The 72089-nt window shown below is 38.6% G+C and overlaps 1 protein-coding gene across 1 annotated transcript; it reads right to left on the reverse strand.

Annotated features, from left to right (window-relative positions):
• Positions 1-24090: 24090 nt before the first annotated feature.
• Positions 24091-34747, reverse strand: bmp2.L (bone morphogenetic protein 2 L homeolog). The gene is given in 3 exon segments (NM_001101666.1): positions 24091-25477; positions 32299-32657; positions 34506-34747. Coding segments are annotated over 2 exon segments (1197 nt in total). The 5' UTR covers positions 32651-32657; positions 34506-34747; the 3' UTR covers positions 24091-24632.
• Positions 34748-72089: the final 37342 nt, after the last annotated feature.

The following is a 72089-nucleotide window of genomic DNA, read 5'->3' on the forward strand; positions in this document are numbered from 1 at the left end:
CAATAGACATTCATCCCAAATCTGACTCTAGTTAGCCTTCAACAAACCCTTTAAACAAGACATCCCTTTAGGGATTCCTTTTCAATAGTATCAAGATCCCTTTCTTTCTTCTTTGAAATGACAATCACTTTTTCTTACCCCCTTGACCCACTCAGACTTCCTATATGCTTTGGTACAATTATCTTGGAAGCCCAATCTTCAAGTTTGACCTCCAGAATAATAGACAAGAGCCAATAGACATTCTTCCCAAATTTCACTCTAGTTAGCCCTAATTAACACACTTCTTGGGGGGGGGCTCAAATGGCTCTATTTTCTTTATGGATCAGCCCTACACAAAGGTTGTCTCCATACTGTGACAACTAATGTTGAGGGTGTTGACAAGAAACCCTGCTAGATAAGCCTGCCTTTCTTTAGATTCCCCTCTCTTATTCCTGGTATCAAGATCTCTTTTTTTCTTGTTTGAAACTACTTAAAAAAAATCATTTTCTGCCCCCCCTTGAATTCCAGAATACAATAATTCTGGAAACTAAATCTTCAAGTTGGGTCACCAGGATAATAAACAAGAGCCAATAGAAATTCTTTCCAAATTTCCCTCTAGTTAGCCCTCAACTAACACCCTAAACAAAACTCTTGGGGGGGGGGCACAATTGGCTCTATTTTCTTTAAGCATCAGCCCTATACAAAGGTTGTCCCCATACTGTGACAACTATGTTGAGGGTGTTGAAGAAAAACACTGCTAAATAAGCCTGTCTTTAATTAGACTCTCCTCTCTTATTCCCTTTTAATAATATCAAGATACATTTCTTTCTTGTTGGAAACTACTTGTTTTTCCTATCACCCATGACCACTTGAACCTTGATTGGTGGACTTCCTACATGCCTTCATACAACTGCCGTTAGCTGTAACATAAGCTCTATGCATTGGGTACATATTTTACAGTGTTTGTGGGGCTTTTATTCCCTTTACATTGTCTCATAAATGTCTGTGTGTTCTCTGGTGCACCTTGTTAGACTTATATAAATTCATATCCACATTTAAAACCTTGATATATAAGAAGGAAGAATTACACTATGGGGTGTATTCACAAAAGTGTCGGGCATGAAAAAATGTCTTTAAAATGTCATAGAAAGTGACGTAGCAACAGCAGACAAATTCACAGAGCATTTCTCCACCAATTTTCCGACATCTACGACACTTTTGAATTAGTGTCATTAAAAGTGGGCGTGGTTTTTTCAGCGCCACTTTTCCCGACATTTTTATGAATTACTCGTAAACTAATTTTTTTTACCGACAATTTTTCTGACATTTTAGGCTCTCCAAAATGAAAATGTCGGTCAAATTGTCTTTTGAAAAGTCTTGGTAAATGTCGTTTGTACGATGAAAAGATATACAACATTTTAGAAAATTGTCAGACTTACGAGACATTCAGAGATAGTAACATCTGCCTTTGTGAATTTGCCGTTCGTACGACATTTTACAAATTTGTCGACCACCACTTCTGGGTTATTTATTTTACCGACACTTTTGTGAATTCCCCCCTATGTGTCGACCACGGCTGAAAATTCTATTCAGCCTCTGTTTTTGAGTGGATGCTTTTCATTTCCCCAAACAAACTTTGAAATGTTTTCCTTGATTCATTTTAATGAAAATCATCTGATTATAAAACATATACCATTCTCAGTTATATAATATTCTATCCTCAAAGACATCTTTAGAGAAAACTTCAGCTGCAATTACTGAATCAGGGGAGTCAATTTCCTAAATCAATCCAATTCTCTCCATGATCTGCCCTTTCCAAATTTATGATACCAGTTGGCACAGAGAATGTTAAGAACATTGGAAAGAAGCATTTACATTTGAAAAACTTTCTTCATTTAAACACAGCCAGAAATACATTTAGGCTGAAGTTAATCATTTTAGCTGCCCCTTGTGTCCTTTCATAATTTATTGCGTCTCACATCAGCTCGCAGACTGAGTAAATCACTTTTTAATGTGTAAGTTACTCGTGAAATAGGCTTTTATCCAACTTTGAAAAAGTTAGAAGTTCTTTTGCTTGGTGGAGAGTTAACTAGCAGTTTGTTTAACTTTTAGTTCAACTTTCACTTGTTTTACTTTACAGAAGTTTATTTTAAATTCAATTTACATGAAGAGACAAATTTATTAAGGACCAAGTTGGGTTTTCCACAAAAAAATCAAGTTTTCGAGGTTATTTTTCAATGAAAAAATTTGGGTTTTTTTTGGGGTTAAAACAAACTCAAATTTTTTGAGATTTATTTTAACCCGACCTGGAAATAGCTTGAATCTGAAAATACACCATCTAAAATCTGTCGAGGTCATGTAGAATCAATGGCAGAGGTCCCTTGAACCACTTGAAGATGTTAATAGCCTTCATGATGCTCAAAAACTCAAATAATTTAAACAATTCTAGTTTCTTGCCGCAGAAAACTTGATTCAGGTTTTTCCATTCAAGCTTTTTCTTAAATCAGAAACCATTCGATTGGTTAGTTCATTTGAGTTAATTTGAGGTTTTAAAAAGCTCACATAACTCTTTGATAACTATGCCCCAAAAACTATAGAATTTTTTGCCATGGGTTTTGTTGTGCTGGGGGAAAAATCACGTTTTTTACAGGGGAAAATATAAAAAAATACACCTAATAATACACCTAATAACTCCAAAGTATTTGGTGTAAGAAAAATATGCATAAAAAAGTCCAATGACTCCAAAACATGTGTATCTGTGATTTTGTGAATTTTTCAGAAAAGTGAAATCGGACAGTTTTGCTCTTCACTAACTAGCTTAAAAACTAGCTTTAAAAAATTGTGCTCATTGCTCACAACACGCAATTCCATAGTAGGTTTAAGTGGGTTTCTCCAAAAGGACCACATGAAACATAATGAATAAAAGTAGAGGCCGATTTATACATTTGTTTTTTCTGCCAAAAAAAACTTGATTCCATCACATTGTTCCACTTATTTTTAAAAATTATACTTTTTTTAAAAAGCTCAAATTATAAAAGAGCTTGAATGTTGAAAATACTATTGTATGGAAGCTCACCAGGTTTCAGTTGCCAAATTATTGTTGTCCAAGTTGTTTGAAACTGATCTAAAAAAACTAGAATTTGAAAATATTTACATTTTTGGGTTTTTTTGCCAAGATTTGCAGGGTAAACTTGAATGTAAATCTTGATACATTTTCCTGTTATGCTTATGAATTTTTAAAAATGCAAATTTATGCACTTACTTTATGAGATGAACTATTGTAGTAAAGTTAGGCAAAAATATATATTTATTGAAGATCAACAAAAATAGTTTCAACTAAACTTTGAGAGACTGGCTATGGAAAGGAAAAACTCTTATCAATTAGTGCAGCTGTGCAGAGCTATTCCAGGAGCAACAACATGACTTCAAGATCCAGTATCCGCCTTGCCAATGAAGCAGAACAATACCTCACACTGCTCATAGCATAACATGAGCAAAAAGTGAAAGCATGTGGCTACACCCAGAGAGTCATCCCAAATGTCCCTGCAGGGGTTTGCTTTGGTTTCAAAGGAAAAAGATCAAAACAGAAAAATCTAGAAAATGATGCTACCAGGCTGGGTGTCTGAGAATAATATTGGACAAGATGAGGATCGTAGAGCCGCCAGTTTCTTCTGCTCGTGTTCCTGACATCTGCATCCACATTCTTCTCGGCACATTCTTCTACACTGTGCTAAAAAAAGACTCCAACATTAATTTGGCAATCCAATGGAAGCAAATATTTGTTTAAGCAAATATTCTGTGTGTTTCACAAGGAATGGTGGCGGGGTAATTTATTTACATTCTTTTCCACTGTTTGTTAGGGTTTCTTTCTGCCTTGTCTACAATCCAGTGAATGTGAAATAAATATCAATATAAGAATGGGAATTGCAGTAATTTCTTACTGAAATCGTATAATTTTTACAAAATTTAAATGCCTTGAACCATTTTTGAGAACTTCTAATCATTTTTTTAAGGGCCCAGAGATAATAATGGACTTTATCAAGTCTGGGGTTGACAACAGATCATCAAAAAAAGTGAAAAAGGACCTAACCCAGGTCAGATAAGATCAGGCTGATAAGAAAGGGTCTCTTCCCTAAGTTGGCTATCTGTGCTACTATCTGCTCATATGGAGAGGTCACCAAACAAGTCTCTGTGCTTGATCTGGCCCACAACCTAAACAATCAAATCATGTTATCAGATAATAAGGAGATGGCTACATCCATGATGGTCCATGGTCTCCACCCATGATTGGTTTTGGAGGCCATCATTGTGGCCTCATTCATGAGTGAATAAGCTTTTAACTTGGACAGGAGTCAGCAGGCAATATATCACTGTGTTTGGCAAGCTTATGCATTATATAGGTGCTTTGTGTAAGGAGTGTTTATAAGAGGGGTATGAACCATAAGGGTAAAGTATTAATCAAAAGAAAGAAAGGGTTCACCAGCCACTTGTGTCAGGAGCGTCCTTATATGCCCAAGACCCACATGCGATGGTGTCACACGCCCGGTGCGAAAATTTTAAATATAAGGACTACCAGGTCATGGGTTCAATGCCCGATTATAGGATTTTTAAAGCTTTCCTGGGTGTTCCTAAATTTGTATTATCTGTGTTACTGGAATTTCTGACCTTGTCTGAACCTGAGACTTGCTTCAATTCTGCCTGCCTTTGAACTATTGGCTGGAAATTGAGGATGGCTACTTCTGGTCCCTTTCTGGTTACTGCAAACTTGGACTTTATCCCCAAGCTTCCTCCTTGGTCCGGACTTCTGTGATTGGAGCCGATAGGCCCCTGACAACTTGAAAGCTTGATGGAGAATGTTCAAGGGCTTAACACAATATGGCTACCTTATATTGTTTCTGTAAACAACAGAATTAATGAGGTAGAATTTGCCCATGTTCTACCCATCAATGTGAGTGCACCTGAAGCTTTATTCTTTGGACTTAACACAGCCTGGAGTATCCAGTGATGGCATTTCACCAGTCTAATGACAGTTTCTCACTAACGGACAGAGGGTGCAGGCATTCTGCTTTCTAATCCCCCATCATGGCAGCCCTTTTGTAATCCTCATGATGAATGCCAGGGAGGCTTCAATAAATACATTTTGTGTGCAGTTCCTTATACTCAAACCACTAGATCCACCACGTGCTGCAGATTTCCTGGTATTGTACATTTAGCTGTGGTCCCAGTAGCTGATGTTGAGAAAACATTGCAGGCAAGGGCTGAATTAAAAGTCTAACAAAATCATGTTTCAAGTTTATCCAAGTGGATTTGAAAGCAGTTTGTGCACATCTGGCCAAAAATAGCTTGCAACACCTTCCCCTTCAATCATATGCTGATTGCTATCATACACAGCTGTAAAGAAGCTGTTGCGCAAACAGTTGTGAAACAATTTTAATGGCACCGATTTCTATAACAAGGCACTTTTTCTACGCGTCTTAAGCTCTCACCTTCAACAGCTGTCACTGTCTGCCAATATTTGCCTTCTGCCTGTGGGCTTTGTAGGCATGAGAGCAAAGGAAGGGAGAGAATTCCCGTAAGGCTCATTTACTGTAGAAGTGCAAGGAGAATAGTGTGAAAAATGTTTACAAATTGCCATCTCATGGCCACAACACAACATTACTTCATAGAATTCTAGCATGATTGTGTCTGGATCGGATCAAAATTATCTCTGCATGTGAAAAAGTGTTCTGTGTCTATTGATACACTCCACTGTGGGGTCTCGGGAGCTACCACCACTTTTGAGGTTCCCCTGAGTTAATAGGGTTTCCCTGCATCCATAGGGTGCACTGCAAGTAACATAGTAAGTAAGGTTGAAAAAAGACACATGTCCATTGAGTTCAACCTTTTTTCTTTTTATTAACTACCTATCTGCCAGTTGATCCAGAGGAAGGCAAAAAAAAACCCCATCTGAAGCCTCTCCAATTTGCCTCAGAGGGGGAAAAATTCCTTCCTGACTCCAAAATGGCAATCGGACTAGTCCCTGATTCATCCAAATAGATTGCTGGTGTGCCCTTAAAGAATGGCATCATCATTGTGTGTCCACAACTGTGGTTGCACTGCAGGAGCCCTAGGAAGGTCTGAACTGGTTATTGAGTTGAGGGCAATGGATGCGAGGGAAAGAGTAGAACCTGGGCAAAACATGAACTTGAATAAGTTGATTTATATTTTTTGAAGCGGCCTAGTCTTTATCCAGAGGAAGAAGTCAGTACATTATTCTGAAATAAGAGTTTCTTGTCCATTAGGAAAAAGAAAGGAAGTCAACCATTTCAAGGTGTCATGCACAGGTTAATTGGATGTGCCACCAGGGCAAACAGATTGAGAATGTTCAAGAGGGTTAACACAGCATTGATGCCTTTCTAATGTTTCAGTTGCTCCAACAAATGTCTGGCCTACAAGGTCTGTATGGAACATTGGCAGACCTGCCTGGTCCATGAACTGACCATAATCCATTGACAGCATAGGATCAGCAGGGCACCATACAAACTTAGCTTAGATACATAATATTATTGGCCTGTCAATGTTCCACTTCTGGTCCGAAAGGAGAAATACATTGAAATTGTGGCTGTGGAATGATGAAGTGCATTCTAATAAGAGGTTGATGTAAGAAATAAAGATATGGGTTACCGGTGTGCGTCAGAGACTCATTGGGTCTGTGTGGTGCAAAATAAACATACAGTATTGTCTCCTGGACCCTGGGTTTGGATGACGTTACTTCTTGTATTCTAATGGAAGTTTATGATAAAGTCACATCTGGTCCTATGATGGCCATTGGGTAGAGGGTTGCAAATAAAACTGATGTTGGTCAGATTGGCTAGGGCATCAATATGTGTATAAATGCAAGTTGCAAGTCTTGGTGTAGGTCAGTTGCGAGTCCAGTATATCTTAGCATCCTCCATGTTTAGGGGAGACACTGCACCATACATAGATTTACCTATACTAGATATACCATGACCTGGATGAATGAAAATCTTCATAGTCATAGGCCTTTCCCTGCTCTTCTGCCACTAGTTCACATAAGATTCTTAAGAACCAAATGTATATTTTTACAGCTGTTTTAGTTTTTGCTTTCAACATGTCATAGATGGATATAGCGAAAGGCAATTTGGACACATCTGATAATTAGATTATATGAAGGAAAGATGTATGTTTTCATTTCAGTTTTTTGTAAAGTACCGGAAAACACCTGGGTAATCTTTTCTTTTTCTTCAGAACATCATCATGAAGGATAGTTCTGGCAGTAGAATACATAATATAGGAAAAACATGGCTTCCCTGCGACTGATGGGAAAAAAGCCATTGTCCATCTACCCTTATTCATGTAAAATGTCCCTGTTCAGGGGCATAAATGAGGGTAAATGGCACAATGGCTTGTTCAGCTATAACTCGTATTATTTAGGGAAATTGCACCCAATGAGATAATGGTGATTGCCCTGAATCTACTGGTGCAATTGAGGTTTGGCCTATTTTTGCTTGGAAACACCATTTAGGATATTTTTGATAAGAATGTCTATTTGCCACCATAAATATTCCTTAAAGCAAAGCTTAAAAGCAAGTAGTCTGGGTTTTGGGGCAAATGCTTATAGGCTGTCTTTGATATTGTTATAACTGTACCCGGATGACGATGACGATATGTCACCTGTAACATAGTTAAAGGGCACCTATCAGCAAAATGTTCCCCCCCACACACAAAGAGGAAGCCTTGTTAGGACACATGATTATAATGAGTGAGTAACCCAGTTCTGTTGATTGGTGCCCTTCAACATAGTTAAGCGGTAAGGGAGGCCTGACCACATGCTGGCCCATTATTGGTTTGCTTCAGGGCATTTGATGACCACTTGCTCTTTAATTGTTGCTGAGCAACCTAGGAGGTTTGGCCAGCCAGGGCAAATAATATATTAAGAAGGTCCCATTATTTATATGAAGTAAAACACACATCGACTTTTGGTGGGTGCTAGGAGTTCAACTACAACAACAGCTGAAGGGTCCCTGGTTGTCTCTGATAAAAAGTTATCCTACTGTCACCTTCTTGCCCTACTGTGTCCATCTTATTCTACTGTCTGCATCTTGTTCTACTGCTTGCATCTTGCCCTACTCTCTGCATCTTGCACTACTATTTCCATCTTGTTCTACTGTCTCCATTCTGCTGTCTCCATCTTGAATTACTGTCTCAGTCATGTTCTACTGTCTCCATGTTGTTCTACTGTCTTCATCTTGGTCTACTGTACCAATGTTGTTCAACTGTCTTCATCTTGTTCTACTATCTGCATCTTGTCCTACTGTCTCCATCTTGTTCTACTGTCTGCATCTTGTTCTACTGTTTCCATCTTTTTGTACTTTGTCCCTTCTACTGTCTCCATCTTGTTCTATTGTCTCCATCTTGTTCTACTGTCTGCATCTTGTTCTACTGTCTCCATTTTGTTATACTGTCTTCATTCTACGGTCTCCATCTTGTTCTACTGTCTCCATCTTGTTTTACTATCTGCTTCTTGTCCCACTGTCTGCATCTTGCCCTACTATTTCTATCTTGTCCTACTGTCTGCATCTTGTTCTACTGTCTCCATCTTGTCCTACTGTTTTCATCTTGCTCTACTTTCTCCATAGTGTTATACTGTTTGCATCTTGTCCTACTGTCTCCATCTTGTTCTACTGTCTCCATTCTACTGTCTCCATCTTGCCCTACTATTTCCATTTTTTCCTACTGTCTGCATCTTGTTCTACTGTCTACATCTTGTTCTTCATCTTGTTCTACTGTCTGCATCTTGTTCTACTGTCTCCATTCTACTGTCTCCATCTTGTCCTACTGTCTCCATCTTGTATTACTGTCTCAGTCTTGTTCTACTGTCTTCACTTGCCCTACTGCCTCCATCTTGTCCTACTGTCTTCATATTTTTCTACAGTCTGCATCTTGTTCTACTGTCTCCATCTTGATCTACTGTCTTCTTCTTGTTCTACTGTCTGCATCTTGTTCTACTGTCTCCATTCTACTGTCTCCATCTTGTCCTACTGTCTCCATCTTGTATTACTGTCTCAGTCTTGTTCTACTGTCTCCATGTTGCTCTACTGTCTCCATGTTGTTCTAATGTCTTCATCCTGGTCTATTGTCTCCACGTTGTTCTACTGTCTGCATCTGGTTCTACTGCCTCCATGTTGTTCTACTGTCTGCATCTTGCCCTACTGTTTCCATCTTGTTCTACTGTCTCCATTCTACTGTATCCATCTTGTCCTACTGTCTCCATCTTGTATTACTGTCTCAGTCTTGTTCTACTGTCTCCATGTTGCTCTAATGTCTCCATGTTGTTCTACTGTCTTCATCTTGTTCTACTGCCTCCATGTTGTTCTACTGTCTCCATCTTGTCCTACTGTCTCCATCTTGTATTACTGCTTAGTCTTGTTCTACTGTCTCCATCTTCTGTTCTACTGTCTCCATCTACTGTCTTCATCTGTTCTACTGTCTGCATCTTGTTCTACTGTCTCCATTCTACTGTCTCCATCTTGTCCTACTTTCTGCATCTTGTATTACTGTCTCAGTCTTGTTCTACTGTCTTCACTTGCCCTACTGCCTCCATCTTGTCCTACTGTCTTCATATTGTTCTACAGTATGCATCTTGTTCTACTGTCTCCATCTTGATCTACTGTCTTCATCTTGTTCTACTGTCTGCATCTTGTTCTACTGTCTCCATTCTACTGTCTCCATCTTGTCCTACTGTCTCCATCTTGTATTACTGTCTCAGTCTTGTTCTACTGTCTCCATGTTGCTCTACTGTCTCCATGTTGCTCTACTGTCTCCATGTTGTTCTACTGTCTTCATCGTGGTCTATTGTCTCCACGTTGTTCTACTGTCTGCATCTGGTTCTACTGCCTCCATGTTGTTCTACTGTCTGCATCTTGCCCTACTGTTTCCATCTTGTTCTAATGTCTCCATCTTGTCCTACTGTCTCCATCTTGTATTACTGTCTCAGTCTTGTTCTACTGTCTCCATGTTGCTCTACTGTCTCCATGTTGTTCTACTGTCTCCATGTTGTTCTACTGTCTTCATCTTGGTCTACTGTCTCCATGTTGTTCTACTGTCTCCATTCTACTGTTTCCATCTTGTTCTACTGTCTGCATCTTGTTCTACTGCCTGCATCTTACTCTAGTGCCACCATCTTCCCCACACTATCAACATAGTGTTCTGCTCTACCTGCCACTCTTCCTTCAATTGATGCTGGGTGCTGCCCCCCACTACCTCCATAAAGACAATTTTGTTCACATCTACAATTCCTGAGTTCTCCAAAATCCATCCCCTGCAAACAAAACTTTACTCAGTAATGCATTTACTGTAACTATCAGTTTATTTTTTAATTGCACAGGTAGCCTTGACCAAATACTCATAGTCTGGTAACTAATAAACACATTTATATTAGATGATCCTTTACTGTAATTCAGAGCTATACAACTGTACTGAATAGGCAGCATATTCTATTGTGCGTAATACATACAATGTTTATTGAATAATCTGATTCATGTTTTGAGTTGGGGGTCACTATTGCCACCTGCTGGTGTATAAACTGGAAAGAACTGATGGGACTATTAAAATTTGCTTAGAAGCATAAAATATATGAAATACAAAAAATTCACAGCTTCACATCTTAAAATAAATATTTATATAATATGTATATTTAATAAGAATGTTTTCCTTGTAGTGGTGTTCACAATACTGAAATATGTATACTCACATACACATTCACCTGGAAATACTTAAAAGTCCACCTTTAAGTTAACTTTTAGTATGTTTTAGAAGGCTAATTCTAAGCAATTTCTCAATTGGTCTTCATTATTTATATTTTTATAGTTTTTTTAATTATTTGCCCTCTTCATCTGCCTTTTTCTGACCTCATCTAAAAACAAATGCTCTGTAAGGCTACAAATGTATTGTTATTGCTACTTTTTATTATTCAAACTGGACAGCTGCTGAATACCACAAATAATAAATGAAAACCAATTGCAAATTGTCTCAGAATATCCCTCTCTACATCATACTAACAGTTAATTTAAAGGTGAACAACCCCTTTAATGAATAAAGTTTGCAGTATTAATGCACCAATCAAAATTACATTTCTCTTATATAACGTGTATAGATTTTTTTCTTCTATCTTTAAGAGTATCTCTGCAGCATTCCTCTGTATTCCTCTATGTTTGAACATTGTTAAATAATGTGCCACTTAAATATGTGTAATGTAACTTTCTTATAATATATTAACAGGGTCATTTGTGATTTAAAAGGTGCAAATGACTAAATAAGAAAGAAGTAGCATTATAAAGTGTCAGGACGAAAAACAAAACGGAAGGAAGTCACTTGCCCAAAGATCTTATACAGGGTCACACTGGCCTGGTAGAGATATCAGGGAATATTCCTGTGTACCCCAAGTTCAGTTCCCATCTGTACTTCACTGCTGTCCCCACAATTACTCGTTAGTCTTGCATTGTCTTTAGTCCATCATTCTGTATCAGGGCCAATAACAGTGAGCTACCTTCCACAAAAGATTAGGGTTAGGGTTATAAAGTAGCAAGAGAGACAATATGTTGAAGGGGAAATGGGGCACAAAGGTAGAGATAAAGGTAGAGATGTGTGGTGTTGTATCAGGATGAAAGTCTAAAATACAATGTATATGTGCAGCGCCATTCTGCACATATACATAAAACACAAAACAAATCCTGCTTACAAATGAGTACATTTTCCCTTTCCTATTGTACGTTCCATAATATATTACAGGTACCTGATTACATTTATTCATTTCTCAACCATTCATTTCTCAACCATTCTATAAAGATCTGGAAAGCTCTCTTTCTCTATATATATCAATTTATATAACAAGACACCTTCCATCTTGTCCTACTGTCTTCATCTTGTTCTACTGTCTGCATCTTGCCCTACTGTTTCCATCTTGTTCTACTGTCTCCATTCTACTGTCTTCATCTTGTTCTACTGTCTTCACTTGTTCTACTGTCTCCATCTTGTTCTACTTTCTGCATCTTGCCCTACTGTTTCCATCTTGTTGTATTGTCTCCATTCTAATGTTTCCACCTTGTTCTACTGTTTCCATATTGTTCTACTGTTGGTATCTTATTCAATCTCCATGGTGTTCTACTGTCTCCACTTGTTCTACTGTCTCCATCTTGTCCTATTGTCTTCATCTTGTTCTACTTTCTCCATCTTGTTCTACTGTCGGCATCTTGTTTCCCTGTCTCCATGGTGTTCTACTGTCTTCATCTTGTTCTACTGTCTCCATTGTGTTCAACTGTCTGCATTTTGCCCTACTGTTTCCATCTTGTTCTACTGTTTCCATCTTGTTCTACTGTCTGCATCTTGTTCTATTGTCTCCATCTGTTCTACAGTCTGCATCTTGCCCTACTGTTTCCATCTTGTTCTACTGTCTCCATTCTACTGTCTACATCTTGTTCTACTGTCTTCACTCGTTCTACTGTCTCCATTCTACTGTCTACATCTTGTTCTATTGTCTTCACTTATTCTACTGCCTCCATCTTGTCCTACTGTCTTCATCTTGTTCTACTGTCTCCATCTTGTTCTACTTTCTGCATCTTGCCCTACTTGTTGTATTGTCTCCATTCTACTGTTTCCACCTTGTTCTACTGTTTCCATCTTGTTCTACTGTTGGTATTTTGTTCTATCTCCATGGTGTTCTACTGTCTTCACTTGTTCTACTGTCTCCATCTTGTCCTACTGTCTTCATCTTGTTCTACTTTCTCCATCTTGTTCTACTGTCGGCATCTTGTTCTACAGTCTCCATGGTGTTCTACTGTTTCCATTTTGTTTTACTGTTTCCATCTTGTTCTACTGTCTGCATCTTGTTCTATTGTCTCCATCTGTTCTACTGTCTGCATCTTGCCCTACTGTTTCCATCTTGTTCTACTGTCTCCATTCTACTATCTCCATCTTGTTCTACTGTCTCCACCTTGTCCTACTGTCTGCATCTTGTTCTACTGTCTCCATCTTGTTCTGCTGTCTCCGTCGTGCCCTATGGTCCCCATGTTGTTGTACTGTTTCCATCTTGTTCTTCTGTCTGCCTCTTGCCCTACTGTTTCATCTTGCTCTACTGTCTCCATTCTACTGTCTCCATTATGTCTCCATTCTACTGTCTCCATCTTGTTATACTATCTCCACCTTGTCCTACTGTCTGCATTTTGTTCTACTGTCTCCATATTGTTCTACTGTCTGCATCTTGGCCTGTTATTGTATCAGGATGAAAGTCTATTATACAACGTGTGAATGAGCAGGCAACCAATCACATGCTGTTCCCCAATACACAATGTGCAATGTTCAACAAAAGATCCATATTTGCTCTTATCTATAAGACACACAAATGGACTGTTCCTGCTGCCCAATTCACATATCGACAGAGCCTTTGGCAAAGGGCCACTCTCCCAGATACAAAGAGCCTTTAATTACTGTATATGTGCAGCGCTATACTCCTCTTGTAGGCTGGTGCTTCCTAAATAGCAAAAGAGAACTTCTTTCCCTTTCACCAGGGCAAACAATATGGTGGTCAGTGCTCATATGGTAAAATAAGAAGATGCAGTGGAAAGGAAAATAAACATAAAACAAATCCTGCTTGCTTTCCTACTGTACTTTCCATAATAAATTACAGGCACCTGATTACATTGATATATTTCGCAACCATTTTATATAGATCTGGAAAGCTCTCTGTATATATATCAATTTATATAACAAGACACCTTTAATATCAAACCGACTTTAGTGGAAGAATACAGGCTTTCCTTAGAAAAACCCATCATCTGAAAAGTAAACAGCACGTAGACTATAAATAATGGTAGTTGCACAAGCTAAAACAGCTGGCCAGGTATGTTGATTTTAGTGGAATTGATCACAGTAGTACAATCGGCTCTTTCTTGGACGTGTTTTAAAGAGTGTGTATGAACAGCAATGAGGATATGTAAATGTTTGGAGTTTACATTAAGCCAATATGATGTGATAACATCCTATTCAAAGTAGCACAAACACCTTTAACGAACAGACGAGGGGAAATAGATCATTAAAGGGGCATTAACTATGAAATGCAAGTTGTATTCATTTTCAGGCACACAGCTCCCCTGGAAAGTATCACTGGGAAACATGGCCATTTCAAATCCTTTCTTCTACCCCCAATGGAGATCTCAGAATTCAGTATGCAATTTAATACATGGTGCTCATATATGCTTCCCCCCATCCCTCAGTCACAGTTCAGATGGAATTCAGAAGACCAATGTCAGATCTGCAATCGTCAAGCTGTTTTTGAGTAGAAACTCTGAATGGCTGAAGTATCATGGGTTGGACATCCTTGACTAAGGCTTATGTCACGCGCAGAGGTTTATTGTGTTCTGCATAGCAAGTCAGGATTGTGGCACAGAAATACACTTTTCTCGACAGCACGTAAACGAATAAATTGTGAAGCTTTGTGTAACAAATATTGTAGAAACTCATGCATTATATAAACTTATGTCCAGAACAGTCAGTAAATGTCATGATTCTATGCCAGTTTCTATGCAGTTTGAGTAGATTAGCAGCAAAATGTGTTCATGAATTTCACAAAGTCCAATGAAGTATATGATTTCAGGTGCCTTAAATAATCTTATAACTAGTTGTAAGGTTGGGCCTCCACATATTTGGCTGATTTAAAACCCTGGTCTGTGTAATGGCATTGGACTTCTCCAATGTGCCAAGTGGTGATTATGGGAGTAGCTGTGTTAATTGTCCATCTGATTCTGTATTTGACCAGTTACATGTTATTAACCAATTAGAGCAGTGATCCCCAACCACTGGCTTGTGAGTAACATGTTGGATGTTGCTCCCAGTGGCCTCAAAGCAGGAGCTTATTTTTGAATTCCAGACTTGGAGGCAAGTTTTGGTTGTCTAAAAACCAGGTGTACTGCCACACAGAACCTCCTGTAGGCTTAACCTAGTGTTTTTGGAGAATATTCCCTTACTTTTGCTATTGTTGTTTTTGTTTACCACAGCCAACATACCTGCTCAGCTTCAGCCTTTAACAAACCATGTCCTGCCTGCTCTCTGTTGCTGACCTAGGCCTGTTTACTGATCTCAACCTGCCTATTTCTGGTTCCTCACCTCAGTTGGTCTAGGGACTTTGTCCTGGATGCCTCCAGTTGCTAACCTTTGCCTGTCTGTGGTTACCTCCTATTTTGTTTTTGGCTGGAGCTCTCTGTTACTTTCTACAAGCTTTCTGCAGGTCTTCATGTTTATATTAACAAGTATGTTTGAAGAGAAGTAGCATCATCTATAATGCCTAAAACACCACAGTGCCTATGAGAATACTACAGGGCCAAGTGGGGTGGAGTGTGGCAGGAGAGCTGGACAATACTTGGCCCTGTAGTAATGTCACAGGCCCTGTGCTGTTTGAGGGTTTTGAAGGGTGATGCTACTTCTCTCCAAACGGAGTCCAACATACTGGTAAGGATTTCTGTGACAACAAAACCAATTCCTATTATGGACCCTGGAAAGATTTTCCCTGTGGATCACGGATTTAACGCAAGCAGTAAGAGAAGTACAAAATGGCTTTTATGTCATGCAATAGGAAATTCAGGAATTTCATGCAACTGGCACTGCTACGGTGGCTGCTTTTCCCAGTATTATTGATAGTACTGTCCATCAATGTTCTAATACATCACATCTGCTTTATCATCTTCCTACAACCCCAAATGTATGCTATGGAGCAACTGAACCCTGGAGCCATTATATTTATTTTGGGTGGGAAGCACAATGATTGGGCTCGTCAACTTATGGAACAAGATTACTGGCAGGTTCAAATACAACTGTAGGCATTATCCAGTTTGTATGCACCATCCCACTACTGTAGAGGCTGAATTGTGCTCACTCCCAACAAAGTTGTAGGCCGGAGAAAGACTATACAGCAAAAGGTCCATTGGCATGCAGTAGAATGATGCTGCTCTGATCTATCACTACCATCAAGGAGTTTCTTTCTAACTTTCTAATAGTCGAACGTTGGCAAGACTTTCAGTTCCTGAATCCTTGGAGGAGCTTATACAAGGGGTATATATCTTATCCACTTTGGATTTTTTTGCCTTTATTGATGCTGAACACCTACTGAAGAACTACTCTATGTGATCAATTGTCCTCAATCAGAGACTGTTGAGCGTTTATCTATTCTGTTCACAATCTCTATTACTCTTTGCCTTCCATTGCAGAGGATAAATAATGCCCCAGTATTCTGGTAAGAGAAATTGCTTTATGTGCTTGACATTTGCCAATCAACACTGGATTCCTTAGAGCCAAAGAAATGTTCATATTCATACTACTTAATGTCCAAGCCTCTCTACTAGAAAAACTTGAGGTGTTCCACTTCCTAGGCTTTTTTCCCCTAATGCCTATTCACTTGATCATGATGGATTATATTTCTATGAGATTAAATTGTGTCCAGTGTTAAAACTCTAAACATTGGATTTGCCCCAAAAATGTTTTGGTAATAAAAGTTTGCATTACAAATGTTTGATGTTGTGACCTTTGTCTAGAAGCAAGACTTGAAATTCTAAACTGTTTATAACAACCTCTTCCTCCTCCAAAAGGAGGAGAAGGATATTATTGTGAAGCCTATTTCATTCAGCTGAAACTTCCTTGTGCTGCTGAAACTGTGGATGGTTTCATTCAAGAATTTGTCTTCAATGTCTCCCTGATTAAACTATTTGTTTTAAAAGGATTATTGAGTGCTACATTCATCATTATATACAGTATAAGTGTGTTCTTCATATTTCATATCACCCATTGGCTAAATAAAAAAAAACGAACCAGATAATGAGACTTAAATGCCTAATTAAATGGAAAGAATATTGTCAACGGAACTAGAGCAACTTAGCACTTGCGTATATTTGCAAGTTATTTCTTACATCAGAGAGGAAGCTCCTCAAGCCAGAAGAAAAGCAGAATTGCAGAAAGCAGAAATAGTTTGATGGCAGTATCCCTTTAAAAAAAACAGTTCCATTTGCAAAAAATGAATAAACACAAAAGCCTATGTGAGAATTTGATTGTGTGTAGTATGGGATGAAGCAAAGTTTATACTCTTAAGCAATAAAAACAAACCATTAAACTAACCAAGCATTGTCAGGAAGTATAAAACTGCTCTTGAAACTTTGCAGTTACTATACAAAACCTTTCATAAACTCAGTTTCCTGATCTTCATTAAACATTAACATTAAACTGCCATAGGGCAATTAGCTACACTACAGGGGGCAAATTCACTAAGATTCGTAGTTGCGCCAGGCGTAACTTTGCCGCACTTCGCCAGGCATAGTTTCGCCAGCGCTCAGCAAATTCACTAAAATCCGAAGTTGCGCTCAGGGGTAGCGTAAGGTTGCGAAGTTGCGCTAGCGTTGATTCGCTAAGCGAAGCGAAGTTACGCTAGCGATGGTTAATTTGCATACGGCGCCAAATTCAAATTTCAATGGAGGAATACGTATCAGCACTACAAATGCCTGGGAAACCTTCAAATCAGCAAATAAAATGTTTATTTTGCCCTACACATGTGCCCACTGTATAGTTAAGTTGCCATGAGTTAGGAAATGTAGGGGGGAAGGAGGGGAGCCCCAAAAATGTTTTCGATCTTTTTCAGCCTATCACCCATAATGTAGAAAACACGCCAGCGTTTTTTGGGACTCAGAAAAAATTTGAACTTTTTTTGAAACAATCCCTATCTACTCTATTGCGCTTCGCCTGGTCTGAGGCGGCGAAGGAAGTCTGGCGTAAAAGGTAGCGTTCAGTACAATGCGCGCGTTACTGAATTTGCGTAGTTACGTCCGTTGCGCATATTCGCCAGGCGTAAGGGTGCGAAGTAACACTAGCGAGTGTACGCCAGCGTTCGTTAGTGAATTTGCGAAGTAACAAAAATGACCAACGCTAGCGAATTAACGCTAGCGTTAGGCGCTTCGGCGCTTAGTGAATTTGCCCCCAAAAATCAATAAAATAAGCAGCTTGAAAATAATAAAGGCCTGTAACAGTGAAACAGCTTTAGATTTCATCTTTCCAGCACTGTGTCAAAGAATGTTCACGTACAGACTATATAACAAGTTATCAGTTCAAATAATTAAAAGTATGGGAAAATGCTGAAAATACACTTTCAAGCTAAAAACAAAAATAGCTCAACATGAGTGAGTGGCAAAGAAAGACATGGGGAGGGCCTTATTTATTAAAATCTGAATTTTTCTGACCATTTAAATAAAAAAAGTACGACCACACTACAATCCATGATTGGAACTTATTATTATTCAAACAGCACAATTTAATCGGATCGGGGACAACACAAAAAAAATCTAGCACAAATCCAAATCCTACAGTTTTTTTCCAGAATCCCCAGTTTTTGGGGCTTTTTCCATAAAGATTTTTGGCCCATAAGTCTGAAAAAGTCCGATTTTTGGGCTAATGTCAGAGCAGACCTCAGTAACCTACAAATAGGATAGGAACCTCTCCCATTGACTTATATACAACCTCGGTAGGTCTGAGATTCCGGATTTTCAGATTCTGACTTTTTCCATCCTTATAATAAATCTCCAAAAAGTCGAGGTTTTTTTTCCACTAAAACTTCAAATTTCATAGTATAAAGAAAGTTTTTGGTGTTCGGACTTTAATAAATAATCCCTTTAGTGTGTGTGGCCTATAAGCTTTGAAGGCAAAGTAAATGAAGAAAGTCTGAAGCCGCTTATCAGTTAAAAAAAAATAGAAAGGTTTCCCACTGTACAATTAGGTCAAGTCAAGTTGCTCAATCATTGAAAAATGCACAGAGACAGAAACACCATCAAAAGAGGAAGAAACTGATAATAAAGTTGTGAAACTGACCAATAAAATTGATTAGCCGAAGGGCAGTGCAGAGCAGATAACAGGAGGCAGCAGTTTCTCCAAAGCAAGTCCAGTGATAAAATGTTTCATGAGCTCAGGAATGTTTCAAGATGGAAATCTATAGGATCCTTTATCTTCTTTAAAAGCCACAAGTGGGTTGATTGCTTAACCTATTTAATTGTCCTGAGAAGAATGTTACTTCAAGAAGTTTGCTCACCACCCCCCACTACACCAAAGGGGGAAAAAAGACAATGAATGGAATGAAAACTAAAGTACAGATGAAACGTTATAGAGTTCACTCATTCTCAGACCTGTCCTTGGGGTTTTGGATTATTGACACTAGTGATCTTGGACATAAATCTGGGACAGATCCTACCAGCGATTTTATAGGAATATTCCAAAAAAAATGCTACTTGATAGAAACCAGAGAAAAATCCTAGGTAGCAATTCACACCTGAACTAACTGAATATGAAACTAAGTAACAAATATGAAAATACTGAAATATATTACTATAACTTCCTGAAATAACACTATCCGTCTTAGACATGTTAATATATATGCTATAAACCACCCTCCAAGAACATCACTATTGTAAACACAGGTAACAGTGCCAATATAAATAACTAGAGTAAATGATTAATACAAAGTATATACAAACACTGGTATGGTTCTTAGATTAATGAAGCATTTCATCCGCAGTTTGATCAGGATTTTGCATAAAATAGTGGACTTATGGTCAAATAGTTGTAGATAGTTTGTGTTAAGTTTGTGTTAAGACCATACATTAAAAGATCTTTGAGGCTGACTAACTCGCTGGGCACTAGGGCCAAATCTTCAGATTACAACAATGGGGATACGGGCTGTTGGGGCAAGGACCACATCAACATGTCAATTGTATTTTTAGACCTACCCAAGCAGTATCTGTCCGGTTTTCAAGTGCCCTATACACGGGCAGATATTCTGCCATCTCGGACTGAAGGGGCTGAATAGGCATCAAAAATCTGCCCGTGTATGGCCAACAAATGGACAGAAATGAATTGGCGAGGCCCTGCATGGCTCAATACTGTTGTTTACCTTCATGACATAAACTTCTTCACCTGCAATGCACCATGCAGCCACCAAGAGTGTGAACCTGCCAATTCAATATTCAAATCCAAATTGAAAGTGCCCCAGCAAGGTGACATACATGCCATGATTGAGCAGAATATCCCAAACTACTTGACCAAATCTGGGCATACTGTATATGGACAGCTTAGGACAACGACTAGATAAAATGTTACCAAACCTCAAGGGCAACACACAGAAGTGCCTGAGGGGGAGATCACCAGAAGCTGGGGAATCATTGCCTTTGAGGTTAACATGCCAGGAGGTTCTGTTTGGCAGTAAACCAGGTTTTTATGCAACCTAAAAACCTGGAATTCACAAAGAAGCATCTGCTTTGAGACCATTGATTGCAACATCCAAGTTGGGGCCCTAGGCCGATCTTTGCTCTGTAGTGCTTCAAATCTGCTCATCTGTCAGCCCTAGGTCATGGCAGCCAATATATTGCAAAGCTGGGCCTGTACTGAGATTGTAAGCATTAGAGTAGGGTTATCCAGCTGGATGGAAACCATTTTTTTGGATCCCAGTCTTCACAGGCTTCTTTGTATGACATAATAATTTCAATAGAATTAGCAGTACACGTGAAACATTGAACACCCCTGGCATAGAGCATGATTGAATCTTAATTGCTTATTGAACTCAGGAAACAGACATTTGTGGAAGCACCTGGTTTTGATGTACTTTTCATCTTTGATTTAAACAAGTTTCCTTTACTTTGGCAGTTACAGTACTTGTTAGTGTTTATGAACACATTGGAACAGCTCGTGAATTGACCTCTAAACCCCTTTAATATTTTCATAGGGGGGATGTATTTTCTTGTGTGATGTATGAGTGGCATTTCTCACACTAAAAACATGATTTATAGGTAAGAAGAGTCTGCGTGGGAGATCCATGACTGTTGGACTATTTACAGCTTCATATATTATAGTTAGTGACCTATTCCTCATAGTCCTGTGTGATGACAGTAAGACACAGTTGTTTTATTACAGTTCTAATGTTTCAACTAAGATAACAAATACAGCTTGTGCGCATTTTGAGAGATGTATGACCTATCAGTAGAGTATGCATCCCAAGTCCCTTCCTCAGATGGATAGAAAACCAACTAACTGGAGAGAGCATGAGCTAGCTCTACTTAAAAGCTTATACAAATCGTAGTAGGTTTGACTTAGTTGCAAATGACCCATATGAAATATCACTGTTTTAGTACCAACCATCTAGGCTCTGTGTTATTTGTTTCATCTTCATGTTGACCAAGAACTAAACAGATGCCATTTGAGATTAACCCGGGACCATGCAATGTTCTATTGAGAAACAATACTGAGCAACTAACAACTAATAACTGACTGGATGCAACTAAATCTCAACATACTAGGACTTTTAGTCTATGATGATGCTCAGCAATATTTTGGGCACCTTTTAATGTATCCTACTAGACCAGTTATCCCCAACCAGCAGCTCATGAGTAACATGTTGCTCACTAACTATCCACTAACTTGGATGTTGCTCTCAGTGGCCTCAAAACGGGTGCTTACACTTGAATTCCAGTCTTGGAGGCAAGTTTTGATTGCATAAAAACCAGGTGTACTGCCAAACAGAGTCTCCTGTAGTCTGCCAATCCACATAGGGGCCACCAAATAGCCAATTAGAGCCTTTATTTGGCACCCCAGGAAGTTTTTGCATGCCTGTGTTGCTCACCAACTCTTTTTATTTTTTAATGTGGCTCAAGGGTAAAAAAAGAGTTGGGGACCCCTGTACTAGACCATTCTAAAAATACACAATGAATGGAAATAAATGAGGTCCTAACTGATGCCAAACTTCATATGACTGAAGAATAATGTTTGGGGTTATCCAATACAAGTCAAAAACTTTGCATCTACCATAGCCTCCAATGTTTGGGATCCAATGACCATAAAGGTGACCTGCTGAATGTTTTTATGGGTTAGTAGAACTGGTGCAATCTTTTTAACATATGACATTACCATAAATTACATGCACAGTAACTGTCTACAAATTAAGGAGCTACAAGTTTATCCAAACAAAAGTTAAAATTTAAGAGGTCTTTGTGCGTTTGCCAGCGACAGATTTACTACACTTTCAACTTGTTTATTTGTGAAGATCCAAATGTAGCATTTTTCCTGGAGTACCGATTTAGAACTTGTGGAACAGTATACAAAAAGGCTTATTCCGTCACTGGCATTCAAGGAAACTGGCAAACTTCAGTTTAAATGTCTTAATATAAGAGCAACATCTCAGAGAATTAATGACCATTTAAGTGTTCAAACATACCAAGAAGTCAATTTGTAAACACAAAACAGAGCGCTTTTGTATATATGATTTCTGGCACATTCCTCATCGCTACACCAAGTACAAAAATAATTCTTGCCCCAAACACAAGTAGAGATCATGCAGTAACTGTGCCCAATAGCATGAGAGCTTGATTTCCAAGCCATGGCACATTGATGTTCTTCATGAATAAGTCTACCATGGTAGCTGATCAAGGATAAGTCAAATAGCAGGAAGGAATGCAGAACATATCAGGCAAGGACTCATCTACAGGAAGTCTTTAATAGATTGGGAGGTCATATTAGTCAAACATGTGCTCTCTTGATGAAACCTAACTCGTGGGTCTACCTTTGGCCACCTTTAGTTGACTGGTACAAGACATTGCTTTTGTTCAGTGGTGAGTGAATAATAATTTAATACAAACAATCCAGGAAATGTTGGAACCTGTACATTAATTCCCTTAAACATATGTTATGATGGGAATGGCAGAATGCAGAAGGTTTAAACTTAAAAAAAAACTTATGCCAACAAGTGCATGAGTCAATTTAAACTCTTTAAAAAAAATTTTTAAGCTTTCATGCTAGAACTCGCCACAGGAAATATAGATGACTACATAATCACTTGCTTTAAGTAAGAATTATCTCTAAAAGGCCACCTGGGACAATGTATCAATAGTCAATTATCTTACCAGTAATTATTGGAGTGTGGGAAGGCCCAGAGATAACCAAGATATGCTCCACACTTCCTCTCGTGGAAATGAGGGACTTTCCAGACAAAAATGAGGTGCCATCTCTGAAAAAAGTTACTCTTCAATGTCCCCTTCTCATTGAAGAGTAAGTCAAAGTCAAAGTCACTTATTTCAAAAGACACTTGGGTCTAATACAGTGTTAAGGCAAAAGGAGTACACATTAATGTATACAAGCTCCTCCTACCTCCATGAGATAAATCTTATATTATATCTTTATGTTCACTATTGTTCCCCTTTAGGTTTCTGCCAAACTAATTATCAAATGACACTAAAGTCCAGACAACTGTATATAGTGTGACCCAAATGTAGGCTGAAGAGGATACAGGTTATAAGAGGATACTTTACAATGCTTCCTAAAATAAAAGTTGGCTCTATATAATATAAATATTAGCAGTGATATCGAACTACCTCCATTTCAACATGCAGCTTGTGATCTAAATTCTTTCTTGGCATTTTATCGTTTTTTGAACAGTAGAGCTGTATTATGTGAATTGTTTTCTGCCAGGAGGAAACAAAAACTCCATACACAATATATCTTACATTAACAGAACTGGAAGTCTGTATTTCTTCATTTATTGGTGAAATCTTGACATTTCGAACTTTTTTCTTTTTTTAAACTGTTGCCCTTTAACACAAAAGTTGTGAGGCAATAAAAGAGTGGCGACTGAGGTGAAAACTCGAGAAGAAATTGTAACACAAGTAGCTAGTAGAGGAGAGAAAAGTTCAGTAGAAAAACAAAAAAGGTATAAAAATAGCAGAAGGAAACAAAATCAAAATTCTAAAACACAAATCTTTTAGGACTTAAAATATTTTAAATAAATTAAATATTTTTAAGAGATATCAGAGCTATTGCTGTATATAATCCCAGAAGCACTTGTGCGTGTGATATTTAAATTTGTCAAATTTAAGAACAATTTATTTTAAATCATGCCACTTTCCAATGTTCTTCCCACCCAGCCAAGCTTTATTTCTTTTTTTAAATTCTTATGAGGAAAAAAAATTCAACTGGCCCAAATGAATTCTCAAAAAAAAAATTTGAAAATGGCAGTAGTTGTTTTCGGCAATTATTACATGTATGAATTCCAATTCTAAATTTGCAAAGCAATGCACAATGGACTGGACTTCGTACATTATAAAAATGCATGTTAATTGCACAATATGGAGGATTTACCAATGAACCAACACATCATCAAGTTTATAACTAATGACCTTGAAATTAGCTTTATAGAAAATATAAAAAACTTGCCATATAACCAGCTGTGTATATATAATTTAAAAAAAAGAAAAAAACACTTTCAGTAACATATTTACAAACCCTATATTTTCTCTGTTGATTACATATAAATACAAAACAACTATTTTTTTCCTTAAAAAGTGGTTATAATGGTAAATAAATACAAAATAGGAATCTGACCATTATACTTCATGTGCTGGGTACAAACCCTTATAAAAATGTACAACTAAAAAGGAATATTTCTCAGATTAAAATATTTGCTTCCCAGCCTCCGTGTAGACATAAATATATTTTCAAAATAATTGTTTCATCATTTTTCAAAGCATAAATATAGTCTCCAAAAGGAAATATTAAAGTGTCAGCTTTCTTGTCTCTGGCTTGTGTGTCCCCGCCTAACGGCACCCGCACCCCTCCACGACCATGTCTTGATAATTCTTTAATACTACTTTTTCATTCTCATCAAGATAGAGCATGGAGATGGCACTGAGTTCTGTGGGGACGCAGCAAGCTTTGGGAATGTTTGTGTTGACGGAATTCACCAAAGTTTGTACGATTGCATGGTTTGTAGAGTTTAAATGGTCTGCCAGTGGAAAAGGACATTCCCCGTGGCAGTAAAAGGCATGATACCCAGGTGGGGCAACAATCCAGTCATTCCAACCAACGTCACTGAAATCTACGTACAACGGATGCCTCCTGCAGCTCGATTTAAGGCGTTTACGTTGTTTGTGCCTAGCTTGCCGTTTTTGTCTTTTGTGAAGAGCATATCCTTTGCCATCATGGCTAAAAGTTACCAATAATGGCCGTATCCGAGGCCAGTGACCTTTATCCAGGGTTAAAGACCTACTAATCCTCACATGCCTCTTGGGCACATTTGTGTCATTGTCCAAGTGAGTCACTTCAACAACAAACCCATGGTTAGGCTGTTTATGTGCAATCCACCGTGTAATTGCCGGCGTCACATCAAAACTTTCCCATTTGCTTTCATTATGATGGATCAGTCTGGTGTCCAATAGTCTTACAACAGGGCCCCGGGAGGCAGCCGCCGCTGGCTTGACAATGTCATAAATATTAATCCGATGAAGTTTGCTGCCGTCAGTCTCAAATGGCTCTTGGACCTGCTCTCGAAAAATCCGGAGCTCAGAAGACGTGACCAGCTCCTCATCTGGAATTGAAGAAAGGTTGAAGAAGAATCGTTGGATTGTTTTCTCACCAGACTCTGGAATTTCTTCCATGGTTTCTAATTTTCAAAAGGAAGAGAAGTATTACAATTAAAGGAAATAAGTTGATATTCTTATACAAAATTATCTTAAATTGAGTTTCACCACCTACAACTACCGATTGCAAAAGGTGGAAAAGAGTTGACCAAGATTAAGTTGGCCATACATTAACAGGTCTTTGCCCAATATGACCCCCCCATGTGCGGGGCCAGCCAACCAGGCTGATCATACTTCAGACCACATGAATGTATCAATGCAGTCCTTGCCCGACATGATCCCCAAACCTGTCCAATAGATGTTATCTTGCCAGATACCAGTAGGATATGCAATCGGGAGGTCCCAATACACGAGCCAAATTCATGGACTCACTAATAACTCTAGGCTTTGTGGTTATGACCAAACAAGACCCTAGGGGTCACCTACAGGCTGCCACTTCTCATTTCACACTGATGTACACCCACCCAGTTAGCGGATGATCACAAATCTTGGATCCACTGCCTCCCTAATAAACAGTGGCCAATACGGACTACAAATATTTTATATTTTATCACTATAGGAAGGTTCTCAATTAATTTACCATTGCAATGGAAATATGAAATAGTAATGTACAGTCACTTCTTAATATAGCTGGACCTCTATAATGTCTCCTATGCTTACTACTAAATAGATCCTCCTAAAAATACATATGAAAATATATGTTCATTTAAAGGTAACCCATTCTCTAATGGCATCCCCTTTATAAAACAAACTTTGACCAGAGTTTTCCCCTACATTCTGTGAGTTTTCCCTACATTCTGTAACTTTCATGTTACAGGACCTGCTTGCAGTTTCAGCACTGTATAACACTCCATTGTTGCCTGACTTCCCACCACCCCACTATGAAATACATTTCTAGATGTGACCACACAAAGTGAGGGGATAGTGTACATCATAATTCTTTAGACCAGATTAAGCCACCTGAAAAAAATGCACTCAAAACACACGTTTATTTGTATATTGGTAAGTCCCCAAACACTATGAAAGCGAAGATTATTCCCCCATAAATGTATTTCTTGGCTGCAGCTTTAAACCGGTTAAACGTTGCTTTAAAGTCAAGTCTTTGCAAACCTTGACTCCAAAGCAGAGACTCCGCTATTTATTACTGAAGAGTTTACTCTCATACGTAAAAGGTGCAGCAAACCACATGAAAGGAGCAGGTTTTTAATCAATATTTTTGCCCTCGTTTTCTACAGAACAATTAGTGCCCTGGAGGGAAATGACCTTGTGGGTAATTTTTGTGAAACTCTTAGATCGTGGTCCATAGAGAATTAGGTAAAGCTGTGATTTCTGTGTGACCTCTCAGAATTTCACATTGACGGGCTTCTTAATAAACCTCCCTTATGGTTTCCCTGCAGTCACACCGCCGTATAGAAGTTATAAATGATTTACATTTAGAAAATGTTCCCTTTCCCCATATTTAGGCTTCTATGGTTTATATTTCAACACAAGAATCAAATAAAGGAATCACAAAGATGTTGTTTAATATTTTTTTTGTTTAAATGAATAGCCTCTTTAAACACCAAACTATAACCAGAAAGCACTATTTATTATGATTCCCTCTGTTTTTTTTGTTTTTTCTAGAGGTGGGAGACCTAAAACACCCAGGCAATAAGTTAGAAAGCACTACATAAGCGATTTCCTAAAAGCTGGGAAAACCAGCAATGCAAACAGCCTTAGGAAGTGGGGGAATTAGTGGTGCCGGTGGCAGTAGACTTTACAGGACATCCTGTGGGCTCCTTGCAACAGAGAAGTCTGCAAAATGTTTGCCACTTTCACCCCCTCTGGTTTGTTCACTTATTTGTTTATTTGAAATCTGCAGATAAATGAGGTCAGGGGGCGCACTGGGGTATATTTTTTTTTCTTAAAACAATCACCATTAAATACATTCCCTAAAGGCTCATGCATGAAGGCTACAGAAGCTTTCATGACTGGGCGTGAGAATAAAGTGCTGGGACTATTCACTATGTTCTCTATGCCATGAAGTCCTATCACAATGCAGCAACTAGAAAGTTGCTGCAGCTCTTAGTTGCAACATCTAAGTTGCATACGATGCCCAACATAATATGCAGGAACATGATATGTTGTCCATCAATGTATTACTTGAATAAGAGAGTGGCAATCTAGTTTTGCTTTACAAATTAAATGCATCCTTTCCTTAGAGCACAAAACAAGTCAAGACTCTTTATCAGCAAATGTCATAAGTTTCAGTAGGATCAACCGGAAACAGCCCCAGAAACTAGCTATGGCTGATGTAATGTTACGAAGTGATAGCAATAAAAACATGGATGACCAGGCATCACGTGTCCAAACCCTATAGTTGATGGAAATTGTCATCAACACAGTGCCATGTGCCATGTGCCACAAAAATGGCACAAGAAAATTCTAAAAACCATTACACTATTTGCCTTGATAGCTTTTTGGCATTGACAATAGAGACAAGTCTCTTCTTCTTGTGATGATATTGGGTACCTCTATGGTAGTCATGCTGATTGTAAACAATTGCACTTGGTCTAGTTACATAGTTAAATTGGGTTGAAAAAAGACAAAGTCCATCAAGTTCAACCCCTCCAAATGAAGTGACCTTCCTCTTCACAAGGTCAGAAGAAAAAGCAACACAACTTTAGTGGAAACACCATGAAAGGAAATTTTATTGGTGCTGAAGTAAAAAGTGTAATTAGGGGCACATTTAAGAGATTCAACAAACACAATAGGAGGGCTTGTGGCTATGAGCTAACTGCTGACAGCACTGTATAGTTCGGTTCTGTAGTTCTAGAAGGGTCATTACATCAAACATACAAATAGAGCAAGTAAAGAGGGCCCTGCTCATTAGAGCTTGCAATCTGAAAGCATAAAGGCAATGTATGTGAAATGCCAGCTAACTGGACTCATGACTTCTACCATTATAATATTGTCAGGTGACAACCTTGGTCTGTGTCGCACTAGCCCAATTGGACAAGATGTAGAGATCACAGTATTATACTTCTATCTGCTAGCTAATGGTCATTCCTACCCAGAATGGTCTTCCCTCACTCACTCTAAAGACGCATACTGTCTACACTAGGATGCAGAATTTGCTTGCTCTACATTTTATAATTATACAACAGTCCCCCATTTAATAATAACTTAAACCTTCAACAGGTTGGCAACAAGGGTTCATGCCAAGGCTGACACTAAAGATTGGTCTAGTTGTAAGTTCTGGCTATGCCAGATGCTTAGACTTGTGGTCTTCATAGGGAACGTCAACAAACTGCAACCCATAAAAACCATAAAACCTCAAAGGCAGCCTGGCACAGGGTACAGAGGCAGAACAATCTGACCCAAACTCAATCCCATGATCAACTGAAGACCATGGCAAGCACAAAAGGGCATCCTGAGCTTTAGAATCTAAAGTTGTTTCATTTTAGTCTATTGTGTGTCATTTTCATTATAATGAGGGAGATATATAAATTCCATGGAGCTCCTAGCATTCATTCATAAAACCTGTAAATAATTTTACCTGCTGCTACACTGTATGCCTTAGAAATTCTGATATACTGCTATAAATACACCTATGATCAACAAGTTGAACACCAAAGATCACCATGTGCCGCACAGGCCTTGGCCTTTAAATCACCTGCCACCACTTGCCACATTGGTTGTGACAAGTCAGAACTGCTCTTTGTGTTGCCCCAGTCTTCCCCACAATTTGTCTTACACCGATTTACATACAAGGAGGAGTTTATTATACAAGGAAAGTTTAACTATGAGACAGACCTGCGTCTCCTCCCACAAAATCCCAGAAGAACCAAGGAAATGGTATCCAGTGTCTTCAGTTTTATTTTAAACACATGTTTCTTGGGTTTGTGTTGAACGCACCTTTAAATGTGAACAGCACTGGACACAGGATCCGGGGTGCAAATATAGCATACAGCGCTCTAGTCCTTTCAATGGAACTTTGGAACTTGTCACGCATAGGTTACCCAACCTATCCATGGCCTTACCCTAAACTGAATCATGAAACTTACATAATAGAAGCGCTGGATCCTTAGAGAACAACAAACAGTCTTTTCTGATGCCCCCTAAAATTGCTTGGAATGGGCCTCTTTGGCCTATATGTGTCTAGGAAACTTAAGAATCGTGTGCTAAAGAGCTTGCAATCTACATTTTGTAGAAATGAAGAAGCAACAAGAACTCTGGTTTCACCCAAAAGTCTTCTATACTAATTCCCATACAAACATGACAATATTCACACAAAATATACCCAGAAACAAACCGTTTTCTTGACAAACGATCAACACTAAATTACGTAAAATCTGCAAACTAAAAGGTCTATTATATCAAACAACAGTGGATTTCCAAAATAAATGAATGTTCCGGTGTTGCCAAGCCAGCAGGAGAGGTGGTTTGCCCAAAAGACACTAGGTGGCGCGGTTTCATTGGAAACTATAGATAGAACCATGACATGTATCACTTCTTATTACCTTTTTGCAGATAAATACAAGTCTCCTTGTAGAAGGAGCCAAGTCCATATGTTTTCAATTTGCGGAAAAACAAAGTGAAAGGAAACCACTTATAAACAGGGAATATTTTCCCTTTAAAAAAGGCCTTTGAATGTGCCAAAATCTTCTGTACACACACGGAGGGAGTGGGCCTTGGCTGGGAAAGAAAACACAGAGCTGGACCTCTGTCAAAGCCTTGACTAAGTATTCCTTGATATTGTTGCTCTTGCTGATTACAGAGCCTCCATGGCTTTATCAATGGACCTCTGTTCGCACACAACGTTGAAAGGCTTTTCCTTGCACGGGAAACACCTCACATGTCAGAGCCTAGGAAGGGTTTTTCGGGGGTCTCAAACAATAAATCACGAAGGCAATAAAATAATTAGAGACTGTTTGGAAAGCAGTAAATAAGTGGAAACACACAGGCAGTGTTCTCATCCAGAGAGCCCTAGTGGTGTGTTGCTTTTAGTCCCTGGGAGATTAAGAGAGGGCTTTGCACCTAATAAAACGTGTCTATGAAAGGCATTCCCCCTGCATCTCTCCCTCCATAATAATCACACACATGAGCCAAGCGGACAGCTGCTGTAAATCCATTATCAGCCTGTTTTTGGAGATTTGTCTTCTATCCATCCACAAGAGCATCCAAGATCTCACCGAAAGACAAGAAAGTCATTGTGAAAAACAATACTATTACTCGCCCCGCCGATCTCTCACGGGGATTAGATAAGGATTAGACATTTCTACAAACAACCTCAGATCCACTGTAAATTAGGGGATTTAGCAGTAAAAAAAAAAATGAAATCTATCTGTGGGAGATTCGGCTCGAAACGCTAACAAGGACCCTGGGAGCAGACACCCTTCGGAATTAGGAAAATCAGAAGAGAGGCGAGCGGTTCTTAACCAGCTTTGAAAAAAGTGCCCAAGTTGGGCTCGTGGTAGAGATATGGAAAAGCAATTAGTGTAGAATTAATCCCCAGCACTTTACAATGTACAACCGTCAACCCAAGTGCAAATAACGTTGGCTGCGGTGGACAACCAAGCAAGGAAAGGTCAACCAGAAGAAGAGGCCATCTAATATATATATAAAGCTTTAAATATCCAGTGAACCTTCTATTTATCACATGCTGATGGCAATGAGAGGTAAAGATAAGCAGGGGCATAAATGCTTATATGGGCCCCACAAGGCCCTCAATCATATACAATTTCAATACATATTGGCAAAACTGCTCAAACTCTAGATATTTGGGGGCTTGAAAAACCAGGGCCCAGTGATATGTAGTTACAGCACTGAAAATAAGGAGAACATTCACTAGGGGATATTTCTGGACTGTGCTACTGCCATGTACCCAAATAATATCCATATTGGAAACGATATCGATGTAAAAAAGATGGCAGTTTGGAGCTATTCCCTCTACCATTAGTGGCCAGTGCTTGAAGTCTGCCCACCTTCTGCTGTCCAACCAGTGTGTCCATATAATATTGTATAATGTAATTTGTCCATATAAACCAAGTTGTTTTTACTTTATTTATTTTGGCCCTTTGAGTCCCGGAAAGCCCCATTTGGTTTGCTAACATTGTCCGAATATATATGGGCACAACTGAGTGCTAAAGTGGCTATGTGTGCCCTCTGCCTTCTCATGTTTTAGCCTTTCCTTTACCAACCCAGAGTATATCCCTGAACCCATACAAACATATGTACAAGACAATGCCCCCTTACTCTTCTAAATCATAAGAATATTAGAGGTCACCCTGGAGCTGCATAACTTATTAAAAGTCTATCCCTCACCAAGGAACTTATAGAAACTGTCTTTAACCATTACAATAAACAAAACCCATAAATAAATCCTTTATAAACAGAGATTAGCATTGTCACAACTTACTGAAACCTCCAAAGAGAACAAGTGTCAAGACCTGCAGTAAACCCTGTGCCTTGTGTGTTTCAGTGGTCACATCTAGAGGAACATCTAAAGGAACATCTAAGGAACATCTAGAGGAACATCTAGAGGAACATCTAGAGGAACATCTAGAGGCACATCTAGAGGCACATCTAGAGGCACATCTAGAGGCACATCTAGAGGCACATCTAGAGGCACATCTAGCGGAACATCTAGAGGAACATCTAGAGGAACATCTAGAGGAACATCTAGAGGAACATCTAGAGGAACATCTAGAGGAACATCTAGAGGAACATCTAGAGGAACATCTAGAGGAACATCAGGTGCCCAATATATTCAACAGCAGAGGAAATATTAGACAATATATATTGAATGTAAATGCCAATCAGTGGGTCAGTGTCAGTACAAATCCCATTGGCCTTTCCTTACCTTCATGGTGAAAGCTCCTCACTGTGTTGGCTCTGCTAGCCGCCCGCTCCATGTGATAGTCCACCTCAGAACTTCCTTGATCATCGGCCAACTGAGCCGAGTGCAGGTGGTACAAGTCCAACATGTAGGGGGGGATCACAACATTTTTGCCAGGCGTCGGCCTCCTCTTCAAGCCGAACATATTGAGCAGCCGAAGCTCAAACTGGTCGAGGACTTGTTGGGACTGCTGCGGAGACGAGCGAGTGGATTCGGAATACTTGCGTTTGCCTTCCTCTGGGACGAGCCCGGTGCAGCCGCTCAGCAAGATCTGGTAAAACTGCAGCAGGAGCAGAGAGTGGATCCCAGCGACCATTGTCAACCTGCAACAAACACAACGTTACACATAGAGTAAAAGGGAATCAACACAAGTACAATGGATAATACACAGGAGCACAGGCAAAATAAACCGACCAATCAGATGTTTGCTTTCATCATCCTGACTGTACTGAGCCAACAGAACGTAACTGCTGATTGGCTGCTGCAGGATAACTGTCCCCCAGTCACTGCAGGTCCTGCCCCTCACTCTCTTCTCGATTAATGTCTGAACAAATCTGAACCAGTAGTTTTATGGGTGCCGGGGTGGGGGGGCTGTGAATGTTCCGGACGTTTCAATGAGAAGTGACCAGTGTGACAAATAGTGGGGGGGGTCCGACCATAGTCACTGACCAGTGGCCAAAGCTGTGATTGTAAAATAACCCAATAAGTTTCCTACCAGAGCAAAACAATTAGGAGACCCCCCCCCTTGTACTTCAGCGTCTACTCTAGGGGCAGAACAGACTCCAAAACTGTAACTTGACTGTGAAGTGGGTGATTGGGGCTAGTGGGGGGGGGCTATACGATTGAGTGCAAAGTGCTGGGTGTCATCTCACCAATAACCTCACAGGGTTTCTATAGGGGGGGCCCCGGGGCCCCAGTGGTTTCCCCCATATTTCTCAGTAACAGACAATGTGACAGTTGTGTAAAGTGGGGGCACAGGTGTAACAACCCCCACCAGTCTCCCCCCAACATGAAACTTCTGCATTTCCCTGTAGATCAAACTACACGTCTGACTGGGGGGACGAGCTGAGACAATTGGGAAACTCCCCCCCCACACACGTAATTCCCACAGTCTCCCAAACACTGAGCAACTCTGGACTCACCTACTGGCCCCCAACTATATGGGGCCCCCATTCTCTTCCATCCCCCCCCCCGAGCCTCCCACTAGAACTGACACTTGTGATCACACATGGGGGGGCAGTAGAGTCTGAGAGAGGGGTCACTACCACTATATAAATGTGTTGCCCAACCTGCTGTACCTTCACTTGTTAAAGCACAACTCCCAGCAAAGCCCAACTCAACTCCCAGCAAAGCTCAACTCAACTCCCAGCAAAGCCCAACTCCCAGCAAAGCACAACTCAACACCCAGCAAAGCCCAACTCCCAGCAAAGCCCAACTCAACTCCCAGCAAAGCCCAACTCCCAGCAAAGCCCAACTCAACTCCCAGCAAAGCCCAACTCCCAGCAAAGCCCAACTCAACTCCCAGCAAAGCCCAACTCAACTCCCAGCAAAGCCCAACTCAACTCCCAGCAAAGCCCAACTCCCAGCAAAGCCCAACTCAACTCCCAGCCCAACTCATCTCCCAGCAAAGCCCAACTCCCAGCAAAGCCCAACTCCCAGCAAAGCCCAACTCAACTCCCAGCAAAGCCCAACTCCCAGCAAAGCACAACTCAACTCCCAGCAAAGCCCAACTCCCAGCAAAGCCCAACTCCCAGCAAAGCCCAACTCAACTCCCAGCAAAGCCCAACTCCCAGCAAAGCACAACTCAACTCCCAGCAAAGCCCAACTCCCAGCAAAGCACAACTCAACTCCCAGCAAAGCCCAACTCCCAGCAAAGCCCAACTCCCAGCAAAGCCCAACTCCCAGCAAAGCCCAACTCAACTCCCAGCAAAGCCCAACTCCCAGCAAAGCACAACTCAACTCCCAGCAAAGCCCAACTCCCAGCAAAGCCCAACTCAACTCCCAGCAAAGCCCAACTCCCAGCAAAGCCCAGAGGCAATGTAGGGGTGCAGGGAGTTGTGTGTTGGGGGGGCAGGTGAGAAGCTTGAGATGTACAGAAGACCCCCCTCTCCTCCAGTTGAAGCCGCAGAGCTGACAGTCGAGGATTTAGTCGCAGTGAATAAAAGTTGTACCTGAGCGATTTAGTCGCCGAGTTTGTGTCTCGATGTGGGTTTTCTGCTCCCCGCGTGTTTTTTCCACATCACTCGAGTCTTTAGTTCAGGTCGCTGGTCCCCAGAGGAGGGAGACAAGTCCGCGCGTCCAGTCGCAGCCCAGTCGGTGAGTTGTCGCACATAGTGGCAGCGAGTGTCTCAGTCCAGCCGGGGTCGCCGGGAGGTGAGTGGAGACGAGAGGCCGGTGAGAGGGAAGAGAATTCCGGCTGATTCCCCCCCGGCCGGTGCGCTGGTTCGTCTCTCTCCGCTGCTCGTGCGGCTCCTTTGCTTTTTGTTTCTCTGCTGATGTCACCAGACTCTCCGCCAATCACCAGCCTCCCGCTCTCTCTCTCTCAGACTGAGCAATAATAACGTTACAAGTACAGGCTGGACACGCCCCCTGCTGGACTCACATCCCACTGCAGCTCAACTGCGCTCAGTCTTCTTCATTGTACAACCCCCGCTCACTCCTCATTGGCACTTGCCTCTGACGTCACACTGGTTATGAAAGTTTCATCATATGTCTGTGTTTTTTTCAGTTATTACAGTTTTGCTAATGAAGGTGAATTGCCCTTTAAGCTGTGAGTCTGACTTCTCCCAAGGGACCTGTTATCTTATATTGGTACAATTACTTATTTGCTTATCTCAAAATTGTTACAAAAGTGTCTGATCTGCACCTGTTAGCTGCTCTGGGCTCTCTGCCAAAAGCCAATTAAGTTAGAAACTTTTTTACTTTTCCTGCCTGTTCAGTGCAGAGAAAGTCTGGACTTTCCAGTACAAACGAGGGACTGCGGGTTGAGCTGCCAAAGAGGGAGGTTTATCCCCCCGAAACGTTGATCACGAGGTGATATAATAAAGAGGGGTGTCCCCCCAACTGCTGATCATAGCGTGTGTGCGGATCCGTTTCTTGTTTGCTGTTGCTAAGGGACCTGGCCGGGGTCGACGGAGAACCAGCACCACCAACGCAGTGAGAGGAAAGGCGAGTGTGCGGTAGGAACACATATTACCCTCTAAAAACGGGACAGTTTGGAGGTAAAGTAACTTCAAGAGACAAATTTCAGTTTTTTAAACCAGAAATGAATCTCTTCTAGTGCAAAACAAAACAACTGCTCCCTCTGCACTAGCAATGCGGCCCCCCAGATCCCCTCTGGCACGGGGGAAGGTAAACACTGGGGAGTGCGTTAAATATAAAATATTGTTTTTGGGTTTATGTACCTTAATAAAATGTTACTGAGCTAATAACTCTTACAAAATCTCTTGCGACCCTGTAGACCCACTGGAGCAAATTATTAAAAGGAGATAAATATGTGGGTTTTTTCCTCAAAACCCATCAGTTAATAGTGCGGCTCCAGCAGAATTCTGCACTGAAATCCATTTCTCAAAAGAGCAAACTGATTATTTTATATTTCATTTTGAAATCTGACATGGGGCTAGACATATTGTCAATTTCCCAGCTGCCCCAAGTCATGTGACTTGTGCTCTGATAAACTTCAATCACTCTTTACTGCTGTACTGCAAGTTGGACTGATATCACCCCCCTCCCCTTTCCCCCCCCCAGCAGCCTAACAACAGAACAGGGCTGCCATCAAAAATAACGGGACCCCGCACAACAACATTTTCTGGGCCCCCCTCGCCACCCCTCCCTCATCTATCAGTATAAAGGCCACACAAGACACAAGCGTTAAAACATTAAGGGGCAGATTTATCAAGGGTCGAATTTAGAATTTGAAAAACTTCGAATTCAAAAATACCATTTTAAAAAAAAATCTAAGTTTTTTTTGGCTGGATAGGTCAATTTTTGATCGAATAGGTTCATTTTCGATCGAATTCGAATCATACAAATCGAAGTAATAGCGCATTAGAATCGTAAGATTTAAGGTTTTTCCAAAAAAACAGATTTTTCAAAGTCCACCAATTGACTCCAAGTAGATTGTAGGAGGTCCCCCGTAGGCTAAAACAGCAATTCGCCAGGTTTTAGATGGCGAATAGTCGAAGTCAAAGTTTTACATTTCGATATTCGAATTTTCAAATTTTTTTCAAATGCGAATGGAATTTGGACTATTCCCTAGTTGAAGTACACACAAACTAGCTGGAAATTTCAATTTTGTATTATTTGAATTTTTACTTCAACCCCTGATAAATCTGCCCCTAAGTGCCCCCCTACAAGTTAAAGAAAAAGAACTTTGGTGCCCAGGGCCCCCTACAAGTTTTGGTGGTCAGGGCCCCTACAAGTTAAAAGAAAACTGCACTTACCTTAGCCAGGGAGTTCAGGTGGCAGTATCTTCAGATTCCTGTGCTCTGATTCGCCAGTGAAAAGTAAGTCCCGGTAAAGCCGCATGGCAATTGGATAAAGTAGAGGGGTAGTTCAAGCTTCACCCATCCATCCCCTGATGGCGGCCCTGAACAGAACAACGGGAAGGTAACCAGATAGCAGCTCCCTAACACAAGATAACAGCTGCCTGGTAGATCTAAGAACAGCACTCAATAGTAAAATCCAGGTCCCACTGAGACACATTCAGTTACATTGAGGCGGAGAAACAACAGCCTGCCAGAAAGCAGTTCCATCCTAAAGTGCTGGCTCTTTCTGAAATCACATGACCAGGCAAAATGAGCTGAGATGCACCTACACACCAATATTACAACTAAATACACTTGCTGCTTCAGGAATGACATTTTATATTGTGTCATTTAGAAATAAAAACGACATCATAAAAATCATGGCTGAATCAAACGTTTAGTGGCACATTTACTAAGCTCGAGTGAAGGATTCAAAGTAAAAAAAACTTTGAATTTCGAAGTATTTTTTTGGGTAATTCGACCATCGAATAGGCTACTACAACCTTCGACTACAACTTTGACTTCGATTCGAACGATTCAAATTAAAAATCGTCCGACTATTCGACCATTCGATAGTCGAAGTACTGTCTCTTTAAAAAAAACTTCAACCCCCTACTTCAGCAGTTTAAACCTACTGGGGTACAATGTTAGCCTATGTGGACCTTCCCCATCAGTTTTCTAAGGTTTTTTTGATCAAAGGAAAATCCTTCGATTGATCGGTTAAAATCCTTCTAATCGAACGATTTTTCCTTCGATCGTTCGATTGTAGGATTTGCGGTAAATCCTTCAAAGGAAGGATTTTACTTCGAGGGTCGAATTCGAGGGTTTATTAACCCTCGATATTCGACCCTTAGTAAATGTGCCCCTGTGTGTATTATTGAATGGCCAATTCTAAACAACTTTTCAATTGGTCTTTATGGTTTTTCAATTATTTGCCTTCTTCTGACTTTTTCCAATTTTCAAACAGGGGTCACTGACCCCATCTAAAAACAAATGCTGTTTAAGACTACAATACAAATGTATTGTTCTTATTAAAATCAATTATAACAGAATAACAATATCCTATCCAATAACTGCTAATGATAAAAAGTTATTTTTTTATTAAGTTAGCATATTAAAAATAGTATTTACTGACCCCCTATGACCTACCTTACGCGTTTCGTACCCTCCAGGTGCCTTTAACAACATCACATTAGTTACAGAATTTAAAACCAGGGTTTACCCAACCTCCTTGCATCGTTTAGTTTATTCCTTTACGGGGTACCAGTAATATTTCCTATAACCTGTATATATAAATAATGCTGATTAATTTATATATATATGGGTGAATTTATTCACCAGGTGCAAATTCACAGCAAATTTGCTCAATTCGCCGCCGGCGAATAAATCCGCCGCGAATACAGGCGCGAATATTTGCTGATGTGAAAAAAAAATGGACACCGGCGTCCGTTTTTTGGACGCCGTCGCATTTTCGCCAGTGAATGTGCGCCAGTGTCCAAAAAAAAAGGACGCCAGCGTCTGTTTTTTGAGTCTGCAATGAGACACCGCCGCCGTTTTGCAATTTTTTCGCCGTTTCGCGAATTTTGCTGCAAATTTTCAGCGAAACGCCAGAAATTCGTCCATCACTATTAATGTATAGTATTTAAAGTGACCAATAACAATAGTTAGCAATTAGCAAAAATGTCATTCATTGTATGTTTCAAATCCTTATAGATTGTAATCAATCCAATACACATAATCAGCAAAATACACAACAATTTCATTCAAAATTGATAAGTTAAAGCCCCACACAGATGTGCTTGTGAAAGCAATAGATATTACTTAAATCTCCACTATAGACATTCTCATTCTTATGGATGTATCCCAAATATCCTGTATTCCTTGATCATCTTCTTCTGGACCTAATGATATTTAACTGTAACATTGAACTCATAGTTATGTCCTAATGGTAAACGTGTTTGTGAAGTGGAGTGTTGCAGTTCACAAAACCTGTCTTACCTGTAACTGTTCATTCAAAACTGTGGACATATGAAAGTATCAAAGGACTAATGTGATGTTTGTGAAGGAGAACTAAAGCCTAACTAAAGAAGTAGGTAGAAATGTTGTACATTTGAGTTTTGTGCTTCTGTACCAGCCCAAGGCAACCACAGCCCTTTAGCAGTAAAGATCTGTGTCTCCAAAGATGCCCCAGTAGCTCCCCATCTTCTTTTCTGCTGATTCACTGATTCACATGCTCTGTGCTGCTGTCACTTACTGAGCTTAGGGAGCCACTCACAATATACAGTACACATAGAATAGAAATGTCACAATATAAGGCTGATTAGTAATTAATACACATAATTACTACATGGCAGCACAGAAACCAGTGCAATTAGCATCAGAATTGAATAATCAGCAAACCTGTAGCATCAGCTTATATTACAGCCAGGGAAGCTCATTTTCTGCTGCTGGATAATTAGTGACGAGCCCTAAGCTTAGCTTCTCAACAGCCAATCAGAGCCCACTGAGCATGTGAGTGTCACAGACACTTTCCAAGATGGTGACCCCCTGTGACAAGTTTGAAGTCCTGGATCATTGCTGCTATTGACAAGCTCAAACTTTAGCCTCCTGCAATAAGTTCACTATAGAAAATAGGACAATTTTAGCCACATTCATTTTTAGGGTTTAGTTCTCCTTTAAGTACTGGAGTGTATAAAATGAAGCGAAAGTCTCTGTGTGCCGTTATCCTCACCGTAGCCTCACTGGTTACTTTTAAGCAGCAGAATAAACGCAGGGTTTCCCTTTAAACTGCAATTCCTGCACCACTGGGCTCCCGTCTGATTCAGACATTTACAGATTTTCAGGAGAGATTAAAGTCTTTTGTTTGCATAAGAAATAATAATAATAATAATAATAATAATAATAATAATGGGCCGTCCCACAAATGTCTCGGCTGCTTTATGGCTTGACTTTCTGAGTGTGTGAAATCCAGTAAATATCTATTGCTAATCTAATCACATGCTCCGCTGCTCGCAATAAAAAAACGGCATCATGGGAGTTTCCAATAGAAGTCGTTTTCCAGCGACTCCTGAGCGCACGACGTTCGGCGACTGGTCGATATGATGTGACAAGGCTGGGATTCCTATTTGGCATCTGATCTGGAAAAAAACCTAAACTTCTTTCCAAATATTCCCAGCGCAGCCCCTTCCCCAGATTTCATAATTTCAAATTTAATGAAACTTTCCTATCATTTATGTCCTTATGTTTTATTCAATTGCACATCGTATTGCTGCTTCATTTTATAGATCTGAAATATTCACCTTGTCTTTGCACAAAACTAAATGTTCTACCATCTCTCCTCCCTCTCATCAAATATCTGCAGCTCCTTCACTTTCTCCAGGGAAAATTCAACCAAACTGGAACATTGACCTTATTAGCTTCATATTTTCTCATTTCTATTATTTTTAGTATTGGTTTTAGTCACTGTAAAACAAACTGAATTAACATCCACTGCACTCGTCATTAGATCATCATCCAGAATCCTGATATCCAGAAAGCTCCAAATTACAGAAAGGCCGACTCCTTTTTAAATAAATAATTACAATTTTTAAAAATAATTACAATTTTCCCTGTAATAATAAAACAGTAACTTGTACTTGATCCAAACTAAGATATAATTAATCCTTATTGGAGGCAAAACCAGACTATTGGCTTTATTTCATGTTTATATGATTTTCTATAGACTTAAGGTATGAAGATCCAAATTACAGAAAGAGCCATTATCTGGAAAACCCCAGGTCCCGAGCATTCTGGGTAACAGGTCCCATACCTGTAATAATAAAACAGTAGCTTGTACTTGATCCCAACTAAGATATAATTAATCCTTATTGGAGGAAAAACGAGCCTATTGGCTTTATTTCATGTTTATATGATTTTCTCTTAAGGTATAAAAATCCAAATTACGGAAAGATTGGTTATCAGGAAAATGACACGTTCCAATCATTCTGGATAACAGGTCCCATACCTGTACTTGATCCCAACTAAGATATAATTGATCCTTTTTGGAAGCAAAACCAGCCTATTGGCTTTATTTCATGTTTATATGATTTTCTAGTAGACTTAAGGAATACAGATCCAAATTATGGAATGATCTGTTATCCGGAAAACCCCAGGTCCCAAGCATTCTGGATAACAGGTCCCATACCTGTAATGATAAAACAGTAGCTTGTACTTGATCCCAACTAAGATATAATTAATCCTTATTGGAGGCAAACCCAGCCTATTGGCTTTATTTCATGTGTATATGATTTTCTAGGCTTAACATATGATATGGAAAATTATGGAAAATTATGGAAAGAGCTGTTATCCGGAATCCCATTATCCAGAAAGTTCCAAATTATGGAAAGGCCATCTCCCATAGACTCCATTATAATCAAATAATCAAAATTTTTAAAAACAATTTCCTTTTTCTGTGTAATAATAAAACAGTCGCTTGTACTTGATCCCAACTAAGATATAATTAATCCTTATTGGAGGCAAAACCAGCCTATTGGCTTTATTTCATGTTTATATGATTTTCTAGTAGATTTAAGGTATGGAGATCCAAATTAGAGAAAAATCCCTAATTCAGAAAACCCCAGGCCCAGAGCCTATTTTCCTATTTTTTTCATCTTCATAAATATCTGTAAAGAAAGAGATGATCTTTTTACCTTGAAAAGGTAACCAGTAATTGAGCTTGAATGTAGCCCCAAAGGGTCTAAAATCAATATTTCCTTTATACAGAAGAATGGGATTTATTATCCAGAAAGCTTAGGACCTGGGGTTTTCCTATAATTTGGATCTCTAGACCCTAAATCTGCTAAAAAAATTATTCAACTTGGAATAAACCCAAGTGTTGTTTTGCCACCAATATGGATTCATGCAGCTTAGTGAAATCATTTGCCCCCTGTATAGACTACGGCAGTGATCCCCAACCAGTGGCCCCCCAACATGTTGCTCCCCAATCCATTGGATGTTGCTCCCAGGAGTCTCAAAACAGGTGATTATTTCTGAATTCCAGGCTTGGAGGCAAGTTTTGGTTGTATAAAAACCAGTTGTACTGCCAAACAGAACCTCCTGTAGCTGCCTGTCCTACCAAATAGCCAATCACAAACCGTATCTCCCCAACTCTTTTTTAATTTAAATGTGGGTCATGGGTAATGATTGAGAACTTCAGCCTAGAGCCAAGTTTACAAGTCATGGGCATCTGCTGTGGGGGAATGACTGGATTTTCATGTTCAAGCATTGGGTCAGACTCAGGGAAGTGAGGAAATCTTATCTCATGGTTTATGACATGAAAACTCAGTAGAAGTCCATGGGGATGTTTGAATTGAGAGTCCACTCGTTCTCTAAGTTAAAGGCCACCTCTCATAGTGAAATTGTTTGGGGTTGTTGGGGGTAACAAAGCTACATGTGTCAGCTCCATGTCAGGACCCACAATTAACGAGGCGTGTCTCAGGTCACACACATGCACATAGTGAACAAGTCAGGAGACTCACTTATTATGCACATGTGTCTGACAAAACATTGGGTGTTGCCTCCTGGTGCAGGTGACATAGCACTTTCTAGAAGCATTTTCTGACCCAGATGGTATTGTTCCCCCAACCAGAGTGATGTCTCTATTAGCCCATGACTCCAGTGGAGGAAACAATTTTACTATGACAGGTGCCCCTTAAATGTGAACCTTTGCTTGAAAGATATTGCCAGGCTAAAGAGCCAACGAGCCCTTTATGATTATACTGCAAGACGAGGAGTCTTCTGAGAGATTGTACAGAAGCTTGGCTGATGTCCCTGACCACCACAAACAGCAAATGCTTCTCAGTCAACAAAAACAAGTTGACTCCCATCTATACAACAATGCACATATTTGAGTGGAATAACTGTGTATTTATAATTGGTAAAACCAACCCATGCATTGACCTTTATTGCAATAGATCAGTTTATATTCCAATGGCACCATAATAAATCCAACATCAACTAGGGAAATATGTGTTTCCCTTATTTTAACTGAACAAGTCTAACTGTGGATTGGGTGCTAAGGGTGCATCCCTAATGGCATGTTGCAGTTATGTTAGAAAAGAAATCCAGAGGAGTTGATCCCACTGATTAGAGGGGCCCCAGGGGTTTGAGGCAAACCCAACACAGACTCCAAACCCATAGAAAAACCAAATCAGAAAAGACAGGAGAATATACAGATTGCGGTTAAGGTGAGTGTGGGGCGGGGGGTCAGAGGTCAAGCAGGAACAGTTGTAGTTCAGGGTAAGGTCAGTTCAGGCAAAGTGTAGGCCACTTGAACAGGAAGTAATTAAGGTTGGAGCAGGGTCAGTTGGGGCTGCAGACAGGAAGTAATCAAGGTCAGGGTAGTGTTGGCCCAGACAGAAGGAGGACAATAGTCAGGTCAGTGAGTCAAAGAGCCAAAACATTCTCTTTATTTACAGAATCTCAAAGACCTATAAATTCTCTCCAGATGAAAGAGCAATAGCAAAACCTCATGCATTGTATGGTTGTCTGAATATCCATGCGTAGCCTTCAGATTTCTCACTTTCACCTTTTTACACTCTTAGCTCATCTATAGGACAAGAATCATATCTTACTTGCCGTAGCATTATCAAGCCCATGTTTGTGTTTTCTAAATGTGATGAAGCATATATTGAATTCCAATAGTCTTAAATACACACACAGATTAACCATGTAGGCCATTATAAACTCAGGAAAGGAGGCATGTCTCACCCAGTTAAGACCTTTGTCTCATTCCTCAGTGATATTCCTTTCCAAGATATTGGCTTCATGGCAACAGGATTGGCCTTGGTTGGTGACCCTTGTCAAGGTGGGGAATAAAGATGGTGGTACAAAGACAGATCTAGTAAGAGCTTTTGTACAATTATCAACATACTTCTATCCAAAACAATCAATGAGCATAGAATGAATATGCAGGAAGTTTAAAAAATAAAAAAAACTATTTCAATAATGCTGCACATAGGCTGTTGGATGAACAATCATATCTAATGACATTTGGTCTTTTTATGTATTGCCAGTGGGTTAATAAACTAGGGGGCAGAGTTATCAACATCCAAATTTGAATTTTTAAGGTTTTTTTGCAGCAAATATAATGAATTTAAATTTGAGATTTATTAAGTCCAGAAACTTCCAAAATGTTAATATAAAAGTTCAGCATCAAAAAAGAGGTCAAAAGCTATTTTTCAATTCAGGTTTTACAGGTATATCAATTCAAAATTTAGCAGAGGCATTGAAAGGATGGGTAGAATATGAGATCACTGTGTTTGAGTTTTATCATGTTTTTAAGTTTTTTCACATTTTTAGGGACACATTCAAGATTCTTCATTTCGTTTTTTGAAATTCTCAATTTGATTTTTTAAAAAAATCAGCTTCCCTGTGTTCAACATAAAAATTTGATTTTAAAACAATCAAATCTCATGTTGATTGTGCACTTGTCCCAGGCTTGATTGGGTCAACTGTATGTTCTCCACCGTGTGTGCATGGGATCCCTTTTGGTGCTCCGGTTTCCTTGACCAGCCCAAATTTATATGGAGGAAGACTTCTTGGCACTCAAATAAGTGTATTTGTGGGCTGAAGTGAAATAGGAACCTTTGCTGAGTCAAGGGGGTTATTTACTAAAACTAGAATCAATTCTCATAATTTGATTAAAACAAACTCAGCCAAAATCACATCCACGATTTTAACTTATGTGTTAATAAAATAACTCAAAAAATTTGTTTCGAGAAAAGTCTTATTTTTCCGGGAAAATCTTGATAAAATCATGGAAATCAGATTCGTACAAATTTTTCAGAATCAATCAACTTTTTCCACCCGAAAACCACAAATTTTTCTGATTATCATACAAAACCCAGCACAGACCACGATATTTTCAAATTGGAAAAGGGACATCTGTCATTAACTTCTACAGGACCTCGTCAGGTTTGAGATGGAGTATTTTCAGATGTTTAGCTGCTTTGGGGCTTGATAAATCTCAAAAATTCAAAATGTGAGTTTTTGGCACTAAAAAACTCAATCTGACAAATTTAAATTTTAATAAATGCCCCACAAGGAGTCATGGGAATGATGAATAGTCTCTGTAATGTGCCTCAAATATAAATAATGGATAATAATAAATAATATGCTGGATAGGAAAGCCACTATGTTCTTTTCACTGTTATTTCTATACTGTAGCTCATACAAATGACAAGATATTTGACTTTGATGAGCCTATAAAAATAAAGCAGAAAAAAATATATTATTTACCGAGAGTTGGTGGGACTTTTTTTCCATGAATCATCCTTATTGGCCACTGTTTTCACAAACAGAACGACCAACTCTATGGCAATTTTTTTTTTAAAAAAAACCACACATTTTAAATGAACTTTATAGCATGACGTCTGTTTGCAATTTTTCTCTAAATGTGTAGTCATCATCATTCATTAAATATTAGCTAACATGACGAATAGTAGAAAAATAGCAAAGGTTTTTATAAAGCGAGAGGCAACTAAATACTCCCCGAAAATGGTTTCTTCTGTTTTCTGCATAAAAATCATTGATTTATGTGAGTTCATTGAGGGAGGTTTCACTGACAGCGGCTGAGTCTCAGCGAGACTTGTTATTTCTGCTCATCTTGCCGTATGGCATCAGTTGACATCATTCGATCCAAAAAATGTTTTAATGGAAATAAAGTATCTTTATGGCCCCATTTGTATTAAGGAAAATGTTTGTGATGGTGAAAAAAAAATGTAAGCGACGAAGATGGAAACCTTAAAGGGATTCTGTCATGATTTTTATGATGTAGTTTTTATCTCTAAATGACACTGTTTACACTGCAAATAATTCACTCTATAATATAAAATGTCATTCCTGAAGCAGCAAGTGTATTTAGTTGTAATATTGGTGTGTAGCTGCATCTCAGCTCATTTTGCCTGGTCATGTGATTTCAGAAAGAGCCAGCACTTTAGGATGGAACTGCTTTCTGGCAGGCTGTTGTTTCTCCTACTCAATGTAACTGAATGTGTCTCAGTGGGACCTGGATTTTACTATTGAGTGTTGTTCTTAGATCTACCAGGCAGCTGTTATCTTGTGTTAGGGAGCTGCTATCTGGTTACTTGCCCATTGTTCTGTTGTTAGGCTGCTGGGGGGTGGGGGGTGATATCAGTCCAACTTGCAGTACAGCAGTAAAAAGTGACTGAAGTTTATCAGAGTACAAATCACATGACTGGGGGCAGCTGGGAAACTGACAATATGTCTAGCCCCATGTCAGATTTCAAAAAGAAATATAAAAAAATCAGTTTGCTCTTTTGAGAAATGGATTTCAGTGCAGAATTCTGCTGGAGCAGCACTATTAACTGATGTGTTTTGAAAAAAACTTTTTTTCCCATGACAGTATCCCTTTAAGAAACAGTACTCTTGATAAAACAACAAATTCATAGTCTGCCCTAATTAATTAACGGTTTTTGATAGGTATTTCCTCCTTCAAAGTGTCCTTTTTGAGGCAAATTATTTCATTTTATAATTTTATCACTGAAAAAAGGACAATTACATTGGATCAATTTTTTTCCGCAACTGTGATGGCTAGAATATTTCCTAAAAAAATTAGAACTGAAAAAAACTCAGTTACAAGAGAAGGAAATGTATATCTTTAGCCAATAAACACAGTCTTACTTTAAATGGTGCTAAAGAAGTGTGTTCAGCACACTCACCTGACATGTAACACCCCTAGGTGTCAATTCAAAGCAGTTGATTACATTTTGATGAACTGACGCGCTGATCTACTTTGATAAATGTGTCAGTTTGTTTCACGCTTTCCTATTAGTAGTGCGAAAGTGTAAAAAACGAGAAAAGAATATGATTCTGCCCCATAATGTTAAATTCCAGGAAAAAGAATGGCAAGGCAAGGAGTGGAAAGACAAAACAAACGTTGTGGTGACAAAAATTGTCCAAAGGCAGTGGTTGTTGAACTTTTTTAGTTTAAGCAACCATTAACCATTAATTGTCATTAACAACCACCCTCTGTACCCGATCCTGTAGCCAGTTTCCTATCCACCCACCACAGATGTCAGACTTACTGGCCTATAATTGCCAGGCTGAGATTGTAATCCCTTTTAAAATATTGAAATGACATCATCTTTTCTCCAATCCATAGGCACCATACCAGATGAAAGTGAATCTGAGAAAATCAGAAATAGGGGCCGATCTAAAACTGAACTAATCTCTGTTAGAACCTGAGGGTGTATGCCATCTGGCCCTTTCACCTTGTTCATATTCATTTTTATTAAAGCATTACGAACCATATCCTGAGTCAGCCACTGACTAGATTGAGCTGAGCCAACAGTACAGCTATGAGGTGGGTCTGGAAACTCTATTGAGTCCTCTATTGTATACACTGAAGAAAAGAACTGATTTTGCACATTTGCCTTTTCTATGTCTGTTGCAACCATACTGGTATCATTATTTGAAGGAGCCACACTCTCAACCTGCATCTTTTTACTATTAATAAACTCAAAAAAACTTTTTGGGGTTAGTCTTAGCCTCTGCTGCAATGTGCTCCTCATTTTGTATTTTTGCCTTCTGGATTGCTGTTTTACAACATTTATTATAGAGTTTTTATTCATTAAATGCAGGTTCAGTCCCCAGAGATTTGTAGTTATTAAATGCCTTTCTCTTCTTTCCTATTAACGTCTTTACTTCTATATTAAGCCAAATGGGGTGATTCTTTGTGCTTTTAAATTTACTTCTTAAGGGGATAAATTGAGAACAATAACAATTTAATATCAGTTTAAATGACAACCATTGCTGTTCTGTGTTTTAAGCAGAAAACATAATGCCCCAATCTATGCTCTGAAGGGCAGCCTTTAAAAGACCAGTAACATCAAATTTTTATTTTGTATAATTTTTTTGTATATTTCTCATTCCTGGCTATCTCCTATAAGGAAGGCAGGGAGGAGAAATTGAGCGCCACACAATGGATCGTCCAATCAATTTCTGAAGTGGAGTGCAAGACTTTGCGGGTTTTAAAGTTTAATTTGTGTTAGTGGGGGTTTTTTCGATCTATGCAAACAAATTTTTTTTAAAAAAAAAAATTGAGACTTCCGGTATGGCGCCTGAGTGAACTAGACGCGCAATACATTCACTCCGTAGCTCTCCCGCCCAGCACCCGTGCCTGCACACTGAACACGGCAAATTCTTGTTCAAAAGCATTCCGAATGGCAAGAGACTCACCTAAGAAGCACAAGAAGTGTAAAACCGACACGGACACAGTGAAACAAAACGCTCCGCACACTAAATCAAACATGGCGACCGGAGCTCCTGTTACAGTGCAAGTACCCTCCTCTTCTCCTCCCACCTCACTTAACTCTTCACATGGCGACTTCAATTATAAACAAATAGCTTCTGAAGTGGCCAATTTGATTAACCCTACCATAGAAAAGTCACTGGAAAGGGTTTCAGTTAAATTACAAGCTGACATAAATAAACTGGCAGAACAACTTTCCTCACAAAATAATAAAATTTCAGAACTAGAAGAGAGAGTCTCCTCTATTGAAGATAACTCATCTACAGTTAACACAAAAATGTTCCTTCTGCAGAAAAGAGTTGTTGAACTGGAAACAAAAGCAGAAGACCTAGAAAACAGATCTAGGAGAAATAATTTGCGCTTTATTGGAATACCTGAAACACATAAGCAGGATTCTCTTGCGCATTTAATAACACAATGGCTCCCTTCTGCTCTTGGAATACAGAATGATATTCCCTCAGTAAAAATTGAAAGAGCCCATAGAATTGGACCATTCTCTGACAATAGTTCGCAAAGACCTAGAACGGTCTTAGTAAGATTTTTGGACTACGCAGAAAAACATCATATTCTACAAGCATATAAAAAAACTAAAACTTTATTTCTGGAAAATAAAAAGATCTTAATCTTTCAAGATTTTTCAGCTGCTCTGTCCAAAAAAAGACAAAACTTCTCCAAGGTGTGTCAAATTCTGTTTAAATCAGAAATTAAATTTGCTATGCTGTATCCTGCAATTCTAAAAATTTTCCTACCTACAGGCACACATACCTTTGATGATTTTAGAGAAGCAGAGCATTTTGTGGCCAGTCTAGAGCCTCTTTCCACAACTATGGCTCAATCAACTAATAAAGCAGGGAACACAGATACACACTTCTCTATTCCAAAAATCTCTTCAACTGCTAACCAAATCCAAGAACAACCTCCTAGCTTATATAGAAAAGTTAGCCCTTTCAAAAAGAAAGAAAATAAATTAACCAACATGCGCCAAAGATCAAGATCTCCCCACACAACTAGGAGCACGGAACCTGAAAATTCAGAAATGGTCTCTTAATAAACTTGCATAATCAAAATTCAGGCCTTAGGCCTGACTTATCAAATCTCAAATATTGACAAGTTTTATAAAAAGGGAGACGGAGATAAGAATGTGTTGATTGAATTCTAAAGAGAGTTTATTTAGCCTCTAGGCTACTCTAGGAAAAAGCGAAGTTTATATTTCAAGCTTTATTACTGTTATATTGTATTATTTTGTTGTCATATTTCACATGTTATGCTTAATTGCTATTTTTCTCCTATCTATTGTACTAAACAGGATATACTCACTTGCACATAAAATACTTGCAATTTATTTATGGCTTATATCTTATTGGAATACTTTACAGTCTTCATATCAATATTTTCCTCCATAAATGGCTGTCCTTAATATATACTCGTGGAACATAAATGGCTTAAATTCTCCAATAAAAAGAAAGAGGATCTTACAAGATCTAAAGAAAAATAAAGCAGACATTGCACTTTTACAAGAAACCCATTTGACAGCAGAAGAAAATAAGAAACTTTGCACCTCATGGGTTGGAGAAAACTTTTATTCAGCAGCTGTAAACAAAAAAGGAGGGGTATGTATTCTTATCAATAAAAATCTACGCTATCAAAAGATAAATACCTCTAAAGATAACTTTGGTAGATTTGTCCAAATTGAGATGATGATCCAAAACAGGCCTTGGACATTTTGTTCTATATATGCTCCTAATGACCACAAACTTGTATATTATCAAGACCTAACCCAAAGAATATGCTCCTTAAATCCAAACAATTTAATAGTGGGAGGGGACTTTAATGAGTCTCACATCTGGGCGTTGGATAAATGCAGCTCCGAACAAAAATCATCAAACATTAAATCCAAATTGTTAGTAGATTTACTTCACCAAACCTATCTTAAAGATATCTGGAGAATTCTCCACCCTTCGGAAAAAGATTTCACCTTTTATTCCCACTCCCATGGAACTGGAACAAGGATAGATTACATATTCATTTCAGTTAACCTAATTAGTCATGTTACAAGTGCAAACATTGGAAAGTTTTCTTTCTCCGACCACACTCCTATTGACATTTCCATCAGAACTTTTGGTCCTCCTAAATCCTTCATTCCATGGAGATTTCCATCCTTCTTGGCATCTAGACCAGACTTTAAACAATTTCTGAAAGAAAAATGGAAAACATTTACTTCAGACAATGCTATTCATGATGACAACCCCACATTACAATGGGACACTTGGAAAGCATATATAAGAGGAGAGATAACGGCATTCAAAAGGGGTTTTACAAAGAAATTAAATACTAAACTCTTGGAATTAAGTAAACTCCAGAGTGATGCTTATACTTCTTTCAAAATTAATCCGACCAAGGAAAACCGTATTAAATTTGAAGATTCCCTGAAAGAAATTAAATCTTGGCTCAATATAAGAGAAAAAATTAACCATGATTACCACAAAGCCAGATACTTCAATTTTGGTAACAAAGCTAATAAACTCCTGGCCAACTTAACTAAAACCTGGTCCAATCAAAACCAAATGACCATCATCAAAAATGAATCCGGTGAACCCATTCATAATCCCTTGGAGATTGTTGATCAATTTAGAAGATACTATGAAAACCTTTACTCTCACACAAACTCTAACAAAAAACAGAGAGAAGAACTTTTCAGCAACATAGAATTCCCAAAACTCTCAGAAGATGATTTAGAATTCTTGAATTCTCCCATATCTGAAGATGAGGTCAAATATGTCATATCATCTTTAAAGCAATTCAAGGCTGGTGGACCTGATGGTCTCATTGGACCCTTTTATAAAAATTTGGTTAACGAAATTTCTCCATTCTTGACTCAGCTGTTCAATCACATTATTCAAAAAAAAAAAAATCTACCTTCCAGCCTAAATTCGTTAACCAAGGTAATATATAAACAAGGAAAGGATCCCACTATTGTCAGTTCTTACAGACCAATAGCATTAATGAATCAAGATATTAAAATTCTAACAAAGATAATCTCCAATAGGCTATCTTCAATCCTTCCAAAGTTAATTTCACCTGAGCAAGCAGGCTTTATAAAAGGGCGATCAGGTACAAAGAATATAAGAACACTCATCAAGGTCATTTACTCAGCCAAATCAAGAAAGGTTCCAACATCTCTGGTCGGAATAGATGCTGAGAAAGCCTTTGACAAAATACATTGGGATCATCTATTTGACTCACTTAAGGCTTTTGGATTTACAGGTCCCTTTGTAGATCTTGTAAAATTGATATATTCTTCTCCTCAAACTCAAGTTATAGCAGCAGGAGAATTGTCCCGTCCAATAACTCTGTGTAAAGGAACAAGACAGGGTTGCCCTCTTTCACCCTTACTCTTCAATCTGGCATTAGAACCCTTAATTAGAACCTTAAAAAACTCAGACAGTTTGCCAGGAATGGATATAAACAATACCTTAACCAAATTAACTGCCTTTGCAGATGATATCCTACTGATAGTAAAAAACCCAAATGATAATCTCCAAAATGTTTTTACTATTCTTACTCAGTACGGTTCTATTTCTGGTTATTCAATCAATATTCATAAAACCGAATTCATGGATATATATGGTCTTACTTCTGCTAAATTATTACACTCCCTGGGTATAGAAAAATCTAAATCTTTTATAAAGCACCTTGGAATAAATTTACCAGCTGATCTACACAGACTATACTCAATGAATTATCCTCCAGTGTTCAAAACTATTAATAAATTTTGCGACAAATGGAGAAGTGTTCCGCTGAACCTGAAAGGTAGGATCACCTTTTATAAAATGCTAGCTTTTCCCAAAAGTATTTATCCAATGATCAATTTGCCACTGCTTATAAAACATAGGGATATAAATCAGCTGGACTCTTCACTGATTAAATTCATATGGAATGGAAAGTTGCCAAAAATTTCATTAAAGAAACTAAGGAGTTCAAAAATCAATGGTGGACTAAATGTTCCAGATTACAGATCATTTAACTTGTCAGCTTTGACACGCTACATCATTGAATGGATTTCGAAGTCTAGTAAATATACAAATCCACCTCTAGAACTTAAAACTGAATCTCAAGAAAATATATTATATTTAATACACCAACCTTGGAAGATTCAACCAACAGAAATCAAACTTAATCCAATTTACAGGGATTCATTCATGGTCTGGAAGCTATTGCACAAGCTCTATAAAACAAGTTATCTCACAACTCCTTACTTACCCCTTCATAATATAAAGAGTCTTCCAAGTTCATTCCTTCCACCAATCTCGACCACCTGGAAAGAAAAAGGCATAAATTATTTGCAAGACTTATTAAATCCAACAACAGGAAATCTATTAACATGGGAAGAATTTTCGGGACAATACCAAATTCCTAGTAAAGAAAGATTACACTTCTATCAAGTCAGCCATTGGGTGAAGAAACATTATCCTAATCTGAAGATTATCTCTATAAATACCACCCTCACAACTGAACTTAATAAATTTATATCTGCTCAGATGGTTAATAATATTAGATTAACTCAAAATAAACTATGGTCAAATCCTATTCTTAACTCACATCCAATGAAAGATACAGCGCAAAAATGGTCATCTTATTTAAACACAGACATATCTCCTGAGATCTTAGTATCTTCTATTAACGATTTTGACAAATTAATATCATCTGAAACTTGGAGAGACCAACATTTTCGACTAATTCATCTTGCCTATAAAGGTTTCAACTATAATTCTAAGAACAGTCATTTACTTACAAATTGTCCTAAATGTTCTTTTCACAAACCCAGCTTTATTCACAACTTATGGGATTGCTCCTCGATAAACTCTTTCTGGAAATTAATTGAGGGTTATTTCAATTCTTCAACTAAACTACAAATTAATTTGAATTTACAACTTGCTATTTTACCTTCAGCTTCAATTAAGGAAAATTCTACAAATTTTCCAACTCAGCTAACTGATTCACATCATTTAAAATTCTTAAAGTTACTACTGGCTGCTGGTAGAAGAGTATTATTAAGGAACTGGATCCAAGCTTACCCTCCTACACTAAAAGAAACCATAGCTGAACTACAAGACCTATGTGTTATGGAAGCAATTTCATACAAATTCAGTAACTCAAAAAAACGTTCCAAATTCATGTCAAAATGGAAAATATTCTTATATACCCTAGATTGCACTGAAAGATGTAAAATACAAGCCATTCTTAAAAGTGCAACTCCGACACATGACTCTAATTAATAAGGCCATGATCCTTCTAGAAGCAAGTGAAATTTATTACTGTATTTAATGTACTTGTGTGGTTTGTTGTTGTTGTTGTTTTTTTTTTTTTTTTTAAAATGTATTTATTTATTTTTTTTTTTCCTCTCTTTTCATTTTCATTTTGATTACTATCTACATGCATTATCCTGTATATGGATTTTTGTGATTACTCATTGTCATTGTTCCTGTATCATTCTTTAAAAAATAAAAAAGTTAAAAAAAAAAAAAAAAAAAAAAAAAAAAAATTGATGTTACTTTAGGGAGTTAAAATTAGCTTTTCTGAAATGAATGGTTTTTGTTGCCCCAGTATATATTTCTTTTTTTGCACCAGACATTAAATCAGATCACATCTGATTAGATTAAATTAGATCACATTATGGTCACTATTACCCAGGGGTTCAGTTACTTGCACATTTGCTATAAGTTCTGGCTCATTTGAGATCATTAGATCCAGTATAGGATTTTTTCTGGTTGGCTCCTCAACAGCCTGTGCCATGAAATAAACTATTTTTCTCTCTTAAACCATGAATGTCATGTATTTTATGAAAAGATCCAAATATATTCATATATACAGTAAAACCTCCAAAATCTTTAAAAAAAAAATTTTTTTCTGACAATAACTAGTAAACAAAGTTAGAAAACCTCTAAAAGTCCAAATGGCTAAAATGTTCCAATAGGATCAGCACAGCTCCCACTGACTTCTATAAGACCTTGACTGCTTTACTATAGAAATCAATGGATTATCACCATTAGCCCATAGCAAGTATACAGATTTAGGAACATCTTAGAGGCCTATTTAATGATGGTCGAATTTTAGTGGATTTAGAGGTTTTTGAATCCACAACTCAAGTTACTTTCTCTAAAACCATAAATGTCATAAAATGTATTGAAAAAATGTAAACTAAAAAAGCACAAACTGGCAAAGCAAAGGAGTGTGGCCTTGGAAGCTCTGGTTGTGGAAGAGACACTTCATAGCAGCAGAAGAACCATGGATGTGTGACAATCCCTAATCTTTAACAAGGGAGAAGATAGAACCATAATACTAACTGACTGACAGACGTGTCACATAAGCAACAAATTAATAAACCAGTTTACGAGCGCTGGAAAATTAAAGAATAATGATATTGCAATTTGTTTGAATAATTTGTTTATGATAAATAATAACTTTCTCTTCCAAGAATAAGCACACTCAACAGGTTCTATCCTGCCTGAGAAGCAATAATATTTAATTCACTATAAACCTGGGAGTACTGTCAACACCCTAACTAAATAAATGGTCTAATAACCTTATGGATGCTCTCAGATGTGTATAGCTTTATTGATTGGATAACTTGAGATCAGTTACTAGACCTGTCAATTCTGATGTGATAGAGTTGCATTGTTCTTCACCTGGGGACTGTCACACCGTCACATTGGGAGTTGGAATAGGGTTTCCCAACTCTATGGTTGTAGGAGGTTGTGTATGAGTAGATTGAAAATGTTGGCAGTGGCTTCCCTGGGTCCCCCCTCATACCAATCCTGTCCCACCCACCCTACTATTACATATCAAGGATGATTAGTGATGGGCGAATAAATTTGTGAATCTCCCGTGAAAATTCTCCGGTGAAAATTCGTCAATTTCCGATTTTCAAGATTTTTTGGCAAAATGTCAGATTTTCAAGATTTTTTGGTGAAAACCTTCAAATTTCACAATTTTTTGAGTGAAATCCTTCAAATTTCACGATTTTTTAGTGAAATCCTTCAAATTTCATGATTTTTGAGTAGAATCCTTCTAATTTCACTATTTTTGTGTGAAAAACATCCGATTTGCACAATTTTTTTGTGAAAATGTTCGAATTTCACGATTTTTTTGGGAACTTTCAGATTTCACAATTTTTTGCAGGAAATTCACGAATATAGCGACGAATTGAAACGGGAGAAATTCGCCCATCACTAAGGATGATACATCCTATGGGGGATCATCAGTAAACATTGTCAATCATCGGACCCTCGCCAATATGAGGAATATTTATATTAAATGATTTGAAAGTGGGGCACTAATGGGATCCCTTGCTGTTTGCAATGCGGTTGTTTTTCTCAAGAGATCCTACTTGTGCCAAAATGTGCATTGCAATTGGCTGGCTTGGCATTTGGCAGTGTAAAACTGTATTTATCAGTCACATTTTTTGTAGATGCCCATAACCTTCTTCTTAGTTATAATGAAAGATAATCCATAGACTGTAAAGAGTACCCACTGTCTGTGTATAGGTTTTATTGGGCATTTATAGGACAGAATAATGTGAAAAGTAAAGCATGGGGTGAGTATTTGGCAGCATCATATTGAGTTCCTCAGTACAGCACCAGCCAGGCACAAACCAGGGTTCTCCCTCCAGTCAAGCTTCAGCTTTCACCCTGGGCCCCTTCTTTTGACTTGTGCCCTCAGAGGTGCCAGGATGAAGACCTCCGCTTCAGATCTTTTAAGTGTTACTCTTTTTTCTTTACAGAGATTGGCTTAGGGCTGCTTATTAGCAATTTTCATTGGCAACATTTTTTATTAGAAATAAAGATCAAAGGCTTCAATTAACATGACTGGAGGGATCCATCGTTGTTATAAACAAAGTCTTCAGTTTCACTGGTTACTCAACCCAATAGATTTGTTTTTGTCTGTGTTGCTTCCAGCACAATTACATTTGTTTAAGGTTTAACCTAATCGTTGCTGATTTACTACTAAAAGGCTTCAAATTTGGGCACAAATCAGTTCTCTTGTGGGGTTTTCAACACCTCCAGGCTGCCAAGTCTCATGCTTAGAAAGCAGAGCTGCAGTCACATCTGGTTTAGCCAAGTGTCTGCTTAGATGTGGGTTTAGTTCTTTGTGAATGGATGCTGCCTCTTCCATATGAAATGTGAGTAGGAAAATTGCTGGAAATTAAATTTTTTATGTCTTTGGACATCTTCTCTATACTGGGGCATTTCATATGAGTTGGATCCAAGCATAACAGATTCAATGTGGAATAACAGCGATGAGCAGAGGAAGAAAGTGATGACATCCTACTGGTGTCCCTAAAATAAAAAATCTAATCAACAAATCACTCAAATCCTCAACACCCCCAGCAGCACATTCCTTATTTACTTGTCTCTGGGCCAGGCAGGAGGTCAGGGGGCATCGCACAATATTTCATGAGGGGAGCAGATCTGGGTAAACAGGACCCAACAGATTTTTTTTCTGGTGTCCCACTGGCCCAGTCCAACCCTGACTGGATCAATCCCTCTGTACTTAAAGCTCTTAACATAGTAAGAGACCAGTCCAGATAAATCTCAGAGTATTCATTTGTTGTGAGAATATTCTATGACTAGCGATGACTGAACTTGGCACTTTTTGTTTTGCATAAAAGTTCTCAAAACCACAAAAGAATTCTCAAGAAATGCAAACTTTTACTGAAATGCACTGGAGCCAATAGGAATGTGAAAATTTCCCCTATGCTACAACTATTCTTCATAGGCTCCCGTGTTGCTTATTTCTTCCAAACATGGAACTGGTCCATCAATACCATACCTTCTATATATCTTTCCTTCCAGTAACTCAGGCCAGAAATTCTACAAATCCAATCTCTTTGGTTGATGTAGAAGGCAAGAGGAGGATAATAACAGCTTTTTTCCACTGAAACATAGGGCATGGAGAAAAAGTGTGCCATTGGTAAGACCAAAAATTTTGCCACAGATTTCACCTATTGATTACAATCACATGGTCTAAGGTAAGTTGCAGTATGTCTGACTGTCTCTGATTGGAATTGTTGGATATGAATGAGGTCTAAGATCTAGGATACAACAATTGCATGTGCGCCATGTTTTTATACCATATTTAATTCTGTGTGAGATTCCAGTGCCGGCATCTTTTTCACAGGACAAAAACATCCAAAACTGCTGTTTTAATACACAGGAACATCCAAAGACATGGAGCTTCATTGATTAGTGTGAATTTGAAAATCACTGTCATCAGTGGCGTAACTAGATATTACTGGGCCCCAAAGCAAATTATTTTTCAGGCCCCCAAAATGTTTAGAGGTTGACTTGTTTCTCCAATATTTATTGAAATTGTATATGAATTAGGGCCTCATGGGGCCCCTATACCTCCTGGGCCCCCCTGCAGCCGCAGGGTCTGCTTCCTCTATAGTTACGCCCCTGACTGTCATTCTTCTAGGAGAATTAAAAAGAGAGCCTTTTGGACACAAATCAGCCTTGTGGGCATTTTAGCACCTCCGGGCTGCCAAGGTTACGCTTAGGAAGCAGCGCCACAGACACATATGAAAATCAACATCTGCTTGAGCAAAGTCACTGCTAAGATGTGGTTTCTTTGTGTGAGAATAGACTCTGCCGTCTGAGTTGAATTATTTTGGCAGTTGAAAATCACAATTGTCACAATGATAGTGGATTATAGCGAATGATAGCGAATAACATACTGTGTGGATGGGACTTTCATTCAGCTGTAAAGGCAGAAAAGTCACAAATGATGTTTCCTTGGTATCAAGTTATTCATCTCCAATATGGTACATTCTGGTGTCATGAGCAACTGGACTTAGAGGCCAATGAGCAGGTACATTAGAGGCCATTATGTTCAAGTATTTTCATTTTAGCTTTCTTTTCTAACACAATGAAAAATTTGTCTATTGACAAAGATTGTGTCTTACTGATGAAAATCAGAAGGACAATGCGTATGCATAGATCCACAATGATCTCCTGATAATATGCTGGTGCAATGTTTGTGTTTGTCAAACTCATTATTGAGGCTTGCTTACAATTCTGGTGAAGCCTTCATAGACTTCTTGTCCCATGTGCCAGTATGTTATCTTTAGCATTCTCAAACTAGGGTCAAAATGATCTGAATCCAAGTAACACTGGGATGTGGGAGAGAGCCGAAATATCTAGAGCAGTGATCCCCAACCAGTGACTTGTGAGAAACATGTCACTCACCAATCCAATGAAGTTTGCTCCCACTGGCCTCAAAACAGGAGCTTATTTTTGAATTCCTGGTTTAGAGTCAAGTTTTGGTTTCATAAAAGCCATGTGTATTGCTAAACAGAGCCTTCTGTAGACTGCCAGTCCACATAGGGTGTCCACTTTTTTACAATTGAATGTGGCTGAACGGTAAAAAAAGGTTTTGGGGGACTCCTGATCTAGAGAAAATCCACATGTGATGAACATACAGTCTCTGGGCTGATAGTGAACAGGTCATCATTAAATTCAGGGCTCCAAGGCTACACAGCATGAGTGATAAAGTCTGAGCCCCTGTGCAGCCCTTGTTTAGTATGATAAGCCGCTTAGGCTTGAGTAAACCCCTCATGTACACAATACATTAAGAACAATTTATTCAACAGGAACAGTGAGTTTGAATAGTGCAAATAAGGACATATGACAACTCTACTCTACTGATAATACAGAATAGAAGAGAGACCTTCTATAGAATGAGGATTCACATTGCAATGTTGACCTTGATTAGATGATCTGTAGTAGGAGGAGAGTTCCAATACCATGGACATCTTGTTGGCCAGCCTAGAGTCTGTATGATCTGACCATCCATTGTTTCTTTTTTTCCCAATAAAGATTGTGGCTAAGGATAAGTGACCTTTTTCGCCTTTTTTTTTTCAAAAACTGTGCTAGAATTTCTCCATTTTGATGAACATATGCTTGCAGCTGGCATCATTAATTAAACCCTAACCTTTCATATCTGCAGCTTATTTGCACTCCAGAGAGAATGCTGCATCGCTATAGTGCATTATTAATGGGAAATTAATCATATTAAGCAAAGCTACTGCTATAATTAGATGAAATTAATGAAAACCTTCTCTAATATAATGAGAAACACCACCTACCTACAACTGTAATTGCTCTGTAGAGCCACACTATAGAAACAACTGCTGAGCAACTCTCTTGCTTGGATGGCTCTGGCCAAGATATTATTATAGTAGCGTAGATATGTGTAAGTGAATGGGTTAATGCTGTCAGACCCAACAGAGCTCCTGTTTAATTATCCTAAAAACATACACTGTTAAAGGATTAGGAAGGCAGGTTTAAAACAAATGGCAGAGTCCAGGTAATTAGTATTGTTTCCATAATCGTGTGTTCCTGATGAAGTGATAGTCTAGTGGCACTCCATAGGTGTTGGCATCTCAATCTGATCGACACAGTGGGGAGCCGCTCAGAGCAGCAAATGAAGATATTATCTGACCAGAATCTACACCATGATCCTTTATTCTATCCCAAGGGTCTGTGTGGAGATTAATTACTGGACATGGTCTGAACAATAACATTATACACATTCACAGGGAATAAAATCCCCTCTGCCTGATAAATGTTTTCAGGGCAAGGCAGGTTTAAGTCTTGTTAAGTCCACAGCACCTGCCCGGGTTATTTTTTGTGCTTTTTTGTAGATGCCTAAAGCAAACCAGGTTGGTGAATATTTTGCCCTATAGGCTTATGGTAATTACTGCTCTCAATAATGACTTCACATTTAATTGAATCATTTGAAGTATGAAGTATTTTGTATTATAAGTATTCCTTCAATTAGAAAAAAATTCTTAAATGAGGAGAAATGTTTGAACTAGTGATGTGTGGGTTGACCACCAGTTGGGCGGGTTCTTGTTGAAATCTGGCCAACCATTGTGGGTTAGGGTTGGATGCAGGTCAGGCTGGGAAAGTACACTCCTCCATTGCTCCTAAACATTCTGTGTCTTGAAACCAGAGGCACATGATAAAGTAGCATACAGAGCGAGATAACAAAGGTACAGGTCAGGTCCTACAAAGGCAACATTTTGAGTCAGGTGCGGGGGGTGAGTTTTTCCTTGCACTAGTTGGCACCTGTTCTTGGAGCCAGAGCAATAGCAGATAATATTCACTAGTCTACTAATTGAAAGCAATCTTCTGATGGTTACTAGGCCATGTCTTAGGCACAACAGATGCACCAAGCTGTTATTTTCTGCTGTAAAATCCCGTATACTTGTGGCCTCCAATCATGCCTATTTGCAGACTCTGTCCTACCGCGTTGCATCCCGTCTTCTAACTTTGTTGCTACCTTCAGATCTTATCCTCAGCCTGATCCCAACTACACCCAACCTGTGCTTAGGATTTCCATCTACTACACCACTCTATCATGTAAACCAGACACTGGGTCCTTGGGAAATTGTCTAGGCTGGTGCACAAATCCTAAGCGCAAGAAGATAAGTGTGAAGGTGGCTAGGACTTTGGGCATTATACTGTTCAGGACATGACAACAGCGAAGCAAAAATAAATTGTAACCTACTGTATCTTAAACTCAAAGCAACCAAAAGCAAAGTGGACACACTCCCTAAAACCCCAATTAAACAAAGTTTTAATGAAAGGTAGATAATGGTTTAAACTGTCAAAATCCTTTAAACCATTGGTTCCAGGCTTTAACAACAATCCCTGCTTCTATGGAAATTATATAATTTCAAGGAACCTGATATTAAAAAACAGAGTGAAAAAATAGCCTAGGAGTGACAGATGGTATCTACCCCCAGCTGCGCCAAGTTTTATTCCTTCACTGCTCGTGGCACATGAGGTTTGCGTGGATTTATTCCAAAACAAATCTTTGATGTTCTGACATTCAGGAAAATTAGAGCAGTTCCTTCAATTTGCACGAAGAAAGAAGCCACTTCATTACATTAAACATGTCATGTACTATATACATATTAGAAAAATATTTAAGAGAAACACCTTTAAAAGGCATTGAAACATATTTCATCTAAGCTTTATCACCCAGAATCCATAGAATGGAAAAACATGTGCCTTCCATTTATGTTTTGGTTACTTAAACCAGTACCTGGATACCTCATCTGAAATGAACATTCACCAGAGATGCCACTGCCCCAACATGAGGGCAAATAGAAGGTGTTGGAGTTTATGGAGACAAGACAAGCAATAGGATTTATCCCACCCATATATGTAAGGCCTAGTCAAAGTTGGGGAGTTTCCTTTCATATGTAATTCTTCTTTAAAAATGTCCATAGCAGCACTTCAATACAAAAAGGGGGGTTCTGGGAGCACTCCAAAGCTCAGTAAAAATGTATAAATACAATGGAAGTGCAACTGATCTGGCCAGCAGCACTTCATCTTAAATCTTGTAGGCCATTAGTGTTACACTAAAAAAGATTAAATTGGCCATACATGAGTTTATAAAAGCCCAGTCCCCTCCAGTTTGAGTCAACAGCTTACTGGTCAGTATATGGTGAACATTTTCAAGATATCTAACAGGTTTGCAAATCCAGTAAGGCGAGGGCCCCCAACTCATGTCCATAGGACAAAAGATTGTTTCAGCCCCACAAAACATTCATTTGGTGACCTCACCATTCTATCCTTTCAGTTGTTGTGAGTTCTGCATTTACTGTAGATGTAAGTTGGTCTTTAAGAAGAAAAACAGCTACTGAGGGTGTCCTGGAGGCACTGTGGTGGCCTTGGCTTGGTACAGATGCCTAAAACATAAAGTTTAGCATTTCTAGCTATTTGTTGAACTTAGTTAGTAAAAATGTATATTTATATATTTTTTTTCTTGTTATATATGGTTCTTTTAGCTCAGTGTTTGCTGAAGCTTCTTAGGCTATAAATGACCAGGAACTAGGAATAATTACTGAATGAATGCTGACATAGAGAATGAAGTGTTAATTGTGTCAAACTCTTCCTTTTCCAGTAAATTGATGGATTTTCCATTGTTTTGTGAGGTGTAAAACAATTGTAGAGGCCTCATGTAAAGTTCTAAAGGACTTGGTAGCTCTCACCTAATTAATCCATTTAGTACCAAAGAAAGGAGGATTATGGTTCTTTCTTTTCATGCAAACAAAACCAGCGTAATGGAAACCGTAAGTGGGCCAGATTCTCTGGTCAAGCTTTGAAACAGTAGGCTTTACGTAGTTTAATACACATTCTTTCAAATTCACATTACCTTGGCATGTATTTTTAGCTTTTATTTCCTGATAAATGGATAAAAACTGTAATTAAAGAACAAACGGGGTAAAAATGTTTTATCTAAGTTTCATATATAAAAGAAATAATCCATTTCATTCTTTTATCAGACGTTCTGGGCTATAATGTCTTTCTAGTAACAGCCTGGTAGTCATCACGCAATGGTCTATATGGCCTAACAGTTTATTAATGACAATAGTTTTTTTTTCTTCTTTAAATGATAATAAGGTGTTTTTCTAAGGTTAGGTGCATAGCAAAGGATATAACCTAGTCTGGAAGGTAAAATGAATGGTAATTGCACCCAATCAGAAAATCTCTACACTCTCTACACTACAAAGCTGCTACGCTCTTTTTACCCATAATAACTTCCCTTGTTTAGTAGAGGGATCTGCGCCACAAGGCAGGAGAATCATAGGAAAGGTGAGGAGGTGCGGCAATTTACAATATTGGACTAATATTTATCCACTGTTGTCTACCTCAGGAGGAGGAACCATGGGTGTCAAAATCTCATGTCTATCTTCTTTAGCACTCTTCAACTCAAGAAATGGGCCTATCAAACCTGCCAGGTTTGCTTCTTCCCAAGACATGATGGTTCACAGCTTTTTTTTATCAGTGGAGCACTTTTGATGCCTTCCTGTTCATGTATGTAAGCCACTGCTGTGGTGTTGGCTAAGATAGGCATCTTTACTGCCCCAAACTGCAGTAGGTTAGAGGGAAGGGGGACCAGTTCTTACTTGGGCAGAAAAGTTGTCTAAAATTGCACCTCCAGTCACATGAGGCATTCCCCTGGACATGTTCCTCAGATTCAGCTACAATCCAAACTCAGCTTTCAAAATGTGAATAAAATGATTCAGAATCATTCTCAGGAAAAGAGTTGAAGGGGCCTCATGTGCCATCTTCCCCAACACACCATTTGAATAGTGGAAGAAAAGAGTCCTAGAGTGACACGCATTCCTTGTCCAAAACTCCTATTAGCTTTCTGATGAAGCTCATCCATGATTTGATCTGAAAAATACTTTGATCTGGAAGAGATACTATTCCCTGAAGAGTGTTCAGGCTCACCCAGGATCATTACATTCTTGGGGATCAAGTGGTTTTCTGACAATTTATTATCCAACTAAAATTGTAAGAAAAGACACCAAGTTGTCTCTGCCAACTCCCAGGAATTGGTTGTCAAGAGGATGTGGTCCAAGTAGTGAAAGGCCACCACTCCTCCACTCTCAAGACAACTTAATGTCACTAGAACTTTAGAGAAGGTCTTTGGTGAAGTGGACAGGCTATATGGGAGACATGTACATTGTATGTTTTGGTCTTGAAATAGCAAGAGAAGGAACCTCCTATGAAGCCTGTAGACTTTGTGTTCATCTTCTGCACTTTGCACCTTGCTCTCAGTCCTTGCATCTCAAATTGGAGACTTGAATGCTATCAGAGAAGTGTAATGGCACAAGGAACAGTACTCAGTTCAGAGTCAAAGGCCTACAGCCAAGTTCATCACATTCATAATTATTCCCATGATATTTTCACATGTGCAGTACAAAGGCATTTTTCCAGAGTGGCCTGAAATCCTGAGAATAACAGTAAATTGGCAGCCTCTTAGCCATTATGGATAAAAAAAAAAACATGTAAAGCGGGTCAATTAAAGCAAAGGCCAATCACAGATTTTGAAAACAACCTCAAAAATACATATTAATCAAAGCAAACATTTTACAAGCACATTTTTATAAGAGACGGACATGAAACCATTATTAAGGGTCAAGCGCAGACAATGTTATTTAGCCTTAAACATACAGCAGGCGCACAAAGACTTCTCACAACAGACTCACAGCATTTTATACTGGCACAGATCCCAGATACAGTAACTGAGTCATGTATTAGGCTTCCAACAAATATTACTACACACATCACATGCAATATCTGCAATACAAGACAATATTTAGATATAGACAGATATAGATAGAAAGATAGATAGATAGATAGATAGATAGATAGATAGATAGATAGATAGATAGATAGATGATAGATAGATGATAGATAGATAGATAGATAGATAGATAGATAGATAGATAGATGATAGATAGATAGATAGATAGATAGATAGATAGATAGATAGATAGATAGATAGATAGATAGATAGATAGATAGATAGATAGATATAGATAGATAGTGAGATAGATGATAGATAGATAGATAGATAGATAGATAGATAGATAGATAGATAGATAGATAGATAGATAGATAGATAGATGATAGATAGATAGATAATAGAGAGAGAGACAGAGAGACAGAGAGTTAGACAGATAAATAGATAGATGATTGATAGATAGATAATGGATAGATGTGTACGTAGATGATGGAGAGAGAGAGAGAGAGAGAGAGAGAGAGAAATTGATTGATTGATAGATAGATGATATATAGATAGAAAGATAGTTAAACGATAGCTAGATGATGATGATGATGATGATAAATAGATAGATAGATAGATAAATAGATAGATAGATACATAGATACATAGATAGATAGATAGTGGATAGATGTATAGAGATGATGATGGATAGAGAGAGAGAGACAGAAAGAGAAATAGATTGACTGATAGATAGATAAATAGATGATAGATAGATAATAGATAGATAGATAGATAGATAGATAATAGATAGATAGATGATAGATAGATAGATAGATAGCAAAAGTGCTCGCATCCACAGGATTTATATTAAAGGATCAAATCCAAGGTCTAGTTTTAACAGTTCCGTCACATCCTGAGACCTTTCATTACAGCTGCTGGGAATACAGTGATTTTATCCAGAAAAAGTGGCATTTCTAGCAACCGAGCAATCATTTGGAATGGGAAGATGAAGAGGAGAGTTCTTGAATAGAACAATAACAATACAATAGAACCGAAATACTATCAATATCTAATACAGTTATTAATAACAGAAATAAAAGAGTTTATTTACTATTGCCCCAAACCTTAAAGGGTGACTACTGCATAGAGCTCAGGTGTAGAGTCCAACTGCAAGGCAACCCTGTGCCATATCCCTGCTCCACACTAACCTGCACTTCTGACACCCAAGTATGGAGGGACCATCCAAGGTGCTCTAGTGCTGCCACTACTCATCCTTTCTGGATATGTTGGTTCCAAAGGGCTAATCCCTCATCCTGAAACCCATACTACCTTGTCCCAAGAACTTTAAGCAAACAATTGTATCTCCTACTCCTCCTCTTTAGAGGAAACTCTAGAAATATACATAGTTCATGGGGATTCCTTTTTAAACCAGGGGTTTAATCATTTTCTTTACAGAACAATATTAGGGTTGAGATTCACGTTTAGAAACTAAACACTGGTTTAGCCCATATTCGGCCCCTTGGTTTCACTTCAACTTTCTATTTCTATTAAAACTAAAAAATCCTAATAAATGCTTTAATTTAATTCATATATTTTCAGTGGTTTAGTAAAATAATGAAGTTAGAGTCAACCTTCTTCAAATCTCTGTTAATCCGTTGCTTCTGCTACATTCCTTTCAAAGACACCAATTATTATAACCAATAATAGAAAGTTGCTTAGAATGACTATTTCCAAAATTTGTCTAGACAAACCCCTTTCAAGGGAACTATGGAAACCCAGCCTAAGAAGGGATCCCAAACCACACAAGTGAGTTTTTGTAGGTGTCAGACGTTTAGCCAGGCCGGTGTAACTGAAACATGGAGAAAAGAGCAAACACTTTTTTAAAAAATATTTTTGACATCCTGATGGGATTTTGTCCGTCTTTAGCAACTAGAAAAATAACAAAGATAAGGCAAGGCTCTATGGATTTCATTTAACAGGCACTAAAAGAATTTATTGAGTAACCCATGCTGCTATTGACATCAATACACTGTAAAGGGTAACTGGAGATATCACACATAAAGCAAAGCAGTAAAGCAGTTAATGTTGCTTCTCCAGAAACTTCCGCTCTTAATTACGTCAACGAGGGTTTATGATGTTAATTGCATCCAGTTGCAAACCCCTTAGATGGGCAACATGCAGCCTGGCGGGACGGTGGATGAGGTGCTGTTATTTCTGGACGAGGATACGTGGAAATAATTAGACATGGCATCCTCATAAGTGAAAGGAAGTGTCAATTAAATATAGGCAGGAACTACCCATAGACGACAGTTAGCATGCATTTTATAGACAGGGACAGACAGTCCATCTTTACTGATCCTTTAAACAAAACCTTAGCTTCTATAAATAAATTCGTTAATATAATTGGCCTGAAAATGATCTTTATTGATGTTATGAGGTTGAATGTGTCAGTTATAAAAAAAAAGATCAGCAGTTTGATGTATGAATTGAATTGAATGATGTAACCTATCAGAAATGTTCTTTATTTTCATTGTGGATTTCGTTAGTACAAACAGAATAACAGATCAGCCAAGCCAGTGCAGTTGAACAATACCACATACATGATCAACATAGAGACCAGTATCGTGTACAGAACATACATGGACTCATCTTACACCAGTGAATAATGAAAGAACATGTTCTGGATTTTTCCTTTTGATTTTGGAAACTTGAATTCAAGCTGAAAGTGTTCGCCTTTTCCTTTAGTCCGTGCAACCTGTGTAACGTAGGGTTTTATTCATTGGGAAAACTATTTGTGCTTTGCCATTCAAGACAAAAGTGCATGGGAAATGTTAGTATTTATGGGAAATTCAATCAAGAAGAGGGGCAAAGAGAAAGACAAATGAACAAGAGAAAGACAGAAGGATAATCTTGATGTGCATGATGTGAGAAGAACAGTTCCAGTATCTGTGTCCTGATTCTTTGAAGACCAGGATTTACAGCATGACCAATCTTGTTGACCCATTTAGATTTTCACATGGTCTATTATGTTCCATCAGATTCTTGTAAAATTCTCCGACAGGCTCCAGTTTCTTGCATTGGAAGGACATGTGCTTAATAGCAATCGGACTTTTCCCAATGAGATTACAGTATGATGAGGCACTTTCTTGCTTTGGATCAGGAGTTTAGAAGATATGTCTGGTCAAGTGAAAGCTACTATTTCCCTAATATTGTCATGAATTATTCAGTCAATATGGTGTGATACAACAACAACAGCCCCGCATTTAGCTCTGATGTATTGGTCAGCATGTTAACTGTCTGCTTTACTCATACAATTGCTAAGTGAAAAGTATTTCCTACTTAATATGTTGCAGTGATGCCCTTATACTAAGTTTGCACGTCTGAGTAACTAAAACACTACATTTCAGAAGTGCAAACTGTGACAGTATAAGGGCATTTCTGCAACATATTAAGTGGGAAATGCTTTTCATATTGTTAAACACAGAACAAAAATGGGAAGGAACGTTCAATTAATTAGAACCACGTACATCAATACAAATTAAAATTTGTATTGATGTACGTGGTTCGTATTAATTGAATTGGGTGGCTGTGAGAATAATTGTAATTTCATAAATTGTAGACAAAATACCGAGTGCAAATTTGGAGATACTTTTTAATACTTTTTTATTTTTAAGTTAAAAAAAAAATGTTTTTCTTTATCTCCTGCACCACCCAAATAATTGGGGTTGAGTAAGTCTGGTTAATATATTAGAGAGTGCTGTACCATTCATTATATTTCTAATTAAATGAAGGAATGTTGGCCTGGAACATAGTATTTGTACCTGGATAGAGAACTGCAAGTTATACACTAAATGGCAGTGTGTTGGGAGTTTCCTTAAATGAGAAGGATCTTGGGGTCTTTGTAGATAACAAGTTGTCTAATTCTGGGCAGTGTCATTCTGTGGCTACTAAAGCAAATAAAGTTCTTGTATAAAAAAGGGCATTAACTCAAGGGATGAAACATAATTGTGTCTCTTTATAGGTCCCTGGTGAGGCCTCATCTGGAGTATGCAGTTCAGTTTTGGACTCCAGTCCTTAAGAGGGATATAAATGAGCTGGAGAGAGTGCAGAGACTAAGTGCAACTAAACTGGTTAGAGGGACGGAAGACTTAAATTATGAGGGGAGACTGACAAGGTTGGGTTTTCTCTGGAAAAAAGGCGCTTGTGAGGTGACATGATTAGACTTTACAAGTACATTAGAGGACATTATAGACAAATGGCAGGGGACCTTTTTACCCATAAAGTGGATCACCGTACCAGAGGCCTCCCCTTCAGACTAGAGGAAAAGAAGTTTCATTTGAAGCAACGTAGAGGGTTCTTCACAGTCAGGACAGTGAGGTTGTGGAATGCACTGCCGGGTGATGATTCAGTTAATGACTATAAGAGGGACTTGGATGATTTCTTGGACAGACATAATACAAAGGCTATTGTGATACTAAGCTCTATAGTTAGTATAGATATGGGGATATATCATTTATGTGACAGTAGGGAGGGGTGTGTGTATGGGGCTGGGTTTTACTTTGGAGGGGTTGGACTTGATGGACTTTGTCTTTTTTCAACCTGATTTAACTATGTAACTATGTAACTATGTAACTATGTAACTATGTAACTATATAACTATGTAACTATAACCTCTGATCCAATTCAGGATATCACTGCTTTCTAAACTAAGGTCTGTTGGGCTTAATGAAGTCGTTTGCACATGGATAGGAAACTGGCTACAGGATCGGGTACAGAGGGTGGTTGTTAATGGGACATTCTCTACTTGGAGTAAGGTTCTTAGTGGGGTCCCCCAGGGCTCAGTATTGGGTCCACTTTTATTTAACTTGTTCATTAATGACTTAGGGGAGGGTGTTGTAAGTAATGTATCAGTGTTTGCAGATGAGACAAAACTATCAGCCCAATTAATTCCATCCAGGATGTGGCACTTGCAACAGGATCTTGACTAACTGGCAATCTGGGCAGCTAAGTGGCAAATGAGATTCAATGTTGATAAATGTAAAGTCCTGCACCTGGGATGTAACAATATCCACTTATACCCTTAATGGGACTGCACTAGGCAAATCCATAATGGAGACGGAGCTTGGAGTCCTTGTAGATAATAAACTTGTCTGTAGCAAGTAATGCCAGTCAGCAGCATCAAGGGCAAATAAGGTCTTGACTTGTATTAAATGGGGCAGAGAGTCACGGGAGGAGGGGGTCCCACTGTATAGAGCACTGGTAAGGCCCCATCTAGAATATGCCCTACAGTTTTGGTCTCCATCACTCAAACAGGACATTATTGTATTAGAGAGGGGACAGAGAAGGGCAACTAAGCTGGTAAAGGGAAAATCTTAGCTATGAGGAAAGACTGGCCAAATTGGGGATGTTCATGCTGGAGAAGAGGCGCTTAAGGGGTGATATGATGACTATGTATAAATATATAAGGGGATCATATAATAATCTCTCTAATGCGGCGAATTTTTGCCGCAAATTTTCGCGCGCGTTTCGTGAAGATGTGGAATTGTCTCCCTGAATCAATGGTACAGGCTGATACATTAGATACGTACAAGGAAGCTGCACTGGTTCTGGTGTGGTTTGGGCCTGGTGGATAATATCAATGACTTTTCCCCCCCATCAGTGTTCCCAGGTAAATAGGGTTGCACCAAATCCAGGATTTGGTTCAGGGTTCAGCCAAGATTTAGCCTTTATCAGCAGGATTCAGATTCGGCTGAATCCAAGTGCCTGGCCAGATCAAATCTGAATCCAAAAGATCACATGACATGACACAAACAAGTAAAAAAAATTTGTATGTATTCGGTGTAAAATAGTAGATTTGGTGCATCTGTACTGGTAACTGCCTGTGATCCATCTGTAGTGAGTTGCCCAGTTAAAGGGATATTTAATAATCCTGCCTCCTCCAATAACATGTGCTGGATTGTTCTGTAATGAATGTTCTGTAATGAATATCACTGACACCCAATGCATGATGATGATGACGATAATGATGATTCAGGAGTATTAGCATGTCTGTAGTAATAAGCAGCAGCCTTTATTCAGAAACTATATATATATATATATATATATATATATATATATATATATATATATATATATATATATATATATATATATATATATATATATAGTCTATTACTAACAATATCTTTTCAGGAACACTATATGATCTATTGACACATATTGATCTATTGACACATAAAGGTTAAAGGTTTAAAGGGATACTGTCATGGGAAAAAACATTTTTTTTCCAAATAAATCAGTTAATAGTGCTGCTCCAGCAGAATTCTGCACTGAAATCCATTTCTCAAAAGAGCAAACAGATTTTTTTATATTTAATTTTGAAATCTGACATGGGGCTAGACATATTGTCAGTTTCCCAGGTGCCCACAGTCATGTGACTTGTGCTCTGATAAACTTCAGTCACTCTTTACTGCTGTACTGCAAGTTGGAGTGATATCACCCCCCGCCCCCAGCAGCCTAACAACAGAACAATGGGAAGGTAACCAGATAGCAGCTCCCTAACACAAGATAACAGCTGTCTGGTAGATCTAAGAACAACACTCAATAGTAAAATCCAGGTCCCACTGAGACACATTCAGTTACAATGAGTAGGAGAAATAACAGCCTGCCAGAAAGCATTTCTCTCCTAAAGTGCAGGCACAAGTCACATGACTGGGGGCAGCTGGGAAATTGACAATATGTCTAGCCCTATGTCAGATTTCAAAATTGAATATAAAAAAATCTGTTTGCTCTTTTGAGAAATGGATTTCAGTGCAGAATTCTGCTGGGGTAGCACTATTAATTGATGTGTTTTGAAAAAAACATGTTTTCTGATGACAGGATCCCTTTAATGAAAAATATGGGGTGTTTCAGAACAGCAATACGGCTGTTTATTGGATGGTAATTCATTACAGTAATTAAGATTGTAGAATGGCTTAATTATACATTTTGGTCTTTTATCCTTCAGACTTTATTTCTGTGCTCAGTATCCAGGGGTCTCTGTTCCCAATGGCTCTGGCTCATTATGCAGAGGTCTCTGTTCCCAATGGCTCAGTTTCCAATGGTTGTTTTCCATTATCCAGGGGTCTATGTTCCCAATGGGGAAAAGGAAGTTCCTACTTAATCATATGAATATTTTCTGCCTGTAGACCTGTACTTTGCAATCAGTGATCAGAGTCATTTATTGGGACCTGAATTGTGGTCAAACAAACCTCTCAGACAAGAAAAAAACAAGCAGAAAACAAGACTTTATACCAGTTTTGCGAACTCTAATCTGTTTTTCAGTTTATTCTATTATGCCTCCGTTTGTAACAGATCATTAACGTGCAAATATGAAGTCATGCTTTTAATATCATTAAATAGTATTTATAATATATATCATTGGAAATCCTTTGTTGGAAAAGAACCCACATTAAAATTATCACCTCTGGCGTTTATAAAACTTTTTCAAATAAAAGTGGCAATTGAAGTTCCATTAAGCCTATATTTAAGCCGTAATCTTCAAAGCTTCCAGAAGGAGATAAATGAAACGGGAGGAGGGGTTTTCCCAAGCCATTTTTTTTCTTAAACTGGGTGACCCAGTCTCAGGATGTACCATGTGACCTGCATGGACTTTATTAGAAGGAACGTGCGTCGTTGCTACAAGAAAGGACAGATTCTGAGCATCATTAAAATAATTTCAGTTTTTTAAAAAAAAAAGTTAATCTGCATGAGAAAATTCTTCTTTATTTCCCCTTCAACAGAATGAATTGTTGATGGTCATATAACAAAGGAGGGTAGTTCTTTATATC

This window comes from Xenopus laevis, chromosome 5L, assembly GCF_017654675.1.
Source record: "Xenopus laevis strain J_2021 chromosome 5L, Xenopus_laevis_v10.1, whole genome shotgun sequence".
Classification (NCBI taxonomy): Eukaryota; Metazoa; Chordata; class Amphibia; order Anura; family Pipidae; genus Xenopus; species Xenopus laevis.